This window comes from Pristiophorus japonicus, chromosome 19 (genome assembly GCF_044704955.1).
Source record: "Pristiophorus japonicus isolate sPriJap1 chromosome 19, sPriJap1.hap1, whole genome shotgun sequence".
NCBI classification, from domain to species: domain Eukaryota; kingdom Metazoa; phylum Chordata; class Chondrichthyes; family Pristiophoridae; genus Pristiophorus; species Pristiophorus japonicus.
The window spans coordinates 4150806-4222499 of record NC_091995.1 but is presented as its reverse complement, the minus strand read 5'-3'; the positions used below and the strand labels follow the sequence as shown (position 1 = coordinate 4222499).

The 71694-nt window shown below is 47.3% G+C and overlaps 3 protein-coding genes across 3 annotated transcripts in view; all 3 read left to right on the top strand.

Annotated features, from left to right (window-relative positions):
- The first annotated feature begins 12762 nt into the window (after positions 1-12762).
- Positions 12763-17926, top strand: LOC139229632 (zinc-binding protein A33-like). The gene is made up of 6 exons (XM_070861146.1): positions 12763-13409; positions 13500-13595; positions 13689-13922; positions 15619-15641; positions 15741-15856; positions 17338-17926. Exons 1-6 carry the CDS (start codon positions 12999-13001, stop codon positions 17883-17885), a joined length of 1428 nt encoding a protein of 475 aa, XP_070717247.1. The 5' UTR covers positions 12763-12998; the 3' UTR covers positions 17886-17926.
- A 17385-nt stretch (positions 17927-35311) lies between these two features.
- LOC139229630 (zinc-binding protein A33-like) lies at positions 35312-42357 on the top strand. The gene is made up of 6 exons (XM_070861145.1): positions 35312-35967; positions 36058-36153; positions 36247-36480; positions 37170-37192; positions 37282-37397; positions 41613-42357. Exons 1-6 carry the CDS (start codon positions 35572-35574, stop codon positions 42143-42145), a joined length of 1398 nt encoding a protein of 465 aa, XP_070717246.1. The 5' UTR covers positions 35312-35571; the 3' UTR covers positions 42146-42357.
- A 28922-nt stretch (positions 42358-71279) lies between these two features.
- The window catches only part of LOC139229633 (nuclear factor 7, ovary-like), a 36604-nt gene continuing 36189 nt past the window's right edge, over positions 71280-71694 (top strand). Inside the window, exon 1 of the mRNA XM_070861147.1 lies at positions 71280-71690. Within this exon, the coding sequence (XP_070717248.1) occupies positions 71280-71690 (411 nt within the window). The remainder of the gene's footprint in view (positions 71691-71694) is intronic.

Genomic DNA, 71694 nt, shown 5'->3' with positions numbered 1-71694 from the left:
GTGGGAGGCCAGCGAGGAGTGAGTTGGAGTAATCAACTCTAGAGGTAACAAAAGTATGGATGAGGGTTTCAGAAGCAGAAGAGCTGAGGCAGGGGCGGAGGCGGGCAATGTTACACAGATGGAAAAAGGCGGTTTTAGTTATAGAAACATAGAAAATAGGTGCAGGAGTAGTCCATTCGGCCCTTCGAGCCTGCACCGCCATTCAATAAGATCATGGCTGATCATTCCCTCAGTATCCCTTTCCTGCTTTCCCTCCATACCCCTTGATCCCCTTAGCCATAAGGGTCATAGCTAACTCGCTCTTGAATATATCCAATGAACTCGCATCAACAACTCTGCAGCAGGGAATTCCACAGGTTAACAACTCTCTGAGTGAAGACGTTTCTCCTCATCTCAGTCCTAAATGGCCTACCCCTTAACCTAAGACTATGTCCCCTGGTTCAGGACCACCCCAACATCGGGAACATTCTTCCCGCATCTGACCTGTCCAATCCCGTTAGAATCTTATACGTTTCTATGAGATCCCCTCTCATCCTTCTAAACTCCAGTGAATAAAGGCCCAGTTGATCCAGTCTCTCCTTATATGTCAGTCCAGCCATCCCTAGAATTAGTCTGGTGAACCTTCGCTGCACTCCCTCAATAGCAAGAACGTGCTTCCTCAGATTAGGAGACCAAAACTGAACACAATATTCCAGGTGAGGCCTCACTAAGGCCCTGTACAACTGCAGTAAGACTTCCCTGCTCCTATACTCAAATCCCCTAGCTATGAAGGCCAACATACCATTTGCCTTCTTCATCGCCTGTTGTACCTGCATGCCAACCTTCAATGACTGATGAACCATGACACCCAGGTCTCGTTGCACCTCCGCTTTTCCTAACTTGCCGCCATTCAGATAATATTCTGCCTTTGTGTTTTTGCCCCCAAAATGGATAACCTCACATTTATCCACATTCTACTGCATCTGCCATGCATTTGCCCACTCACCTAACCTGTACAAGTCACCCTGCAGCCTCTTAGCATCCCCCTCACAGCTCATACCGCCACCCAGTTTAGTGTCATCTGCAAACTTGGAGATATTGCACTCAATTCCTTCATCCAAATCGTTAATGTATATTGTAAAGAGCTGGAGTCCCAGCACTGAGCCCTGCGGCACTCCACTAGTCACTGCCTGCCATTCTGAAAAGGACCCGTTTATCCCGACTCTCCGCTTCCTGTCTGCCAACCAGTTCTCTATCCACGTCAGTACATTGCCCCCAATATCATGCGCTTTGACTTTGCACACCAATCTCTTGTGCGGGACCTTGTCAAAAGCCTTTTGAAAGTCCAAATACACCACATCCACTGGTTCTCTCTTGTCCATTTTGTTAGTTATATCCTCAAAAAATTCCAGAAGATTTGTCAAGCATGATTTCTCTTTCACAAATCCATGCTACTTGGACCGATCCTGTCACCGCTTTCCAAATGCACTGCTATTTCATCCTCAATGATTGATTCCAACATTTTCCCCACTACTAATGTCAGGCTAACCGGTCTATAATTACTCGTTTTCTTTCTCCCTCCTTTTTTAAAAAGTGGTGTTACATTAGCTACCCTCCAGTCCATAGGAACTGATCCAGAGTTGATAGACTGTTGGAAAATTATCAAATAAGTGGCAGCAAACTCATTTCAGGGTCAAATATGATACCTAGGTTGCGAACAGTCTGGTTCAGCCTCAAGATAGATTCTAGGGAAAGGGATGGAGTCATTGGTAAAGAAACAGTTTGTATGAGGACCAAAGATAATGACTTCGGTCCTCCCAATATTTAATAGGAGAAAATTTCTGCTCATCCAGTACTGAATGTCGGACAAGCAATCTGACAATTTAGGAGCATGTAGGAGTCGAGAGAAATGGTAGTGAGGTACAGCTGAGTGTCATCAGCGTTCATGTGGAAAATGATGGCGTGTTTTCAGATGATGTCGCCAAGGGGCAGCATTTAATAACAGCGCTTGGCAGCAGAGGTGTTGCACTGATTTATCTCAAACACTGCCATGTAGCGCCATCTTCCGCCCGTGGAGCAACATTACAGGCAGGAAGGTCACCGGGTTCCTGCGGTTCACAGCTCATTCCACCCAGTAAGTTCCCCTCCACAATTCACCATCAATTTGTGTGGTCTCTCCCCTCGTTATTTTCCCAGTTTATATTATGATTGGAGCCTCACGTAAAATATCTTGCTACTTCCCGCACAGCAATCCTAGCTTGTCCTAGAACAAACTGCCCTCCTCCTTATTCTGACCGGGGGTCTATAGCACGCTCAGTGTTTGCTCGCTGTTCTAACCATTGGAGAAGTCTAACCAGAGTAGTTCATTTTGAAGCTTTCTACCTGCCACGGGATCAACTTCTTTTACATCCCAGGTGCCCCTGACAGATAGGGCTGCCCCGCCCCCTTTATTCCGCCCCCTTTATTGTCCACTCTTTATTCTAAACACTTCTTACACTTGAATGTTCTGATCCTTTCTATCCCCTGGGTTTTCCCATGTTTCTGACACTCCCACCAGTTCCCTTTTGATTTCACTTCTATCTGGTGCCCCTTTTCCCTTCCCCCGTGAATTTGCCGTGTCTCAGATGGTCCCCTTTGTCTTGTCCTTCCCACTACTGTTTTAACTCACCCAAGTGTAAGGTTCTGCAAAATCAAACACGGAGACATGTGGCAGGGAGAATGGAAAGATGCCATGTTTAAAATGACCAACTGCAGCCAACAGCCTGTAAACCACGAAGGATGATGGGACTCTGGCCACCCTGTACAGTAACAGACAGTGTTGCAGGGGCACGGAACCGGACGGGGGATGAGCCAGCTACCATAAGGGGGAAGAGTGTACATTCGGTTCTTTCAGGAAAATGGATACAAGGCAACTTTATATTTTTAAAAGGACATTTCTCCAGCTTTTCATGTAAAACCCTCACAGAAGAGGCAACATGTCCAGGCAAAATCTCCCCAGTAATACACAAGGCAACACAAAGGGTATCAGTTTGAATAATTAAACAAAGGCCCACAGGTCTGATGCAATCAATTTGGCCAGCCCAGATAGAGTGGCACCTCTGTCGAGATAGTGAACAATCATCTTCATTCACCCCATCAGCGAGCGACAGGATACAGGAGGTGTGGCTAATCTCCCATTCCAGACAGATCGATACACATCGAACTGCCATTCACACCCCATTTTATTCAAGGAAGACCCAAAACAATGGCATGCAGTTTTGGCGCGAAGATGAACGGACTATCAGAAAAGCTGCAAAAACACACAAGGAGGTTGGAGGGGTTGGAGGTTGGGAGTTGGAAGTTGGAGGTTGGAGTCAGCTTTTTGCACTGAGTTGTAGAGTTGAGTTAAGAAGGTGGGAGTCGGTTTTCGTTGTGGTTGAGTTGAGTTAATGAGGAGTTGAGTCAGCTCTTCACAGGGCCCTCGCTCTGGGGAAGGTGTGCTTAACTCCAGCAGCTTTTTGCTTAGGAGCCAACCGAGAGGCAAATAGAAGAAATCGACGCAACATTGAGGAGGAAAACCGAACCGACCAACAACGTAAAACCCACCCCAGAGGGACCCGGAGCTGAAATAAGTGCCCCCCAGAACCCGGGAGTTGATAGGATTGTGAATATAGCCCAAACCCCCTCACAGACTCAATTTAGGATAGGAATTGGTAAGAAGGGTGGAAGTGGGAGGTGGGTTGTGTGTGGGTGGAATGTTTCAACCTCTTATGGTTTTACTTTTTCTCAACAATAACCTTCCCTGTTGTGAGAATTTTTCGTGTTGTTTAGTGAGATTGTGCCATTACTGCTATTTACGACCTCTTCCTATGCCCTCTATCTTTGTGTTTACTATTCTAAATAAACAACATTAGCCATTTTACACTCTTACCCACTGTATCTGGTGCCTCGTTACTCACCCATCCTCATAAATCGCACGTACAGAACCTCAGGGAAGTGTGGATTCGAACCCACACCCCAAGCTCCCCTGGGTGGGTATTAGTGAATTTGCCGTGTCTTGTCCTTCCCACTGCTGTTTTATCTCACCCAAGTTCCTCTCCCCTGCCCCTCTTTACCTTTAACTTCCCAGCTGGAGTCTGTGGTCCCCTTTGTGCATTTCTGTCCGTGTTTTAATTCTCTGTTTCTGTGCCCCGATGATTCTCAAAGTTTTCCTGATTTCCTAATGGAAAAAAAATGCAGTGATTATGGGCAAAGGGCGGGAGAGTGGGACTGGCTGAGGTGCTCTTGGAGAGAGCCGGCATGGGGTCGATGGGCCGAATGGCCTCCTTCTGTGCTGTAACATTCCATGATTGTATGATTCAATCTGATTCATTTTATGTTTGTTATATTTCTATTTAATTTTGTTTAAAAACAACTTTCAAACTATGGCTGTGTCTGCTGAGCTGGTTCTGCTGGTTTTTCAGCATTGTTGGCTTCTAGCTCGCAGCTGCTGTTTCACTTGCTGCCTGGTGACTCGTTCCACTGGTTTTCAGCTTTGCTGCTCGCTGGCTTGTGGTTTTACTTTTTCTCAACAACAACCTTTAATTATATAGCACCTTTAACGTAATAACATGTCCCAAGGCGCTTCACAGCAGTGTTACAAGACAAAACAGTTACATTTGACAGCGAGCCACATAAGAAGAAATTATGGCAGGTGACCAAAAGCTTGGTTAATGAGACAGGTTTTAAGGAGCATCTTAAAGAAGGAAAGAGAGGTAGAGAGGTAGAGAGGTAGAGAGGTAGAGAGGTAGAGAGGTAGAGAGGTAGAGAGGTAGAGAGGTAGAGAGGTAGAGAGGTAGAGAGGTAGAGAGGTAGAGAGGTAGAGAGTGGGAGTTCCAGAGCTTGGGGCCCAGGCAGCTGAAGGCACGGCCACCGATGGTTGAGCAGTTATAATGAGGGATCCTCATGAGGGCAGAATTTGAGGAGCGCAGACATCTTGTGGTGTTGTGAGGCTGTAAAAGATTACAGAGATGAGGGGCGAGGCCATGGAGGGATATGTAAACAAGGATGAGAATTTTGAAATCGAAGTGCTATTTAACTGGGAGCCAATGTAAGCCAGAAAGCAGAGGGGTAATGGGTGAACGGGACTTGGTGCGAGTTAGGACACAGGCTGCCGAGTTTTGGATGTCCTCAAGTTTACGTAGAGTAGAATGTGGGAGGCCAGCGAGGAGTGAGTTGGAGTAGTCAACTCTAGAGGTAACAAAGGTATGGATGAGGGTTTCAGCAGCAGAAGAGCGGAGGCAGGCAATGTTACACAGATGGAAAAAGGCGGTTTTAGTTATGCCGCAGATATGTGGCAGCAAACTCATTTCAGGGTCAAATATGACACCTCGGTTGCAAACAGTCTGGTTCGGCCTCAGATAGAATCTAGGGAAAGGGATGGAGTCAGTTAGGAAACAGATTGTGGTGGGGACCAAAGATAATTACTTCAGTCCTCCCAATATTTAATTGGAGAAAATTTCTGCTCATCCAGTACTGGATGTCACACAAGCAGTCTGACAATTTAGATACCAAGCAGGGGTCGAGAGAAGTGGTGGAGAGGTAGAGCTCGGTGTTGTCAGCGTACATGTGGAAACTGACTCCATGTTTTTAGATGATATCACCAAGGGGCAGCGCATAACTGAGAAATAGGAGGGGGCCAAGGAAAGATCCTTGGGGGATGCTTGAGGTAACGATACGGGAGTGGGAAGAGAAAACATTGCAGGAGATTTTCTGGCTACGATTAGATAGATAAGAATGGAACCAGGTGAGTGCAGTCCCACCTAGCTGGACGATGGTGGAGAGGTATTGGAGGAGGATGGAATGGTCAACTGTGCCAAAGGCTGCAGACAGGTCCAGGAGGACGAGGAGGGATAGTTTACCTTTGTTACAGTCATTTGTGACTTTGATGAGAGCTGTTTCGGCACTGTGGTAGGGGCAGAAACCAGATTGAAGGGATTCAAATATTGAATTCAGGAAAGGATGGTCACGGATTTGGGAGGCGACAGCACGTTCAAGTACCTTGGAAAGGAAAGGGAGGATGGAGATGGGGCGATAGCTAGCAAGCAAAATGGGGTTAAGGGTTGGTTTTTTGAGGAGAGGGGCGATGACAGCAGATTTGAAGGACAGAGGAACAGTACCTGAGGAGAGAGAACCGTTAATAATGTCGGCTAACATGGGAGCCAAAAAAGAAAGTTGGGTGGTCAGAGTTTAGTGAGAATAGGGTGAAGGGAGCAGGAAGTGGGTCTCATGGACAGATAACTTTGATCTACGGTGACCTCCAACTTGCATCAATTTCGCCATCATCCCTGTTACCAGGAATTATGTGTCCCATTAATTACTACATCACCAGGTCTATGTAACCTGAGCTTTTCCCTTGAGCATTCTTGTGCATTTTGTTACTGCTCCGGACCCGAGATCTTCAATTCTTGTTCCACTTTACTCCCCCTTTTCCTTTTCTCTCTATCCCTCCCTGACTGCTCTCTCCTGTCATCATGCTTCCTTTCATCTTTCCTCCCTCGGATACTCTGCCCTCCCAAATCCCCACCCCCAATCCTTCATTACTCTTCGGCCTTCCTACTCTCCTGTCGCCATCCCAGGCTTGCCTCCTCTTAGATAAGCCCACAGGTTCACTCTGTGCCTCTCTTGGAATCCGACGATGGCCCATCGAGACACTCTCTCCACCCACATCCCACACAACCCTACTTGCTTCTGTATCTGCCTCTGGAAAATCTCTCTCCCGACTCTCTTACAACTGCACTGACGAAATCCCAACAATCCAGCCTTTGGCCCTCCATTCACCATGACATTTCTGCAGCTACTGATCTGCTCAACCACACCCTCACCACCACTTTTGATGCCGTAGTCCCTATTAAAACTATTACGCTCTCTCACCCTGGCCGTTCCCCCAGGTCCCACTTCGCTCCCTTAAGTCCAAGGGACACAGACGTGAATGGAGATGCTGGACAACTGGTTCAGCCATTCACCGCCAGATCGGGCTGGACCACTTAAAGCATTATCGGGTCCTGCTCTTGTCTGCCAAAGCTGCTTGCTATTCCAGAATCACAGCGTCAGTTTCCACATGTACACTGACGACAGCAGCTCTACTTCACCATCTGTTCTGCCACTTCCTTTCCTTCCCTTAGCCCATCGGGACAAACGTCCTCTAAGAATCCCCTATGCCCTAGCCCTGAACTTGCATCTTTTTCCAGTATCTCTCCGATCTTACCTCATGACCTCTGTGTGCTCATCTTGTCCATGAGACCCACTTCCTGCTCCCTCAACCCTATTCCCTCCAAATTTCTGACCACTCAACTTCCTTTTCTGGCTCCCACCTTAGCTGACGTATATTGTTAACTGTTCTCTCTCCTCAGGTACTGTCACCTCAAATCTGGGGTCATCATCTCTCTCCTCAAAAAAGAACCCTTGACCCCTCCGTCCTTGCAAACTACCGCCCCCACTCCAAGCTCTCTTTCTTCTCCAAAGTCCTTGAACGTGTTGTCGCCTCCCAAACCCATGCCCATCTTTCCCTGAATTCAATGTTTGAATCCCTTCAGTCTGATTTCCGCCCCTGCCACAGTACCGAAACGGCTCTCATCAGAGTCACAAATAACATTTTTGTGACTGTTACACAGATAAAATATCCTTCCTTGTCCTCCTTGACTTGTCTGCAGCCTTTAACACGGTTGACCATTCCATCCTTCTCCAACGCCTCTCCACCGTCATCCAGCTGGGTGGGACAACACTCACCTGAATCCATTCTTATCTCACTAATCGTAGCCAGAGAATCACCTACAATGGCTTCTCTTCCCGTTTACACTGGTGTCCCCAAAAGATCTATCCTTGACCCCCTCCCATTTCTCATCTACATGCTGCCTCTTGGAGACACCACTCGAAAACACAGCGTCAGTTTCCACGTGTACACTGACGACAACCAGCTCTACCTCACCATCATTTCTCTTGACTCCTCCATGGTCTGTAAATTGTCAGTTTCTCCGACATCCAGTACTGGATCAGCAGAAATTTTCTCCAGTTAAACATTGGGAAGATCAAAGCCATTTTTTTCGGACCCCGCCATAAACTCTGTTCCCTAGTCACTGACTCAATCCCTTTCCCTAACATCTGCCTGTTCACAACCTTGGTGCCATATCTGACCCTAAAATGAGCCTCTATCCAGATATCCATGCCATAACTAAGACCGCCTATTTTCACCTCCGTAACATCACCAGTCTCCTTATTTGACTCAGCTCATCCGCTGCTGAAACCGTCTTCATCCATGCCTTTGTTACCTTTCGATATAACTATTCAAACGCACTGGCTGGCCTTCCAGGATCTGCCCTACATAAACTTGAGATAATCGAAAACTTGACAGCCCGTGTTCAAACTCTCACCAAGTCCCGTTCATCCATCAACCCTGTGCTCGCTGACCTACATTGACTCCCAGTTAGATAATGCCTTGACTTCAAAATTCTCATCCCTGTTGACAAATCCCTCCATGGCTTCGTCCTCTGTAATCTCTTCCAGTCCCACAACCTCCCAAGATTTCTGCACTCCTCTAATTCTGCCCTCTTGAGCATCCTTGATTATAATCGCTCCACCATCGGTGGCTGTGCCTTCAGATGCCTGGGCCCCAAGCTCTGGAACTCCCTCCCTAAACCTCTCCGCCTCTCTACATCTCTTTCCTTCTTTAAGACGCTCCTTAAAACCTACTACTTTGAACAAGTCTGGCTCGGTGTCAATTCTTTTACCTTATAATAATCCTATGAAGCGCCTTGGAACATTTTACTAAGTTAATAAAAACATAAGAAATAGGAGCAGGATTAGGCCATTTGGCCTCTCAAGCCTGCTCTGCCATTTAATAAGATCATGGCTGATCTGATCATGGACTCAGCTCCACTTCCCTGCCCGCTCCCCTTTATTCCCCTATTGCTCAAAAATCTATCTATCTCCGCCTTAAATGTATTAAATGACCCAGCCTCCACAGCTCTCTGGGAAGAGAATTCACAGATTTACAACTTTCTGAGAGAAGAAATTCCTCTTCATCCCAGTTTTAAATGGGCAGCCTCTTATTTTGAGATTATGCCCCCTAGTTTTAGTTTCTGCTATGAATGGAAATATCCTCTCTGCATCCACCTTGTTGAGCCCCCTCATTATCTTATATGTTTCGATAAGATCGTCTCTCATTTTTCTGAACCCCAATGAGTATAGGCCCAATCTACTCAACCTATCGACATAAGTCAACCCCCTCATCTCTGGAATCAACCTAGTGAACCTTCTCTGAACAGCCTCCTTCCTTCAATACGGAGATCAAAACTGTACGCAGTACTCTCGGTGTGGCCTCACCAATACCCTTCACAGTTGTACCAGAACTTCTCTGCTTTGATACTCCATCCCCCTTGCAATAAAGGCCAACATTCAATTTGCTTTCCTGATTACTTGCTGTACCTGCATACTAACTTTTTGTGTTTCATGCACAAATCCACCAGGTCCCTTTGTATTGCAGCATTTTGCAATTTTTCTCCATTTAAATTATAATTTGCTTTTCTATTTTTCCTGCCAAAATGGATAACCTCACATTTTCCCACATTATACTCCATTGGGGCGAAGGAGCGGTGAGGGATTGTGGAGGGACGTGATCGGGGCCCAGGAGAGGCGCGAGTCCGGGGCCCAGAAGAGACGAGGGCCCAGGGATAGTACGGGCCAGCCCACACTGCAATATGTGTGCGCACTAGTTCCGTGCAGGAGAGCAGGTCTCCAGTCGTCTTGGTTAATCCTTGTTACTGGGCCAAGACCTAGCCTTGTCAAGCCCGTGTGATGGCTGGTGTGCAACCGTCACCACAAGTTTTTAAAAAAATCCAAGCACAAGCATCTTCCACCCTTCAAGATTTAGTTCAGACCTGGAATTTTAGGTCCATCATTGAAACACCTGTGAACTTTTTGACGTGGAAGCAAGTCATCCTCGATTCGAGGGACTGCCTATGATAATGATGACTCCATCTGCCAATTTTTTTGCTCATTCACTTAGCCTGTCTATATCCCTCTGCAGATTTTTCATTTCTTCCTCACAATTTGCTTTCCCACCCATCTTTGTATCATCAGCAAATTTGGCTCCATTACACTCAGTCCCTTCATCCAAATCATTAATATAGATTGTAAATAGTTGAGGCCCCAGTACTGATTCCTGCGGCACCCCACTAGTTAGTGTTTGCCAATCGGAAAATTACCCATTTATCCCGCTCTGTTTTTGGTTAGTTAGCCAATCCTCTATCCATGCTAATATATTACTCCTAACCCCGTGAACTTTTATCCTGTGCAGTAAACTTTTATGTGGCGCCTTATCGAATGCCTTCTGGAAATCCAAATACACCACAACCACTGGTTCCCCCTTATCCACCCTGCTCGTTATATCCTCAAAGATATCCAGCAAATTTGTCAAACATGATTTCCCTTTCATAAAACCATACTGCCTCTGCTTGATTGAATCATGCTTTTCCAAATCTTCTGCTACTGCTTCCTTAATAAATGGACTCCAGCATTTTCCCAACGACAGATGTTAGGCTAACTGGTCTATAGTTAAAGACGCTATTTCAATAAAAGTTGTTGTTGTTTGCTAACTGTAGGTTATGTTTATTATATTTGAAAGGCTGTGATATTTAGTCTCACACTACACAGGTAGAATGACAAGAGGGGCTCAGATTGGGGCCGTTCCCCATGTTGTATTCTGCAGCAGCTGCACCAGGCTTCAGTACATCCCTGAGCAATGTGCAAGTCTGCAGCACTCAGTCACACACAGGCATTGATATGGAAGACCAGCAAGTTTCAGGCAAAACAAAGGATGTCTTTAACCATTGAATCTACAGAACAGAAACAGTCCATTCAGCCCAACTGGTCCATGACTGTGTTAATCCTCCAAACGAGACTCCTCCCACTCAAAGTAGCTCCTCCCTGCCTGCATATCCCTCTATCCCCTTCTCACTCGTGGAAACGTCATCATCATCATCATAGGCAGTCCCTCGAAATCGAGGAACATAAGAACATAAGAAATAGGAGCAGGAGTAGGCCATACACCCCCTCGTGCCTGCTTCACCATTCAATAAGATCATGGCTGATCTGATCATGGACTCAGCTCCACTTCCTGGCTGCTCCCCTCTAAAAGTGAGTTCTTGGGAGACTGAACAGTCCATTACGGGAATTACAGTCTCTGTCACAGGTGAGACAGACAGTTGAAGGAAAATGTGGGTGGGGTGTCTGGTTTGCCGCACGCTCCTTCCGCTGCCTGCGCTTGCTTTCTGCATGCTCTCAGCGATGAGACTCGAGGTGCTGAGCGCCCTCCCGGATGTTCTTCCTCCACTAGGGCAGTCTCTGGCCAGAGACTCCCAGGTGTCGGTGGGGATGTTGCATTTTATCAAGGAGGCTTTGAGGGTGTCCTTGAAACGTTTCCTCTGCCCACCTGGGGCTCACTTTCCATGTAGGAGTTCCGAGTCGAGTATTTGCTTTAGGGGTCATGTGTCAGGCATGCGAACAATGTGGCCCGCCCAATGGAGCTGGGCCCACCTGGTCCATGCAGGTGTTTATCCTCCAAACGAGACTCCTCTCATTCTAAGCACCTCCTCCCTCCCTGCCCATGTATCCCTCTAGTCCCTTCTCTCTCGTGTATGTATCAAACCTTCCATTCAATACATCGGTGCTCTCTACCTCAGTCACTCCATGTGGCAGCGAGTTCCACATTCTCACCACTCTCTGTGTAAAGAAATTCCTCCTAATATTGGAGGAAAGATACAATTCCAAGGCCTTCCAGCATCAGTTGATGTTTTTTTACTGACCAAGCGTCCCTGGGAAGGATCCACTGAGCACAGAGGCCTGTGTGATGGGGTTACCTGGGAGGACCCGGCCTCGACAGAAACTCCACTGCATCTTCTCTCCAGACTTCCTCTGCAAACAAACACTCCAGAAACAGGTGGGCAACCGCCTCTGCCCCAGGGGTAGGTGCCAGCTGTGGCTCAGGGGCAGCGCTCTCACCTCTGGGTCAGAAGGTCGTGGGATGAAGTCCCACTCCATAGCTTTAATCACATAACCCAGGATAACACTCCGGAGCAGCAGTGAAGAAGCACCGCACTGTCAAATGGTGCCGTCTTTTGATGAGACGATCAGCAGTGACGCAGTCTGCCCGCTCAGGTGGATGTAAGATACGGCACTATTCCTAAAAAGAGGAGGGGAGTTCTCCTTATGGCCTGAGCAATATTTATCCCTCAAACAACACCTGAAAAATACATGCTCCGGTCATGTCTTTAATTGTTGTTTGTGGGAGCTTGCTGTGCTTCATTTGGCTGCAGTGTTTCCCCATATCGCAAAAGTGACTACACTTCAAAACTGCTTCATGGGCAGTAGAGCACTTTGGGAAGTCCTGAGGTGGTGAAAGACGCGCTAGAAATGCAAATATTTATTTTTATTCCAGCAGCGATGTGAAATCCAACCTCACTGTTCCACTCCCCTCACCGCTCTGCTCTGTACCTGTCACCTGATATCAGCCCCTGACATTTGGGGCACTTTGTGTTTTAGGGTGAGCGGCTGCAATCATTAACACAATTCAGTTTATGGATCTCTATCTCACACCGTGAGTCATCAGAGGGTTTGTGGTCGGGAGTGAGTTCTGTCTGGAGCAATGTGCACTGGAATCTGGATCCCCGCCTCCCTCTCTCTCTCTCCCTCCTCCCTCCCTCCCTCTCTCTCCCTCCTCCCTCCCTCTCTCTCCCTCCTCCCACTGCCAACACCCCAAGGACCGTCACCTTCCCGGCCAGGGTTCAATTATTCGCCTCCGTGCTCTAACCCTGTTTCTCCTTCAAACTGCTCTAGCTTTTTTGTCTCCCTGGTGTAAAAGTCGACAGGACATAGACGAGTGTATAATAATATTTCCCTGAGTATTGCAGTGAACTTCATCGGGAAATCGCTGAACTGAAGGTATTCGGCAGCTCAGTAAACACTGTAACTGAGAGCGGGTTGAATCAGGAAGTGCTGAGTGTGAAATGACTTCGAGACACCAGGCCAGGAGTTGGACTGAAGAGACAATTTGTTCTATTTGCTGTGATTTCTTCACCGATCCAGTAATACTGGAGTGTGGGCACAACTTCTGCCGCTCCTGCATCACACAGTGTTGGGAAAACAAGAGGATAAAGTCCTGCCCGGAATGCAGAGAGTTGTATCCGGAAATAAATCTGAAGGATAATCGGGTCTTAGCGAATCTGGCCGAGAAAGCTCGAGAATTAAACCTCAATCCGAAAGAGAAGGAAAGCAAAATTCACTGTGAGGAACATCAGGAAGAACTGAAGCTGTTTTGTGAAACTGACAAGAAACTGATCTGTTACACTTGTGTAGTTGCGCGGGAACACAGAGAGCACCGCTTCATGCCCATTAAAGAAGCTGTTGGAATCTACAAGGTAAAAGGGAACAGATTGTATCACCTGATTAGTTTATCACATTTTCATGGTCTAACACTTTAATTCTGTGATTTTCTCTCCCAATCCCAGGATCGGCTGAAATCTTCCTTAGATTCTCTCACAGAGAAGAAATCGGCGGCTCTAGAAACGGAATTAAAACAGAAACAGCAGATTTCCGGAGTTAGGGTAAGGTCTCCCTGAGCTGATTTTCTGGGATCTCGGTTAGTTTTGTTCCCTCTATCGCGGTACATTAATTATGTTTCACATTTCATTTGGTAGGAACAGTCGAGCAGTCTGCAGACCCGCATCACATCCCAGTTCGCAAAAATGCACCAGATTCTCACTGAGAAAGAGCAGCGTTTAATCCGAGATCTCAGGAAACAAGAGGGGAAGATTCTGGAAACAATGGAGAAAAACCTTCGGGAAATTCAAGAGAATTTAAATTCTATTCAGGAGGAGCTCTCAAAGTTGCAGAAACAGATGGAGCAAAAAGACGGACTGATATTTCTGAAGGTGAGGATTGTATTGTGGGTCAGTTGAGTGAAACTTCACACAGTCACAAAATAACCGATGACAACTGAAATAAATGCAGCATTTGCTGAATAATTCAAAACTGATTTAAACCGATTGTTTTGTCTATTCCGGGACAGTTCTGTTGTTATCATCGAACTAACCGGCTCCCAGTGTCCGCACATTCCCGGGAATGCCTGCGACCTCCTGGGAATGAGTTGTTGTGTGGGGGTGGGGGTGGTACTGTGGGTGTGACAGTCACTGTGTCTGAGAGTGGCACTGATATGAACATATGAACAATGACTGACAGGTAAAGACCATCTGGGCCATCGAGCCTTTCCCAGGTTGCGATACCTTGTGTATCACAACATATACAGTCCACCCCACCCGAAACCATGTGATCTCCTGGGAGAGGCAAAAAAACAGATAAAAACCCTGGCCAATTTGGGGAAAAGTCTGGGAAATTCCTCTCTGACCCATCTAGGCAATCGAAACTAGCCCAGATCATCACTCTGGCCATTAAATTCTCTGCAGTATCTACCTTCTGTTAGAGTTAATCTCCGCTGCAGCCAGAAACAAATCCAGCTTTTGCTCGAAGGAATTCAGTGAGTCTGCATCCACCACATGAGAGGGCAGCTTGTTCCAGAGGTCGACTATTCTCTGTGTAAAGAACCACCTCCTGACATCTAACCTAGATCTAGTCTTATACAACTTAACTTTGTCCCCCTGGTCCTGCCTAACCCATTGAAATAAACGGTCAGCTAGAACACTATCTAATCCATTCATTATCATAAACCTCAATCATATCCCCCTTAAGCCTACGCTGCTCTAAGGTAAAGAGTCCTAACTCTTTTAACCTATCTTGATAACTGAGATGATGTAGATTGGAATTAGTCTAGTAGCCCTCGTCTGCACCCAGTCCAGAGCCTCAATATCACCCACCATATAAGGAGACCAAAACTGGACATAGTATTACAAGTACGGCCTGACTAAGGTCTTGTACAAGGACAAAACAGAATGCCCCGTCTTATACTCAATTGTCCTATGGATACATCCCAACACCACATTTGCTCTAACTATTCCTGCATGGCATTGTTCGTGTACCTTTAAGGATGTATGCATTAGAATGCCCAAATCTCTTTCTATCTCCACCATCTTTAATGCCGTTCCTGGAGGGTGTATGAATATTGAGTTCCAGTATCTGACACACAAATCAGAATGTTCAACTACTTACAATCATAGAATCCTACACCACAAAAGGCCCATTGTGCCTGTGCTGTCTCTTTGAAAGAGATCCCAAGAGTCCCACCCACCCTGCTCTTTCCCCTTGGCCCTGCAATTTTTTCCCCTATCAAGTGTATTTCCAATTCGCTTTTGACAATTACTGTTAAATCTGCTTCCTGCACCCTGTCAGTCAGTGCATTCCAGATCATCACAGATCATTGGTAAAAACATCCCTACTCCTTCTTCTCCAAGATTTGTGAATGTGATCCCCAGGTCTCTCTGTTCCGGCACCCCATTTAAAGTTTTAGCATTTAGTTTACAATGCCTCTCCTCATTCTTCCTTCCAAAATGCCTCACTTCACACTTCTCTGTGTTAAATTGTATCAGCCCTGTGTCTGCTCATTTTACCAGACTGTCTGTGTCCTCCTGAAGTCTTTGACTGTCCTCCTCACTGTTTGTGTTTTATTTATTTCAGGGGGAAGCTTGTCGGAAGAGTAGGTAGGACATGCTCTTTACAGAATCTCTGCACTGTTTGGTCAAATAATTCAGAAAAGTATTTATGGTCCATTTATAACATTAACTGTGTAATATTTACAGGATTAGTGAGGATGGTCGACTACTGTCAGTAGCAGATGGCGCCCTGTCTATCGGAAAGTTCAACGGCCCTTTACAGTACACAGCGTGGAGAGAAATGTTAGGTGCCATTAACCCCGGTAAATCTCCTATATTGCTTTTCATGATTTATAAATCTAGATGAGAAGGGCCTAAACCGGCTCCCAGACCCCGGATTAAATTATCCCTGATGTCCGTGTCTAGTCTGGAAGTCAGGAGTCTTTGCACTGGATAAGGGAGGGCTTGGGGTGATCTTATTGAAGTATTCAAGATCCTAAACCGCAGAGAGAAGATAAACATCCAGAGGTTTAACACAGTCACAGAGTCTACAACAAAGTAGCGATAGTCTCAAACTCAGAGAATGGCGGGAAAATATATCCGGGGGGGAGGAGGTAGGATGGTGGGGGTTGTGGGGCGGAGGGGCAAAGCCGAGGAGCAGCCAGCAGCGGGCAGGACAATTCATGCACCTCCCGGCTACAGAGAAACTGTTACACAGAGAATAAATAGAAAGAACGTGTTTTTATATCCGACCTTTCACGACCTCAGGACGACCCGAAGCTCTTTACAGACAATGAAGAGTTTTTAAAGTGTAGTCACTGTTGTAATTTGGGAAACGTCACAACCAGTTTATGCACAGCAAGCTCCCACAAGTGATAATGACCAGATAACCTGTTTGCATGATGTTCGTTGATGGATAAATATTGTCCAGAACACCGGATGGAACTAACTCCTTGCATCATTCCCTGTGGGGGTTCCAGCGGTCCCTTTAAGGACCACAGGTTGGGCCATTCTACAGACTGTTCCACTGGGTGGGACTTGCACAGCTCACGCACCGTCCAATGGAAGACCAAGATTACATTGGGGTCCCATGTACATTGTGGGATCCGGTTTGTATAAACTAATGAGGCTTCCCTCATGTTTAGTGCGGGAGCGCTGGATTCCTATTTCGCGGCTGCGGCATAATTTCCCAGTGGGCCTTGGTGGGAACCAGGTGGGAAGCACTGTGGGTGGTTTTTGTTTCGTTACTGCTCCATTTACAGTGTAAATCCGGGCGATTGTGAGACGTAAATCACTCCCAACTACTTTATGCGGAGGGTATGGGAAGTAATGCATTGTGGGAACTGCTTTGAGACATTTGTCAGGAACATTAGAAATGTAAGTTTCTCCTTCAGATGTAATTGCAGTGTGTTTATTTCCATCGCATTCCTTATACTGGACTCTGTCTTACCTGTGAACTATTTTATTCACAACACTACTTTCCTTGTGGCCTTTGGAAACAGCTGCTGATACCCCACTCACCCCATCCCGCCAGTCTCTCTCCCCCTCCTCCCGCCCACTTCGGCTCTCTTTTTCCCCTCCCCTGCTGTCTCCAGTTTTTTTCGGTCTTTATCTCTGGGCACTGACTGCGCTGGTTCAGGCCCAAAATCGACGTAAATCGACCCCCAGGGCGGAAACCCTGGAGCGGCAGCAGATTCCAGGATCACAACCCAGAGCCCGAGTGGGCTCTTTAAACAGGAAAGGGTTTGAATAAATCACAGCAAGAAACTAAATCACTGACTGTGTTACTTTAACTTTCCCCCAGCTCCAGCCTCTCTGACTCTGGATCCGAACACAGCGAATCCCCGGCTCATCCTGTCTGAGGACCGGACCAGTGTGAGACTCGGAGACAGACTGCAGCCGCTCCCTGACACCCCGGAGAGGTTTGGTTACTGGGCCTGTGTCCTGGGATCGGAGGGATTCACATCACGGAGCCACTACTGGGAGGTGGAGGTGGGGAATAAGACTGAGTGGTTTTTGGGAGTGACCCGAGAGTCTGCTGGGAGGAAAGGGGGATTCACCCTGAGCCCAGAGACCGGATACTGGATTGTGTGTTTGGATCCCGGAGGTGACTATTTTGCCGGCACCTCCCCCTCACAGACCCCCCTCACCCCGAGTGTGAAGCCTCGGAAGATCGGGGTGTACCTGGACTATGAGGGCGGACAGGTGTCATTTTACAATGCGGACAACATGTCCCATCTCCACACTTTCACCCACACTTTCACTGAGAGAATCTTTCCCTTCTTCTACCCGGGACTGAATGACGGGAAAAACTCCGCACCGCTGACAATCTGTGGGGTTAAAGGTCACTAACAGGTCCATCCCATAATTTCACCCTGCCTCCTACAAACTGATCGGCATCAGTCTGTCACAGCGGTGGGAGGGGAGAGAGAGCGGGGCGGGGGGGAGGGGGAGGGGGAGAGAGCGGGGGGGGGGGGTGAAGAAACAAATGGATGGTGAATTGTGGAGAGGAACTCACTGGGTGGAATGAGCTGTGAACTGCAGGAACCCGGTGACCTTCCTGCCTGTAATGTTGCTCCACAGGCAGAAGTTGGCGCTACATGGCGGTGTTTGAGATCAATCAGCAACACCTCTGCTGCCAAGCCTGTTATTAAACTGCACAATAGAAGCGGCAGTTATTTTTTTAAGCGATTTGGAGAATATTTACGTACTAGATTCATGAAATAAACGTATTTTTTTTTAATTTGCACCTTGTCTGGATCCTTATTTTACCCATTCCTGCAATTTGGAAGTTTAAGACATGATTTGATCGAAGTTTTCAAGATATTAAGGGGAACTGAGCAAGTATATCCGCTGCTTGAAGTTCTAGGACAAGGACATCATCTAAAAATTATAGCCAGGCCTTTCAGGAGTGAAGTTAGAAAATACTTCCACACACAAAGGGTGGGAGAAGCTTGGAATTTACTTCTGCAAACCGCAATTGATGCTGGATCAATTGTTAATTTTAAATCTGAAATTGATAGATTTTCGTTAACCAAAGGTATTCAGGGATATGGACCAAAGGCGGGTATATAGAGTTTGGACACAGCTCAGCCATGATCTCACTGAATGGCGAGACAGGCTCCAGGAGCTGAATAGTCTCCTCCTGCTCCTATCCTGAACTAATGGGACTGATTTTAAGAGCCCCCACCTGGTGTAACCGGAGTGATAGTCGCCTGGAAATGGCACGAAAGTTTACGCTGGTGCTTCATCCATCGCCACCTTGGGTGGGGTCCTGAGATGGACAGCAGGAACGCCCGCCTGTTTCAGGGGGAAACCTCGTCAAACCGGGGTCACGTGACATACAGAGGACCCTGATTGCAATCCTGAGGTACAAATGGGCGGTGTGAGGGCGCGTTGAGCGGCCGAACCAGCTGCTCTTCAAACACCCGCTGGAGGCCACTCAGAAATCCAGCAAAGTTTCTTTTATTTTTTTCTGTCTCTGCTTCTTTCTAAAATCTACAGATTTAAAAAAAACGTTCCTGGCCTCACTTAACCATTATATTTTTGATTTACTTCCTTTTGTTCACAAATATTTTCAACCTTCGCCGCGTTCCATTCCCTTCAAGGACGTTTCTTAATCATTTTTCATAGAAGTGCGAAAATTCTATGTTGAAAGTTTCTTCGATATTTTGTTCATTCATTCCTGGGATGTGGTGCTGTAAGGCCAGCATTTATTGCCCATCCCTCATTGCCCTTGAGAAGTGGGTGGTGAGCCGCCTTTTTGAACTGCTGCAGTCTGTGAGGTGAAGGTGCTCCCACAGTGCTGTTAGGGAGAGAGTTCCAGGATTTTGACCCAGCGACAATGAAGGAACGGCTGATATATTTCCAAGTGAGGATGGTGTGTAACTTGGAGGGGAACTTGTAGGTGAGGGTGTTCCCCTCTACCTGTCCCTCAAGGTGGTAGAGGTCGTGGGTTTGGGAGTTGCTGCAGTGCAACGTGTAGATGGTACACACTGCAGGCACAGTGCGACGGTGGTGGAGAGAGTGAAGGTGGTGGGTGGGTGCCGATCAAGCGGGCTGTTTGTCCTGGATGGTGTCGATCTTCTTGAATTTTGTTGGAACTGCACTCACCCAGGAAAGTGGAGAGTATTCCATCACACTCCTGACTTGTGCTTTTTATATGGGGAAAGGCTTTGGGAAGTCAGGAGGTGATCAAAAATGATTTGACCAAATCAGTTGTGTATATACTCGTGCATTAATTATCCAGTTTTAAACCATGAGAGAACCCACTGTAACAGGTTAATGATTTAGATCACTCTTTTTGTTTACTAATGAATGAATTATAATGATTGATTGCTTCTAAAATAATTTTGATTATTATTTGATTGCTGTATTATAAATCATGAATCAGACATCACATGCTGCTATTTCATTTATTTTCTTATTTGAAGTGGGTATGGCTAATATTTACATTCTTGGACTCGTGTCTGGTATTCTTAAGATGTGCCCTCTTATTGAGGATTTTGCGGGTTAAGTAAGAAAACAGGAAAGGCCCTCCGTACCAGGGTTGAGAATGTCTATTACATGTCTCCACACTCTATACTGGGTGGGCTCTTTAAATGCTCCCAGAGACAGGCTGCCTTCCGCTATGTTTGGCTGATGGTCGTCTTCACTAATAATGTAAATATGAAATATTACAGAAAATAAAACCAGCTCTTCAATATCCTACTTTATAATGTTGTTCAGTTATTTTTGGAGAGCGTGTCGTACCTCTGCTCCTCGGGCGTACTCTCCTGAAATAGACAGAAACACAAATGTTAACGACAGCAGACCGCTGGCAGTGTTCAAACAGACTAAACAAGGCTCGACTTTGCAGCATGAAAGAGCTCGAGAGTCAACAGTAAAGTGTGGAGCAACTCGCTGATCTCAGCTGCCCAAAACCTGAAGGAAAAGGTTTGGGTCTTTGAGAGGAGCGGACGGGAACTTATGGAAGGAAACGATTGGAAAGCTAATTAGCAAAGGCCAGTGGATAGTATTGGACTAATTGAGTCAGAGTTTAGTGAGGTGTATGGGTTGGTGCTCAATATTGAGGGCGAGTCACTGGGGAGCTGTGACAGGGATTTTTGCAACAGGTACAGGGGCAGCAAGAAACAGAAATAAGTGCTGGAGGAAACCGAGCACATAAGATAATAGAGAATACACTGACGGCAGGAAGAACGCTTGTAAAGACACAATGTACAGATACAGGAACATAGGAACAGATGTAAGCCATACAGCTCTTCAAGCCCATTCCATTATTCAATTAGATCAAGCACCAACTCCTAATGCAGAAGACCAGGTCATGGAGGAAGAAGTAGTTCAGAAGCCTGAGAACATGGTTAGCACAAAGATTCAGTTGGTGAGTTGCAGGGAGATTCTGGCTGTCGGAAGGTGGGTAGTGATGAGTGTGGTAATGATCATGAGTTGGTGACCTAGGGATAGAATTATAGAAGTTTACAGCATGGAAGGCGGCCATTTTGGCCTAACGTTTCCACACCGGCCAGCAAGAGGCTATCCAGCCTAATCCCACTTCCCAGCTCTAGATCTGTAACCTTGCAGATTACGACACTTCAAGTGCACATCCAAATACTTTTAAAATGTGATGAGGGTTTCTGCCTCTACCACTCTTTCACGCAGTCAGTTCCAGACTCCTACAACCCTCTGTGAAGAAATTTCCCTTCAAATCCCCTCTAAATCTTCTATCAATTACTTCACTTCAATGATCTCCCCTCAGCCTCCTCTGTTCCAAGGAAAACAAACCCAGCCTATCCAATCTGTCCTCGTAGCTAAGATTCTCCAATCCCTGCAACGTCCACGTAAATCTCCTCTGTACCTTCTCCAGTGCAATCACGTCCTTCCTGTAATGCGGTGACCAGAACTGCACACAGTACTCCAGCTGTGGCCTAATCAGTGTTTCATACAGTTTAAGCATAACCCACCTGCTCTTCTATTCTATGCCTCGGCTAATAAAGGCAGACATTCCATCTGCCTTCTTAACCACCTTGCCTGCTACTTTCAGGGATCTGTGGACATGCACGCCTTGGTCCCTGTGTCTGTGCACATTGAAGATAAATGACAAAAGATACTGGAGGAGCAGGAAGGGTGAAATGACAATGTAAGAAATCCTTTAAGAGCTCTGAATCCTTCAATGCAAGGATGCTCCCCTCCCGCTATTTTGCAAAGACAATCACACATATGAATAATAAGAAACACAAGAAAAATAAGAAATAGGAGCAGGAGTAGGCCATACAGCCCCTCGAGCCTGCTCTGCCAATTAATACAATCATGGCTGATCCGATCATGGACTCAGGTCCACTTCCCTGCCCGCTCCCCATAACCCCTTATTGGTTAAGAAACTGTCTATCTCTGTCTTAAATTTATTCAATGACCCAGCTTCCACTGCTCTCTGAGGCAGCGAATTCCACAGATCCTCAACCCTCAGAAGAAATTTCTCCTCATCTCAGTTTTAAATGGGTGGCCCCTTATTCTAAGATTATGCCCTCTAGTTCTCGTCTCCCTTATTAGTGGAAACATCCTCTCTGCATTCACCTTGCCAAGCCCCCTGATAATCTTACACGTTTCGATAAGATCATCACTCATTCTTCTGAATTCCAATGAGTAGAGGCCCAACCGACTCAACCTTTCCTCATAAGTCAACCCCCTCATCTCTGGAATCAACCTTGTGAACCTTCTCTGAACTGCCTTCAAAGCAAGTATATGCTTTCGTAAATATGGAAACCAAAACTGCACACAGTATTCCAGGTGTGGCCTCACCAATACCCTATTACCCCCAACCCAATGAACTGTTATGTGGCACCTTGTCAAATGCCTTCTCGAAGTCCAAATATACCACATCCACTGGTTCCCCTTTATCCACCCTGTTCTTTACATCCTCAAAGAATTCCAGCAAATTTGTCAAACATGACTTCCCCTTCATAAATCTCTGCCTTTTGATTTTCCAAATGTCCTGCTTACTGCTTCTTTAATAATGGATTCCAACATTTTCCCAACCACAGATGTCAGGCTAACTGGTCTATAGTTTCCTGCTTTTTGTCTGCCTCCTTTTTTCTTTAAAATAGCGGCGTTACATTTAGTTTTCCAATCTGCTGGGACCTCCCCAGAATCCAGGGAATTTTGGTAAATTACAACCAATGCATCCACTATCCCTGCCACTAGTTCCCTTAAAACCCTAGGATGCAAGCCATCAGATCCAGGGGATTTATCCACCTTTAGTCCCTTTATCGTACTGAACACCACCTCCTTCGTGATTGTGATTGTGTTAACTTCCTCCCCCACTATAGCCCCTTGACTATCCACTGTTGGGATATTATTAATGTCCTCTACCATAAGGACTGATACAAAATATTTGTTCAGAGTTTTTGCCATCTCCATGTTCCCCATCACTAATTCCTTTGAGGGACCAACATTTACTTTAGCCACTCTTTTCTTTTTATATAACTGTAGAAACTCTTGCTATCTATTTTTATATTTCATGCTAGTTTACTTTCATAGTCTATCTTCCCTTTCTTAATCATTTTTTAGTTGTTCTTTGCCGGCTTTTAAAGCTTCCCAATCTTCTGTCCTCCCACTAGTTTTGACCACTTTGTATGCCCTTGTATTTAAATGGATACCGTCCTTTATTTCTTCAGTTAGCCACCGATGGCTATCTTTTCTTTTACACCCTTTCCTTCTCACTGGAATATATTTTGACAGGTATGAAATATCTCCTTATATGTACGCCACTGTTCATCAACCGTCCTACACTTTAATCTATTTTCCCAGCCCACTTTAGCCAACTCTGCCCTCATACCTTTGTAGTCTCCTTTACTTAAGCCAAGTACACTGGTTTGATATCCAACTTTCTCGCCCTCCATCTGAATTTGAAATTCAACCATGCTATGAACACTCATTCCAAGGGGATCCTTCACTAAAAGATAGAATTAATAAACAATCTCATTACACAGGACCAGATCGAAGATAGCATGCCCTCTGATTGGTTCCGTTACATACTGATCAAGGAACCTTTCCCTTATGCACTCTGAACTCTTCCTCATGGCTACCCTGACCAATTTGATTTGTCCAATCAATATGGAGGTTAAAATCACCCATGATTATTGTTGGTCTCTGTTTACAAGCCCCCACTATTTCTTGGTTTATACTCCGCCCAACAGAGTTGCTACTGTTAGGGGGCCTATAGACTACACCCACCAGTGACTTTTTCCCCTTATTATTCCTTATCTCCACCCAAACTGTTTCAACATCCTGAACATTTGAGCCAATATCGTTTCTCACTATTGCAGTGATTCCATCCTTTATCAACAGAGCTACCCCACCTCCTTTTCCTTTCTGTCTGTCCTTCTGAATTGTCAAAGTACCCCTGAATGTTTAGTTCCCAGTCCTGGTCACCTTGCAACCACGCCCCTGTTTTGGCTACCAGATCAAACCCATTTGTAATTATTTGTGCCAACAGCTCATCTAATTTATGAATGCTGCGTGCATTCAGATAAAGAGCTTTTAAATGTGTTTTCTTACCATTTTCTCCTGCTATGGCTCCTCAGGCGTACTCTCCAGAAATAGACAAACTCAAATGTTAACACACAGCAGACCGCTGGCAGTACTCAAACAGACAAAACAAGGCTCGACTTTGCAGCACGAAAGAGCCAGAGAGTCAAGAGTAAAGTGTGGAGCATCTCGCTGATCTGGAAAGCTAATGATCAACGGTGAGTGGATAGTATTGGACTAATTGAGTCATACTTTAGTGAAGTGGATGGGCTGGTACTCAATATTGAGGGGGAGTCACTGAATTTTGCATCAGGTACAGGGTCAGCAAGAAACAGAAATAAATGCTGGAGGAAACCGAACACAAGATAATAGAGGATGCACTGACGGCAGGAAGAACGCTTGTAAAGACACTGAGAAAGCCACAACTATGTGAGATATAGGAAGATAGGAGCAGGAGTAAGTCATGCAGCACCTCGACCCTGTTCCACCATTCAATTAGATCAAGGACTAACTCCAAATGCAGAAGACCAAGTAATAGAGGAAGAAATAGTTCAGAAGGCAGAGTACACGGTTAGGGCAAAGATGCAGTTGGTGAGGTGCAGGGAGATTCTGGCTGTAGGGAGGTGGGGGGTGATGAGTGTGGTAATGATGATGAGTTCGCTACCGAGAGATAGGTCTGTGCACATTGAAGATAAATGACAAAAGGTACTGGAGGAGCAGGAAGGGCTAAATGACAATGTAAGAAATCCTGTAAGGGCTCTGAACCCCAGCATGCAAGGATGGCCGAGAAAATCAAGGCAATTTCCATTGACATACTTCCTGTTCTGGGTGAAAAAGATGTTTGTAAAACAACTCGCAAATATGAATAACTGCCAGTCAACTTGCTGCTAAAATAATACTGGGACTTTGAAAAGTAAATGGCCTTGTTCTTGTGACAAAAAATGGGAGAGATGTGGCCAAATAAAAATAATGGAACTGGTCAGGAACGTTGAAGTAGCTGTAAGGAGCATTTACATTGGATAGGAGGGAGAAGGCCAGGAGGAAAGGTGATCCACATGACATTGATTACAGAGTGGAATCTAGACAGCAGGTGGGTGATATACAAGCACCAGGTAACATTAACAAGGGTAAACTGGGGGCCAAAAGATGGGAACATCTACAGTAAGCTGTATAGACGGGAATGCTGAATGCATTAGGGATCAGCAATTCCAAAACACGAGGCTACTGTAGCACTCGGGAACTACAGTGTTGTGGGAATATTATAAACATGGCTGACTGCAGAGGATGGTGCACAGGGACAGGAGGAGCCTGTTCCACCATTCAGTTAGATCATGGCTGATCTGTACCTCAACTGCATTTACCCACTTTTGCTCCATATGCCTCGATGCCCTTAACCAACAACAATCTACCCATCTCAATCTTGAAAATGTTGAATTGTTCGATCCTCACATTCAATCTTTTGAGGGAGAGATTTCCAGATTTCCACAACCCTGTGAATTAATTAAAATAAACAAAAATGTATTCAGGCAGAGCAGAGTAGATAGCAGGGATGTGATGTGGGCCTGGATGTCAAAGACAGCGAGGAGATTAAAGCTGTTCATCCTGTGAAAGAGTTGTCCAATTTATTCCCACACCCAAGCCTTTCCCCATAACCCTGCAAATTAGTCCTCTTCAAGTACATGTCCAATTGCCTTTTGAAAGTCCCTATGGAATCTGCTTCCACCATCCTTTCAGGTTCCAAATCTAAAAATCTGAAAAATATCTCCACATTTTCCCTCTAGTTCTCTTGCCAATTATTTTTAAACTGACCACTGGCTACCGATCCGCTTGCCAGAAGAAACAGTTTCTCCCCGTTTGCTCAATCAAAACCCCTCAGAATTTTGAATACCTCTATTAGGTGTCCCCTTGACCTTCACTGCTCCAAGGAGAACAATCCCAGCTCCTGCAATCTCTCCACATAACTGAAGTCCCTCATTCCTACTATCATCCTAATAAAGCCCCTTCTTACCCTCTCCAAGACCTTGACATCCTTCCTCAAGTGTGGTTCACAGAATACTACACAATACTCCAGCTGAGGCCTAACCAGTGATTTGTAAAGGTTCAGCGTGACTTCCTTATTTTTGAATTCAATGCCCCCATTAACAAAGCCAAGTATCCCACAAGCTTTCTTGACTGTCTTATCAACATACCCTGTCCTCTTCAAAGATTTGTGAACATTTATCCCAAGTCCTTCTGTTCTTGCACAACGCTCAAAATTACACCATTTAGATTATACTGCTTCTCCATGTTATTCTCCCCAAAGTGCATCACTACACACTCATCCACATTAAATTATATCTGCCATGTGTTGTAAATGGCGGTTTTGCTCTTTTCACTTCGTTGCTTTTAATGTCGAATTACTTGCAAACACCCAGTTGTAGTAAAGGCTGGATCTTTATTTGGACATTCAGACATTCACAAGGCAACAACTCTGCTTGCAAATGCAGCTCTTAGGAAGTTACACACCTTTCGAGATTTCAGTGTCTCTTAGAGTCCAAGTGTCTCTACAGTCCATAAGAGTTTGTGAGACAAAAGCCAGATCCATTTTTTATATCTAAAAAGCCTTTGAACTCTTATTCTTTGCATTTAGACAATGACTAACTGCTTTCTGAATCGTTTAACATACAGACTATTATTCCTACCATAACAAGGTACTCAAATACTTAACATTGCTTGTTTAACCAACAGATGTCATTAAATAGTAACAAAGGTACAATCAAATGCTTACCATACAGAATAGTTTCCTCGCATATTAACAAGGTTACACCCAAATACTTAACATACAGACATCATCAAATCGTTTAGTCATGAATTTCCATTATTCCCACCGTAACAAGGTACTCAAATATTAAACATCCAGACACTCATTTCAATGGCTGGAAGGCACCACATTGTCCAATAGTCTCTTTTCGATTCAATCTTGTTTTTTAATCCAAACTTCAATCATCCCGTTTTCTTAATCCAAACTTCAGACTGCGTGCTGAAGCAAAGGGTTCAGAAATGTGGGACTGTGCTCCCACACCATGTGTCTGCACATTTCTTCAGTCTGTCTATGTCCTCCTGAAGTCTGCTGCTATACTGCTCACTATTCACTACGTTGACAAGTTTTGTATCATCTGCAAACTTCAACATTGTACTTTCTATCCCCAAGTTCACGTTATTTATATACAACAAGGAAAGCTTATCGTGAATGGTCTCAGATTTCTCACAGATTTGTCTCCATTCCAAATAAAATATCATCCTTTTCCTCATTCAGTTCTTCGACCAAGTTCCCTTTCTTTTCACCCAAAATATTACACAATTTAGAAAATTGAGGTTCTGCGATTGATTCGACTTTTCTTGTGAAGACAAAAAGAGTTTGTTAAAGAAGGAAGCAAAACTATCGCAGGTCACCAGCACATTGATCACAATGCTTAATAAACACCAAGCCATGCTGCTGAAAATGCACAAGGATAGAGTTCTGTTAGCCGGACATGGGGTGCATAACACGCTACCCATACAGGGACAGCCCACATCAGCCCACTGAGAATTCAGCTTCATTTCGGAGATGCTTTCTTACTGCTTGAACTCAAAATCGTCAAGAGGTTTTCTTCTGCCTCAGAGAATGTAGGATTGTGTTCATTTTCACCTGCAATTTAAATTAAATGAGGTCTGAAGTTAATTGGCAAAAAATCCAGGGGGGAAGTGAGGGGAGACATTCTTACACAGCGAGTTATGGTGATCTGGAATGCACTGCCTGAAAGGGCAGTGGAAGCAGATTCAATAGTAACTTTCAAAAGGGAATTGGATAAATAGTTGAATAGGAGAAATTCACAGGGCTCTGGGGAAAGAGCAGGGAGTGAGACTAATGGGACAGCTCTTTCAAAGAGCCAGCACAGGCACGATGGGCCGAATGGCCTCCCCCTGTGCTGTGTTTCTATGATTCTAGGCGCTGCACTGACAACAGAGTTAGCACTTTGATAAAATTAGAAAGATCAAAAGTGAATTTTTTAAAATTCTTAGCTTGACCAACTGGTTTAACTTCACTTCATAATGGTTGCAGCTGGTGCAAACCTGAAGTGGAGTCGAACTCTCTCCTGGCCCACGGTCAGTGGAAACAATTGATCTTCAGAGTTACTCTGCACATCTCCCCTCGCCATCAATCTCAAACTGCTTTGCATCAACACACAGTAAGTGGCATGACTGTACCAATCACACTGAGCCGGGACATACTGAGTTAAGACATGCAGAATCAGCTGAACTATAAACAGAAGGACTGAGCTTTTTAAACTTCAACAACATCACAGATTCACAGTAAGATTCCTGCCCTCCTCCAGCTCCAAGATATCCTGAAATTTAAATAAAATGCAAAGTCAGGCAACACCAAGATTCCTATTGGGAATGAGAGCAGGGGAGTTCTCCCCAGTGTCCTGGGTCAATATTTATCCCTCAACCAACATCACTAAAACAGATGAGCTGGTCATTGTCACATTGCTGTTCGTGGAATCTTGCTGTGCGCCTATTGGCTGCTGCGTTTCCTACTTTACAACACTGACTACATTCAAACGTACTTCATTGGCTGTAAAACACTTTGGGATGTCCTGAGCTCATGAAAGGCGCGATATAAATACAAGTCTTTCTTTCTACGGGATTAACACACACCATTATTGCACCATTATATACCCTCTGCTAGAAACTGTCAGACACAAGTCAGCGACAGTGTGTGACTGAGATAGTCCTGATACAGCATCATTTCCTGCCCTTGCTGATTCCATCATTTCTTACCCATACTCTGGCTAGCAGCAGATTCTTTACACTACAAGGTTAATTTAAGCACACACATACACACCTTACAATAGATGACAGCCCCCTTCAGAAAAAGCAGAAGATCCCATGCACAGATTGTCTTTAGCCCACGACTAGGATTACCCACCGTTATATTATGGGGATTATTTGCATCCCTCCTCTGCCTCACCATTCGCCCACCTCCTCCTCACCCCATCCTCCACCTCACCCCATCCCCCTCCTCCCTCCCCAAATGTACATTGGGCCCATAATCTCTGGAATTAAGAAGAAAGAGAGGGTTCTCATTGAAACACAAGATTCTGAGGGGGACTGACAGGGTAGATGCTGAGAGGTTGTTTCCCTTGTCTGGAGAGTCCAGAACTAGGGGACATAGTCTCAGGATAAGCGGTCTGCCATTTAAGACTGAGATGAGGAGGAATTTCTTCGCTGAGAGGGATGTGAATCTTGGAAATTCTCTATCCCAAAGGGCTGTGGATGCTGAATCTCTGAGTATATTTAGGGCGGAGATCGATAAATTTTTGGACTCTGTGGGAATCAAGGGATATGGTGATCAGGCAGGAAAGTGGTGTTGAGGTCAACGATCATTCATGATCTTATTGAATGGCGGAGCAGGCTCAAGGGGCCTTATGGCCGACTTCTGCGACTAATTCGTATGTTATGTTCTTATGGTCCCCTGTCGAGTATTATGCACAAGTGCTATGGATTCAACACAGCAGACATGCAAAATGTACTCCCCCTGGTAAATGGTTAGTTCAAAACAACTCTGGACAGTGCCTGAATATTTCCATTAATCCAACATTGTCAGACAAATGAAATTTAAAAAATAGGCCAATTATATAGGAGAATATTAGAAGGGCAAGAGAACATCATATTGAAACTTTCTATCACAGCCATGCTCCCTGTGGAACAGGTTTATTTGTGAGTAAAACCACAAATCTCACAGTAAACTGTCCAAATCTCCGAGAGGGTTAAAACTGTAGGTGTCGTGCCTCAAATCGCACAGCGAAAACCCCGGGAAAGAGAGTCAGCAGAACTGCTTTTGTGGTGTCCTGCATGTTGTGTCAGCCGTGGCTCAGTGGACAGCACCCTCACCTCGGAGTCAGAAGGTTCTAGGTTCAAGTCCCACTCCAGAGACTTGAGCACAAAAATCTTGGCTGACACTCGGAGTGCTGCACTGTCAGAGGTACTGTCTTTTGGATGAGACGTTAAACTGAGACCCCCATCTGATCTCTCAGGCAGACGTAAAAGATCCCATGGCACCATTGTGAAGAGCAGCGGAGTAATCCCGGTTCTCTGGCCAATCCCTCAACCAACATCACAAAAACAGATTATCTGGTCATTATCATATCCATGTTTGTGGGAACTTGCTTTGCATAATTTGCCTGCTGCGTTTCCTACATTACCCCAGTGACTGCACTTTACTGGTTGCAATGCACTTTGGGATGTGTGGTGGTCAGAAAAATCACCTTATGTTCATTAGTTCATGAGTGTCCATTACCACTTAATGCTTTGCGCTGTGTGGCCAAGGTTAAAAAGCTCTTGCAAGACAGAGCACTAGTAATGGGGAACATGGAGATGGCAGGAACTCAGAACAAATATTTTGTATCAGTCTTTACAGTAGAGGACACTAACAAAATTCCAACAATGGATAGTCAAGTCAAGGGGCTATTGGGGGGAGGGGGAGGAACTTAACACAATCACAATCACTAAGGAGGTGGTAGTCAGTAAGAGAATGGGACTAAAGGTGGATAAAATCCCCTGGACCTGATGGCTTGCATCCTAGGGTCTTAAGAGAAGTAGCGGCAAGGACTGTGGATGCATTGGTTGTAATTTACCAAAATTCCCTGGATTCTGGAGAGGTCCCAGCAGATTGGAAAAGTGCAAATGTAACACCCCCATTTTAAAAAGGAGGCAGACAAAAAGCAGGAACCTATAGACCAGTTAGCCTAACATCTGCGGTTGGAAAGATGTTGGAGTCCATTATTAAACAAGCAGTAGCAAAACATTTGGAAAAGCAAAATTCAGTCAGGCAGAGTCAGCATGGGTTTATGAAGGGGGAGTCATGTTTGACAAATTTGCTGGAATTCTTTGAGAATATAACGACAGGGTGGACAAAGAGAAACCAGTGGATGTGGTGTGTTTGGACTTTCAGAAGGTATTTGACAAGGTGCCACATAAAAGGTTACTGCACAAGATAAAAGTTCACAGGTTTGGGGGTAATATATTAGCATGGATAGAGGATTGGCTAATGAACAGAAAACTCTCTGTCAGGATAAATGGTTCGCTCTCAGGTTGACAACCAGTAACTAGTGGGGTGCCGCAGGGATCAGTGCTGGGACCCCAACTATTTACAATCTATATTAACGACTTTGAGGAAGGGACCGAGTGTAACATAGCCAAGTTTGCTGATGATACAAAGATGGGAGGAAAAGCAATGTGTGAGGAGGATACAAAAAATCTGCGAAAGGACATAGACAAGCTAAGTGAGTGGGCAAACGTTTGGCAGATAGAGTATAATGTTGGAAAGGGTGAGGTCATGCACTTTGGCAGAAAAAAATCAAAGTGCAAGTTATTATTTAAATTGAGAAAGATTGCAAAGGGCTCCAGTACAGCAGGACCTGGGGGTACTTGTGCATGAAACAGAAAAGGTTAGTATGCAAGTACAGCAAGTGATCAGGAAGACCAATAGTATCTTGGCCTTTATTGCAAAGGGGATGGAGTTTAAAAGCAGGGAAGTCTTACTACAGTTATACAGAGTATTGGTGAGGCCACACCTGGAACACTGCGTGCAGTTTTGGTTTCCATATTTGCGAAAGGATATACTTGCTTTGGAGGCAGTTCAGAGAAGGTTCACTAGGTTGATTCTGGAGATGAGGAAAGGTTGAATAGGTTGGGCCTCTACTCATTGGAATTCAGAAGAATGAGAGGTGATCTTATCGAAACGTATAAGATTATGTGGTGGATGCAGGGAGGATGTTTGCACTGATGGGGGTGACTAGAACTAGAGGGCATAATCTTAGAATAAGAGGCCGCCCATTTAAAACTGAGATGAGGAGAAATTTCTTCTCAGAGGGTTGTGGATCTGTGGAATTTGCTGCCTCAGAGAGGTGTGGAAGCTGGGATATTGAATAAATTTAAGACAGAAATAGATAGTTTCTTAAACGATAAGGAGATAAGGGGTTATGGGGAGCAGGCAGGGAGGTTGACCTGAGTCCATGATCGGATCAGCCATGATCGTATTGAAAGGCAGAGCAGGCTCGAGGGGTAGTATGGCCTACTCCTGCTCCTATTTCTTAGGTTCTTAATTTTAAAACGTATACAGAGGAACCGATTCCTCAGTGCGGTGAAATGACCAACCTTACGATTTAAAAAATATTGATGCAGACACAAAGCTCAAGCTTGCTGCAGGTGTAATCTTTGCCCAGCAGCCTGCATCCTCGGTTAAAATAAAGCTACAGACTTTGAAATGGGCCTACTAAGGCAAAAGTTACAGCTTCAACCAATTTCCCAATACAAATTAAATGAGATTTCATTCGCGAGGGGGAAGAGGAAAGACTGTGCAAGTGGCAGAGCATTGATTCAGTGGCATGGTTTAGCTCATCGCGCTGGAGTAAGGATTTAATATCAGACAGAATCAGCAATAAAAGGCACACATACAAGTTTAACTTGCTTGGCAAAGTGCTCGCAATGAGACACGTGTTCCTTCTGAAATCGGGACAGAAATACAGTACAACGCATCACTTAACACCTGTACAGAGCTGCTTTTGAAATGGGCTTTGCACATCTCCCTACATCGAGTTAACATGGAATTACAGCACAGAAACAGGTCGCTCAGCCGAACTGGTCCACATGAGGCTCCTCTCATCCTCTTCATCTCACCCCATCAGCATATCCCTCTATTCCTTTCTCTCTCTCATGTTTACCTAGCTTCACAAGCACTGAATTCCAGGACTTCATGACGGGCAATGGAATTAACCATGTCAGAACGGCACCATTCAAGCCGGCCTCAAACGGCCAGGCAGAACGAGCAGTGCAGATAATCAAACAGGGGATGCTCAGAATCCAAGGGGGTTCCCAACAAAGGTGCTTATCACGCCTCCTGTTGGCCTACAGATCCCGACCACACTCGCTCACAGAGGTTCCACCCGTAGAGCTGCTAATGAAAAGGACGCTCAAAACCTGGCTATCCCTTATACACCCCACCATGAAAGAAATTGTCAAGAGCAGGCGCCAGCCACAATATGATTACCATGACAGGAATGCGAGGGCGCGATGTATTGATGTAAATGATCCTGTTTTTGTCCTCAACTATGCTGCAGGGCCCAAATGGCTCGCAGGCACTGTGATTGCCAAAGAGGGAAATAGGATTCTGGTAGTTAAACTTACCAATTGACAAATCTGCCGCAAACACGTGGATCAAACAAAAAGGAGGTTCAGCAACCCCATAGAGGAAGCAGAGGAAGAACACGATGTAGAGTTCACTCCACCACAGGTGAACGCACACTGGAACCAAAGGGAGGAGAGCCCAGTCACTGTGGGAAGTCCGGACAGGCCTGAGGCACCACAAACTGCAGACACTCAGGCCAGTGCCCAACAACCGGAGCCCCAACTCAGGTGCTCTACAAGGGAGTGTAAACCACCAGAGGGACTCAACCTGTGATCCCAATAAGACTTTGGGGGGGAGGTGATGTCATATATTCAACCAGCATTGTAACCCATGTATAAACTGACCTAAGTTGTACACTGTGAGAACAATGACCACTAGGTGAGAGACACTCCTAACCTGGACCTTCAGGTATAAAAGGGGAAGCTCCACCCACCTTCATCACTTGAGCGCTAAGGAATAAAGGACAGGTCACAGACTGACCTTCTCTCAAGCATGGGCCTCGTGTGCATTTATACTGTGTAGTAAGGACGTATCAGGGAGGGGAATTGGTTAGGAGAGAGTGAGCTGTGATCGGGAGAGGGTCATTTGGACACAGCACAGGAAGGAACATGGGGCACAGAGGATCGTACACTGATCTCAGAACCCGCCTGACTTTCCTTCCATTGAGTGCAGTAGAAATGTATTGTGGGTTCTGTTACCGGCGTGAGATCCGCCGACCAGATTTTCATTTCTGCTCCCCGCCCATGTGATGCCTAATGCCGGATGGTAAAGACTGAAATCCCCCCAATGTTGGATATGACGACAGGGATGGAACATTTTGCATCAGAGCATTGCTTACAAAATCTATCAAATAAAACACTGTCTTCCAAATCAGCATTCATCTCTCCCCTGCCCTCCTCATTTCCCCCTCTCCCGCTTCCCAGCTCAGGAAAATGCCCGTCTGACTCCCAGTATGACGGTGGGCTCATCTCGAAACGTCACAGACTTTGTAAATGCGATTCTATTTCATCCAGATGTGAGCAGCACTTCCAGGGACTCAAAGAGTGATCTGTGACTGGGAACTGGATCCACCCACAGAAACATGACTCCAGCAGTTTCAATCAGGAAGTACTGACACTGGTCATGGCTTCCAGACAGCTCCTTGACATTGAGGGCACTTTGTGTTTTAGGGTGAGCGGCTGCGATCATTAACACGATTCAGTTTGTTTATCTCACACCGAGTTTCATTGTATCACTGTATGTAAAACCACGCTGAACTGTCGCTGCAACAATGCAATCCTGCCACCATCCGGCAAAATCTCCAAAATGAGGAGCAGCTCTCAAATGCATATTTTCCTGGTCGTCTGCTGTCCGTGTACTTTACCTATAAGTTCAGGTTCCCCACATCACTTCCAAGACTATTCTGAAGAATGGGACAATAAGAGTGCAGAGAATTTGGCTTTGTGTTTCAGTCACTGGAGAGCACTTCAGACACAGTCTCAGCTCACTAAATTTGTTACGGAGTTTTGCAATGCCATCCTACAAAATGTGCCAAGAGCTGAGGGTGGTGATAGTGTGGGTATGTATCAAAGATTGTCTGCTGTGCACCCCTTATTGCATCTTGCTCCAAAGCTTTCTGAAAGAAGAATGGACATATCTCTCGATTCAAAACAACAGTCTGCACAAACAGGATTTAACAAAAAGCCTCTTAATGGAAGAAATCTTGATGTGTAATCAAAATTAAAAAACACAGCTGAAATATTTTTTTCAAATAACCACTTGGGAATTACTGAAAAGTCTCAGAATAGTTACACACTGCAATCGACCTCCATCCCTTGAAAGTGTCTAATAATCATCAACTCAGGCAAACTGTAACTTTGGACAAATTGTGCTAAATCACAATGTTGTAATGTGTGAATGATAATTATGGTAGTGCTTCCTACTGTGAGTAATAAATATTTCAACGGAGGGTGTGCAGTCGGCAGTGAGTTAGGTCCGGAGCAAAGTGCACTGGAATCTGGAGCCCCGCCCGTCCCCGCCTCCGCCTCCTCCCCCCCTCTCTCTCTTTCCACTGCCTCATGGACCGTAACCCTCCCAGCCAGGACTCACTTATTCCCCTCCGTGCTCCAACCCTGTTTGTCCTTCAGTCTGCTCGAGGTTTTGTCTCCCCGTGTAAAAGTCGACGGGACATACACGAGAGTACAATAATAATTCCCTGAGTATTGCAGTGAACTTCTTCGGGAAATCGCTGAACTGAGGGTGTTCGGCAGCTCAGTAAACACTGTAACTGAGAGCGGATTGAATCAGGAAGTGCTGAGAGAAAACATGGCCGCGAGTTTGGCTGAGGAGGCAATTTGTCCCATTTGTATGGATTTCTTCACCGATCCGGTTTTACTGGAGTGTGGGCATAACTTCTGCCGCTCCTGCATCTCACAGTGTTGGGAAAAGAAGGAGACAAACTCCTGCCCGGAATGTAGAGAGGAGTTTCCGGAAATAAACCTCAGGGTAAATCGGGTGGCAGCGAATTTGGCCGAGAAAGCTCGAAAATTAACTCTGAATCCGAAAGAGACGGAAAGTAAACATCACTGTGAGGAACATCAGGAAGAACTGAAGCTGTTTTGTGAAACTGACAAGAAACTGATCTGTGTGATCTGTAGAGATGCTCGGGAACACAGAGAGCACCGCTTCATGCCCATTAAAGAAGCTGTTGGAATCTACAAGGTAAAAGGGAACTGATTGGATCACCTGATTATTTTATCACATTTTCATGGTCTAACACTTTAATTCTGTGATTTTCTCTCCCAATTCCAGGATCGGCTGAAATCTTCCTTAGATTCTCTCACAGAGAAGAAATCGGAGGCTCTAGAGACGGAATTAAAACAGAAACAGCAGATTTCCGGAGTTAGGGTAAGGTCTCCCTGAGCTGATTTTCTGGGATCTCGGTTAGTTTTGTTCCCTCTATCGCGGTACATTAATTATGCTTCACATTTCATTTGGTAGGAACAGTCGAGCAGTCTGCAGACCCACATCACATCCGAGTTCACTAAAATGCACCAGATTCTCACTGAGAAAGAACAGCGTTTAATCCGGGATCTAAGGGAACAAGAGGGGAAGATTCTAGAAACAATGGAGAAAAACCTTCGCGAAATTCAAGAGAATTTAAATTCTATTCAGGAGGAGGTCTCAAAGTTACAGAAACAGATGGAGCAAGAAGACGGACTGATATTTCTGAAGGTGAGGATTATATTTCAGTTTAGTTCAGTGAAACTTCACACAGTCACAATATGATCGGAGATAGTATTGAAATAAATGCAGCATTTCCCCAATAATTCGAATCTGATTTAAACCGATCGATTGTTTTGTCTATTCCGGGGTGGATCTGCGATTATCACCGAACTAATTGGTCTCCCACAATATCTACAGAATCCCGGGAATACCCGCAACTCCTTCATCATCATCATCGGCGGTCCCTGGAACCAGGAGGACTTTCTCTTTGGGGCAGAGATTTCCAAAGATTCACAACCCTCTGAGTAAAGCAATCCCTCCTCATCTCAGTTTTAAATGGGCAGCCCCTTATCCTGAAACTATGATCCCTCGTTCTAGACTCTCCAGCCAGGGGAAACACCCTCTCAGAATTTACCCTGTCAGCCCCCTTCAGAATCTTATAAGTTTCAATGAGATAAAGAGGGTTCAGGCTTACCTGTTAGTTGTACTCCTGCAGTTCTGGTGTAAATCTTGTAAATCTTTTGGATACTTTCTCCTGTGCACCTATATCCTTTTTCTAATATCCTCCTTCTATCTGTGTGTCCACAGCATTGAGAGTTTTGAATTATCAGCAGCTTGTCACAATCTGGGAATCATTTATGTGGTCCGGATTTAGACAGTCAGTCGATCAACTCAGATTTGTGTTTTATTTATTTCAGGAGGAAACCCATCAGAAGCAGAGGTAGGACATGCTCTTTAATGCATAATTTGGTAAAATAACTCAGAAAAGTGTTTATGTTCAATTTGTAACCAATTGTTTGATATTTGCAGGATCAGTGATGACGGTTATACACTGACATTATCAGATGCCGCCCTGTCGATCGAAAAATTCACCGGTCCTTTACTGTTCACATTGTGGAGAGAAATGATGGACACCATTAACCCCGGTAAAACACATATATGTTCCTTTGTCCTGATTTATAACCTCATAATTTGATTCGTTATACCTAAAAATACAATAGAAAGTATCTTTTTAGTTCTAAGTAGTTGCAGAGGAACGTGCGTAAAAGCGGGCCTGAATTCAGAGAGTTGATAACCTGTGGAATTCCCTACCGCAGAGAGCTGTTGATGCCAGTTCATTGGATATATTCAAGTGGGAGTTAGATATGGCCCTTACGGCTAAAGGGATCAAGGGGTATGGAGAGAAAGCAGGAAAGGGGTACTGAGGGAATGATCAGCCATGATCTTATTGGTGGTATAGGCTCGAAGGGCCGAATTGCCTACTCCTGCATCTATTTTCTATGTTTCTATGAATGGAATTCATGAGTTATTGCCGCACTAAATCCACCTTCTAAAAAGCATCACCTTCAACTGGTCAGCTGAAACTGTCAGCTCCCCGAACATGACCAACACAGGGGACCGTCTGATCAACCACAGCCTCCAGAACCCAGCGATAATTTGCACACTTCAGCAAGAGGAACCCCTGCCCTTCCCAGCTTCACCTTTCCTCCTCTACAATACTCACCCTCTAGGCTTTGTCTGCCTGTTGGGGGAGGATGAGTGGTGAGGGGTATGCAGTCACTGTGGACATGGGCAACAAGCACCGGATTGTAATCCACTTCCTGAAAGTGTCACCGAGGCTTATTCCCTCAATTGTGTTGAGGAAACATTCCACTCGCCCTCGACAAATGTATTTTCTGCATCCATGGAGAGTATCAGGGTAGAGGTATGACAGTGGTGCATCACGTTGAATAACCGCAGGTGTTTTTTTCTCCACATGCGGCCCAGTCTGTTTGTTTGCATGGACCAGGCAAGAAATATCTGGAGGGTAAGATCTTGTCCAATATTTTCTATTCAGCATTTAGGAGTGATTTAGTTTCCTACGATGAGCACTGGTGGTGACCTTTCTTTTCATGTGCATTAACATGATTGTGACTAAGTTAAGTGAGTCTGTGTCCTTGTCTCCAGTACTAGGTGTCGGGGTTTCAGTAGGAGCAGAGTATGCACTATAATTAGGGTCTTGTAAAACTCGGTATGGAAGCGATTGGTTGGTGTGGGACCAGGTCATTACTTTCCCCCAGATTGCTCCGTCTGCTTGTCCTGTTGCCCTGTGTCCGCTGGGAGCTTGTCCCGTTGGGAGTGAAGAGCACAGTTTAGGTCTCCACCCATGGTCACTGTGCTGTCCATACGTGGGGCGAGTGTGAGTATTGCTGATGAGGTGAACGCGGGGACACCTGATTCAGGACACAGAACTGAAGCATCACTTTGGGTTCTGAGGTTATTCGAATTTCATTAGAATGGAGTGGCCTCCTTCTTCAGGAAAGTGTATCTCCAGAGCAATGGGAAGGTTCCTGTTGATTTTCCGTCCACGCCACAAACTCCGTTCCCTAGCCATTGACTCCAGCCCTCTCCCCAGTTCTGTCTGAGGCTGCACCAGAATGTTCGCAACCTTGGTGTCATATTTGTCCCTGAATGAGCTTTCGACCACATACCTGAAGCATGCATAAGACCACCTATTTCTACCTCGGTAACATTGCCCGTCTCAGCCCTTGCCTCGGCTCATCTGTTGCTGAAACTCTCATCCATGCCTTTGTTGCTTCTAGACTTGACTACGCCAATGCACTCCTGGCTGGCCTCCCACTTGCTACTCTACGTAAACTAGAGGTCATCCAAAACTCGGCGGACCTACATTGGTTCCCGTTACGCAAAGCCTCGATTTCCAAATTCTCATCCTTCTTTCCAAATCTCTCCATGGCCTTGCCCCTCCCTATCTCTGTAATCTCCTCCAGCCCCACAACCCCCCGAGATGTCTGCGCTCCTCTAATTCTGCCCTCCTGACCATCCCTGATTATAATCGCTCCACCATCGGTGGCCGTGCCTTCAGCTGCCTGGGCCCCAAGCTCTGGCACTCCCTCCCGAAACCTCTCCGCCTCTCCACCTCACTTTCCTCCTTCAGGACGCTCCTTAAAACCTCCCTCTGTGACCAAGCTTTTAGTCACCTGCCGTAATTTCTTCTTATGTGGTTCGGTGTCAAATTTTTGACTTATAACAATCCCGTGTAGCACTTTATTACGACGTTAAAGGTGCTATATGAATGCAAGTTGTTGTTGCAGAGTATGGAAGGTGTTTAACCCACAGGTATTTTAACCCCAATTTGTGGGGCATTAAACTAGGAACAGCATTCAATTGTACATTGAGGCTCCAGTTCCAGATTTAGTTCATTTTATTTTTTACATTACCACAAAATACCAAAGTGCTGAGATGGGTGGGTGTAATGTGTGATATTTTCAGAAGCTGTGACCTCCCTCCGTGGAAGTCCTGGTGTTTTCTGCTGTTGTCAGATCTTCGTTTCCTCCCCTCGGGGTCGCTCTTTTCTGCTGTTGAGAAACAGGAAATCGGTCGGAAAGGGGGATCTCAGTGAAAGCATCTCTCCCCCGATCCCCGGCGAGTCTCTCTCCCCCGATCCCCGGCGTCTCTCCCCCCGATCCCAGGCGCGTCTCTCCCCCCCGATCCCCGGCGAGTCTCTCCCCCCCGATCCCAGGCGCGTCTCTCCCCCCCGATCCCCGGCGAGTCTCTCCCCCCGATCCCAGGCGCGTCTCTCCCCCCGATCCCAGGCGCGTCTCTCCCCCCGATCCCAGGCGAGTCTCTCCCCCCGATCCCCGGCGAGTCTCTCCCCCCGATCCCCGGCGAGTCTCTCCCCCCGATCCCAGGCGCGTCTCTCCCCCCGATCCCAGGCGCGTCTCTCCCCCCGATCCCAGGCGCGTCTCTCCCCCCCGATCCCCGGCGAGCCTCTCCCCCCGATCCCAGGCGAGTCTCTCCCCCCGATCCCCGGCGAGTCTCTCCCCCCGATCCCCGGCGGGTCTCTCCCCCCGATCCCCGGCGCGTCTCACCCCCCGATCCCCGGCGAGTCTCTCCCCCGATCCCCGGCGAGTCTCTCCCCCCGATCCCCGGCGAGTCTCTCCCCCCGATCCCAGGCGAGTCTCTCCCCCCGATCCCCGGCAGGTCTCTCCCCCCGATCCCAGGCGAGTCTCTCCCCCCGATCCCAGGCGAGTCTCTCCCCCCGATCGCCGGCGAGTCTCTCCCCCCGATCCCCGGCGAGTCTCTCCCCCCGATCCCCGGCGAGTCTCCCCCCCCGATCCCCGGCGAGTCTCTCCCCCCGATCCCCGGCGAGTCTCTCCCCCCGATCCCCGGCGAGTCTCTCCCCCCGATCCCCGGCGGGTCTCTCCCCCCGATCCCCGGCGGGTCTCTCCCCCCGATCCCCGGCGGGTCTCTCCCCCCGATCCCCGGCGGGTCTCTCCCCCCGATCCCCGGCGGGTCTCTCCCCCCGATCGCCGGCGAGTCTCTCCCCCCGATCGCCGGCGAGTCTCTCCCCCCGATCGCCGGCGAGTCTCTCCCCCCGATCGCCGGCGAGTCTCCCCCCCCGATCCCCGGCGAGTCTCTCCCCCCGATCCCCGGCGGGTCTCTCCCCCCGATCCCCGGCGAGTCTCTCCCCCCGATCCCCGGCGGGTCTCTCCCCCCGATCCCCGGTGAGTCTCTCCCCCCGATCCCCGGCGCGTCTCTCCCCCCGATCCCCGGCGAGTCTCTCCCCCCGATCCCCGGCGGGTCTCTCCCCCCGATCCCCGGCGAGCCTCTCCCCCCGATCCCCGGGGAGTCTCTCCCCCCGATCCCCGGCGCGTCTCTCCCCCCGATCCCCGGCGGGTCTCTCCCCCCGATCCCCGGCGAGTCTCTCCCCCCGATCCCCGGCGAGTCTCTCCCCCCGATCCCCGGCGGGTCTCTCCCCCCGATCCCCGGCGGGTCTCTCCCCCCGATCCCCGGCGAGTCTCTCCCCCCGATCCCCGGCGAGTCTCTCCCCCCGATCCCCGGCGAGTCTCTCCCCCCGATCCCCGGCGAGCCTCTCCCCCCGATCCCCGGCGAGCCTCTCCCCCCGATCCCCGGCGAGCCTCTCCCCCCGATCCCCGGCGAGTCTCTCCCCCCGATCTCCGGCGAGTCTCTCCCCCCGATCCCCGGCGAGTCTCTCCCCCCGATCTCCGGCGGGTCTCTCCCCCCGATCTCCGGCGGGTCTATCCCCCCGATCCCCGGCGAGCCTCTCCCCCCCGATCCCCGGCGAGTCTCTTCCCCCCGAACCCCAGCGAATCTCTCTAATTTTCTGCTTTTTCTCCCAGTCTCTGTGTCCCTGGATGTGGAAACAGCGAATCGAGAGCTCGAGGTGTCTGAGGATCTGAAGAGTGTGCGATGGATCAGGACCCGGAGGAATCTCCCTGACACTGAGAAGAGGCTTACAGCCCGGCTCTGTGTGCTGGGATCGGAGGGATTCACATCGGGGAGACATTACTGGGAGGTGGAGGTGGCGGGGAATCGGGGCTGGAGTCTGGGAGTAGCTGCAGAGTCTGGGGGGAGGAAGGGAGGGGTCACACTGAGCCCGGAGAATGGATTGTGGACCATCGGGCGGTCTAATGATCAGATTATTGTAAACTCCTCCCCTCCATCCCCTCTCCCTGCCGGTGAGATCCCCGGGAAGGTGGGAGTTTATCTCAGTTACGAGTCCGGGACAGTTTCATTTTACAGTGCAGACACCAAGTCCCATCTCCACACCTTCACTGGGAATAAATTCACGGAGAAACTTTATCCTTTCTTCGGGCCTTGGGATGTGAACAAGTGGCTGAGAATCTGCTCCGGTTCCGATCCGGTTGTATAAAATGGGTGGTTCCTCGGGCCGGCCCGCGTCATCGATGACCTCACAATAACTAAACCCCATGCGGCTAGGGTCAGGAGCAGAGGTCAGGGGTCGGGAGTTAGAAAATGTAATTTCCAAATGATGCATTGTAAAATCCCAATGAGACTGTAAATACAACCCATACAAATATAAAATGTCAGGAGACTTAAATAAAAAGTAAAAGCCGACAGCAACTCCATCCCAGCCCTTTCTCATCACTGCCCCGCTCCTTTGTATTAAAAAGCAGGTTTAAGTTGTGCTCTGAAAATGAGCACATTCCTCAGGTATTCAGCACCACGCACCATTGGTGATGGGAAATACACAAACTATGTCTCTTCAAAAACACCGATGGTTTGGTAATCTTCGGTTTAAAGGGCTGAATGTTCACTTTTCCTGCCGTGCGGAGTGTAAAACTGGCGGCCCGGTTAACACCCGTTTTGTTCCCGGTGGTAAAAGTGAAAATTCACCCCAGAGCGTTTATCGTTCCCTTTCAGGTCATTGTAGTGCCGCTTTCAGCCGGGAGATGGTGATGGCGAGCTGTACAAAGATCTGTAAAGTTTTACAGCGCAATATCACCACCTGCTGGTGTAAATCAGTACTGCGGAAATACCAAAAAATGCAGAAACACTCGGCTGATTTGACAATTCAGGAAAGACCTTTCTTCAGAACTGAAAGATAATTGAATCAGAAAGAAGGACGTACAATAAACAACGGCTTGGAAAGCTGTGAGTAAAGCCCCTCACCTTTCTGAGTACATAACTTGAGCTGACCCTCCAGTGCAATACTGAAACAATCAGAAGGAAGGAGCTTGCATTCATATCGGTCCTTCAGGATCTCAAGACATCCCAAAACACGTCACAGCGCAGTGAAGTGCAGTCACTTATTTAGAGGCACCATCTTTAGTTTGAGTTGTTGGAGACCCTGTCTGCCTGTTCAACTGGATGTTAAAGATCAGGAGACACTATTCAAATAAGGGCAGGCAGTTTACCCATGTCCCGACCAACATTCCTTCTGCAATCAGTTGATGGATCTGGAGGAGTTGGGCAATGGAACATGCCCTTATTTACAAAGCTGACATGGTACGTTGGTGGGTTTTTCGGTGAATGATCTAAAAATTTACATCGGGATCTCGGTAATCTACAAGAAAGTTAGTGGGAGTCAGGCTGGGTTTAAATAAAATGAATAAATAGGATAAGTAGTTGTTATGTGGATGGCCAGTACCGGATGAAATTTACTGTTCCTGTATTGAGGTCAATTCAGGACACTAGGGGAATGAGTTTCATGTCTGAGACCAGCAGTGTCAGGTTGCCAACACTCGATTTCAAGGAAATGTGATCCGCTGAGCAGATTTTCCTTTCTGCTCAGATGACCCGGAATATCGGATGGTAAAGACGACAATCATTCCAATATTGGATATGATGACCCAAATGGAACATGTTGCATGATGGCAGTGCATAATAAATCTATGCAAAAGATAAATTTATTTCAGATCAGCATCGGTCTCTCCTCTGCCCCCGTCCCTCCTTTCGCCCCGCCCTTCCCCCACGTTCAGCACAATACCCATTTCTCTCAGTTTGATCCAAGGTGCAAAGTGAAATGTCATAGACAGTGAATTTAACACTATTTCATCGAGATGTGAGCAGCACTTCCAGGGACTCAAGGAGTGATCTATGACTGGGAATCAGGTCTGGAACCACCCACCGAAAAATGACTCCAGCAGTTTCAATCAGGAAGTACTGACACTGGTCATGTCTTCCAGACAGCTCCTTGACATTGAGGACACTTTGTGTTTTAGGGTGAGCGGCTGCGATGATTAGCACGATTCAGTTTATGGATTTCTATCTCACACTGTGTGTCACCAGACTGTGGTCGGCAGCAAGTTGGGTCTGGGGCAGTGTTGGGCAAAATACGGCCCGCGGGCCATATCCCGCCCGCGAAGTTATTCTATTCGGCCCGCTGGATGGGACAGAAGTAGTACGCGAGCAGGAGCTCGAGCTGCACATTCGTCTATCCACTTTCACTTCTGATGGGTCAGAGACAGACCTGAACTGCAGCCAAGGAAAAGCCATAGTTATACTTCATTCAAATTAATAATTCTAGTGTAAGGGGAATAGACAGGCGTTTCTGTGGTCACAACTGAGACTCCAGGATGGTATGTTGCCTCCCTGGTGCAAGGGTCAAGGATGTCTCGGAGTAGCTGCAGGACATTTTGGAGGGGCAGGGTGAACAGCCAGTTGTCGTGGTGCATATAGGTAGCAACGATATCGGTAAAAAATGAGATGAGGTCCTACAAGCTGAATTTAGGGAGCTAGGAGTTAAATTAAAAAGCAGGAACTCAAAGGTAGTGGTCTCAGGATTGCAACCAGTGAAAGTGCTAGTCTGGTTCTGGGGGAGGTGGGACCAGTACAAAACGGACGGTCTGCACCTGGGCAGGACCGGAACCAATGTCCTAGGGGGAGTGTTTGCTAGTGCTGTTGGGGAGGAGTTAAACTAATATGGCAGGGGGATGGGAATCAATACAGGGAGACAGAGGGAAACAAAAAGGAGACAAAAGCAAAAGACAGAAAGGAGATGAGGAAAAGTGGAGGGCAGAGAAACCCAAGGCAAAGAACAAAAGGGGCCACTGTACAGCAAAATTCTAAAAGGACAAAGGGTGTTAAAAAAAACAAGCCTGAAGGCTTTGTGTCTTAATGCAAGGAGTATCCGTAATAAGGTGGATGAATTAACTGTGCAAATAGATGTTAACAAATATGATGTGATTGGGATTACAGAGACGTGGTTCCAGGATGATCAGGGTTGGGAACTCAACATCCAGGGGTATTCAACATTCAGGAAGGATAGAATAAAAGGAAAAGGAGGTGGGGTAGCATTGCTGGTTAAAGAGGAGATTAATGCAATAGTTAAGAACGACATTAGCTTGGATGATGTGGAATCTATATGGGTAGAGCTGCAGAACACCAAAGGGCAAAAAACGTTAGTGGGAGTTGTGTACAGACCTCCAAACAGTAGTAGTGATGTTGGGGAGGGCATCAAACAGGAAATTAGGGGTGCATGCAATAAAGGTGCAGCAGTTATAATGGGTGACTTTAATATGCACATAGATTGGGCTAACCAAACTGGAAGCAATACGGTGGAGGAGGATTTCCTGGAGTGCATAAGGGATGGTTTTCTAGACCAATATGTCGAGGAACCAACTAGGGGGGAGGCCATCTTAGACTGGGTGTTGTGCAATGAGAGAGGATTAATTAGCAATCTCATTGTGCAAGGCCCATTGGGGAAGAGTGACCATAATATGGTGGAATTCTGCATTAGGATGGAGAATGAAACAGTTAATTCAGAGACCATGGTCCAGAACTTAAAGAAGGCTAACTTTGAAGGTATGAGACGTGAATTGGCTAGGATAGATTGGCGAATGATACTTAAGGGGTTGACTGTGGATGGGCAATGGCAGACATTTAGAGACCGCATGGATGAACTACAACAATTCTACATTCCTGTCTGGTGTAAAAATAAAAAAGGGAAGGTGGCTCAACCGTGGCTACCAAGGGAAATCAGGGATAGTATTAAAGCCAAGGAAGTGGCATACAAATTGGCCAGAAATAGCAGCGAACCTGGGGACTGGGAGAAATTTAGAACTCAGCAGAGGAGGACAAAGGGTTTGATTAGGGCAGGGAAAATGGAGTATGAGAAGAAGCTTGCAGGGAACATTAAGATGGATTGCAAAAGTTTCTATAGATATGTAAGGAGAAAAAGGTTAGTAAAGACGAACGTAGGTCCTCTGCAGTCAGAATCAGGGGAAGTCATAACGGGAAACAAATAAATGGCGGACCAATTGAACAAGTACTTTGGTTCTGTATTCACTAAGGAGGACACCAACAACCTTCCGGATATAAAAGGGGTCAGAGGGTCTAGTAAGGAGGAGGAACTGAGGGAAATCCGTATTAGTCGGGAAATTGTGTTGGGGAAATTGATGGGATTGAAGGCCGATAAATCCCCAGTGCCTGATGGACTGCATCCCAGAGTACTTAAGGAGGTGGCCTTGGAAATAGCGGATGCATTGACAGTCATTTTCCAACATTCCATTGACTCTGGATCAGTTCCTATGGAGTGGAGGGTAGCCAATGTAAACCCACTTTTTAAAAAAGGAGGGAGAGAGAAAACAGGGAATTATAGACCGGTCAGCCTGACATCGGTAGTGGGTAAAATGATGGAATCAATTATTAAGGATGTCATAGCAGTGCATTTGGAAAGAGGTGACATAATAGGTCCAAGTCAGCATGGATTTGTGAAAGGGAAATCATGCTTGACAAATCTTCTGGAATTTTTTGAGGATGTTTCCAGTAGAGTGGTATATTTGGACTTTCAGAAGGCTTTCGACAAGGTCCCACACAAGAGATTAATGTGCAAAGTTAAAGCACATGGGATTGGGGGTAGTGTGCTGACATGGATTGAGAACTGGTTGTCAGACAGGAAGCAAAGAGTAGGAGTAAATGGGGACTTTTCAGAATGGCAGGCAGTGACTAGTGGGGTACCGCAAGGTTCTGTGCTGGGGCCCCAGCTGTTTACACTGTACATTAATGATTTAGACGAGGGGATTAAATGTAGTATCTCCAAATTTGCGGATGACAATAAGTTGGGTGGCAGTGTGAGCTGCGAGGAGGATGCTATGAGGCTGCAGAGCGACTTGGATAGGTTAGGTGAGTGGGCAAATGCATGGCAGATGAAGTATAATGTGGATAAATGTGAGGTTATCCACTTTGGTGGTAAAAACAGAGAGACAGACTATTATCTGAATGGTGACAGATTAGGAAAAGGGGAGGTGCAACGAGACCTGGGTGTCATGGTACATCTGTCATTGAAGGTTGGCATGCAGATACAGCAGGCGGTTAAGAAAGCAAATGACATGTTGGCCTTCATAGCGAGGGGATTTGAGTACTGGAGCGGGGAGGTGTTGTTACAGTTGTACAGGGCCTTGGTGAGGCCACACCTGGAGTATTGTGTATAGTTTTGGTCTCCTAACCTGAGGAAGGACTTTCTTGCTATTGAGGGAGTGCAGCGAAGGTTCACCAGACTGATTCCCGGGATGGCGGGACTGACCTATCAAGAAAGATTGGATCAACTGGGCTTGTATTCACTGGAGTTCAGAAGAATGAGAGGGGACCTCATAGAAACCTTTAAAATTCTGACGGGGTTAGACAGATTAGATGCAGGAAGAATGTTCCCAATGTTGGGGAAGTCCAGAACCAGGGGACACAGTCTAAGGATAAGGGGTAAGCCATTTAGGACTGAGATGAGGAGAAACGTCTTCACCCAAAGAGTGGTGAACCTGTGGAATTCTCTACCACAGAAAGTTGTTGAGGCCAATTCACTAAATATATTCAAAAAGGAGTTAGATGAAGTCCTTACTACTAGGGAGATCAAGGGGTATGGCAAGAAAGCAGGAATGGGGTACTGAAGTTGCATGTTCAGCCATGAACTCATTGAATGGCGGTGCAGGCTAGAAGGGCCGAATGGCCTACTCCTGCACCTATTTTCTATGTTTCTATGTTTCTAGTCAGAGTAGAAATAGCAGGATAGCTAAGATGAATATGTGGCTTGAGTGGTGCAGGAGGGAGGGATTCAAATTCCTGGGATATTGGAACCGATTCTGGGGGAGATGGAACCAGTACCAACCAGACGGAATGCACCTGGGCAGGACTGGAACCAATGTCCCAGGGGGAGTGTTTGCTAGTGCAGTAGGGGAGCAGTTAAACTAATATGACAGTGGGATGGGAACCTATGCAGGGAGACAGAGGGAAGTAAAATGGGAGCAGAAGCAAAAGATAGAAAGAAGATAAGGAAAAGTGGCTGGCAGAGAAATCAAAGGCAAAAATCAAAAAGGGCCACATTACAGCCAAATTCTAAAGGGACAAAGCCTGTTTAAAAAACAAGCCTGAAGGCTCTGTGCCTCAGTGTGAGGAATGTTCGTAATAAGGTAGACGAATTAACTGCGCAGGCAGCTATTAACGAATATGAAATAATTTGGATTACGGAGACATGGCTCCAGGGTATCTGGGTGTCATGGTACATCAGTCATTGAAAGTTGGCATGCAGGTACAGCAGGTGGTGAAGAAGGCAAATGGCATGTTGGCCTTCATAACTAGGGGGTTTGAGTATAGGAGCAGGGAGGTCTTACTGCAGTTGTACAGGGCCTTAGTGAGGCCTCATCTGGAATATTGTGTTCAGTTTTTGTCTCCTAATCTGAGGAAGGACATTCTTGCTATTGAGGGAGTGCAGTGAAGGTTCACGGGATGGCAGGACTGACATATGAGGAGAGACTGGATCGACTGGGCCTGTATTCACTGGAGTTTAGAAGAATGAGAAGGGATCTCATAGAACAATGTAAAATTCTGATGGGACTGGTCAGGTTAGATGCAGGAAGAATGTTCCCAATGTTGGGGAAGCCCAGAGCCAGGCGTCACAGTCTAAGGATAAGGGGTAAGCCATTTATGATCGAGATGAGGAGAAACTTCTTCACTCAGAGAATTGTGAACCTGCGGAATTCTCGACAGCAGAGAGATGCCAGTTGATGCCAGTTCATTAGATATATTCAAGAGGGAGTTAGATATGGCCCTTATGGCTAAAGGGATCAAGGGGTATGGAGAGAAAGCAGGAAAGGGGTACTGAGGTGAATGATCAGCCATGATCTTATTGAATGGTGGAGCAGGCTCGAAGGGCCGAATGGCCTATCGTGCACCTATTTTCTATGTTTGTATGTATATTTACAGTTCTATTTCACAGCACTGATTTACAGAGACCAGAAGATACCACAACATTTTCAACTTTTATCTTTGCTCCATTTCTAAGCAGTATCAAACACACGTTCTGTATGTAAAATAGTAGCTGACTACTATCTGAATTTTGTTTATGCAACCTTCATGTTTGTGTAATGTTGGCTCCAATTGTTTTCACGCACGTCCCTTTAAATTTGCTTCCCGCCCGGCCGCGATTGGTGGAAGGTTGTTGGGCGGCCCCCAACAGCTCACCAAAACTTGTTAAGTGGCCCTCCAACACAAATAATGTCCCAGCCCTGTCCCAGAGTGAGCTGTGAGCTGCAGGAACCCGGGGACCTTGCTGCCTGTAATGTTGCTCCACAGGCGGAAGGTGGCGCTACACCGCCGTGTCTCAGGTGGATTGCCGCTGTCCGGGTCACTCCAGCTGCTTTACCACCATGGCCATTGGCCACACTTCCCCAGGGGCCGCCAGCTTCACTCACTCTCGGAGGGAGACAGATGGAGCTTCCTTGAATGAACAATTGCTGAGTCTGTTCAGCGAGCTGGCTGTGTGAGATTCAGAGGCTGAAATAGAAAAGCATCATCATCATAGGTAGTCCCTTGGAATCGAGAAAGACTTGCTTTCACTCATAAAATGAGTCCTTAGGTGGCTGAACAGTTCAATATGAGAATCACAGTCCCTGTCACAGATGGGACAGCTGTTGAGGGAAGGGGAGGGTGGGGCAGATTAGCCGAACGCTCTTTCCGCTGCCTGCGCTTGCTTTCTGCATGATCTCGGTGATGAGACTCGTCGTGCTCAGTGCCCTCCCGGATGCATCTCCTCCACTTAGGGCGGTCGTTGGCCAGGTACTCCCAGGTGTCGGTGGGGATGTTGCACTTTATCAAGGAGGCTTTGAGGGTGTCCTTGTAATGTTTCCTCTGCCCACCTTTGGCTCGATTGCTGTGAAGGAGTTCCGAGTAGTGCGCTTGCTTTGAGAGTCTCGTGTCTGGCATGCAGACAATGTGGCCTGCCCAGCGGAGCTAATCGAGTGTGCTCAGTGCTTCAATGCTGGGGATGTTGGACTGGTCGAGGACACTAATTTGGGTGCGTCTGTCCTCCCAGGGGATTTGTAGGATCTTGCGGAGACATTTCTCCAGCGACTTGAGGTGTCTACTCTACATGGTCATGTCTCTGAGCCATAGATCAGGGAGATTATTACTCCAGCCCTGTAGACCATGAACTTGGTGGCAGATTTGAGGGCCTGGTCTTCGAACACTCTTTCCCTCAGGCGGCCGAAGGTTGCACTGGAGGCGGTGTTGAATCTCGTCATCAATGTCTGCTCTTGTTGACAAGAGGCTCCCGAGGTATGGGAAATGGTCCAGGGCTGAGCCATGGATCTTGATGACTGGGGGGGAATTGCAGTGTGTCGAGGACAGGCTGGTGGAGGACCTTTGACTTACAGATGTTTAGCATGAGGCCCATGCTTTCGTACGCCTCAGTAAATACGTCGACTATGTCCTGTTCAGCCTCTGTATGTGCGCAGACGCAGGCGTCATCTGCGTATTGTAGCTCGGTGACAGAGGTTGGGATAGTTTTGGATCTGGCCTGGAGACGGTGAAGGTTGACACACATCCAGTGACAATGATCTTGTCAATGGTGAGTTCTGAGCCCAACCTTATCAGATCTGTCTCATTTTAATCGGTGTTTAACTGCAGAGCAGAGGGGCGCTGCAGGGTGAGTGAAGGCGACTGAAGAGCGGGGAGGAGGGAGTTCGGGGAACGCCTCAGAGCCCCGGGAAAGACCGGCTTTAGAAAGGTCCAGAGTCCAAATCCATCAATGGGGGTTCCGGTGGACACTCGGGGACATTTGCTGAGAGTCAGTCTGCTTCTGATGGTAAGTACGCGGGCCGGATGAACCTGTTCCAGGGTCTGATCCCACACCCCTACTGTAAACAGATGTTTCCCCTTACCATCCAGATGCTGTAATTTTTCCCCATTTGCTCCTCACAGCAGCGCACATCTGGGGCATTAACAGAAACCTCATTGGCTGTAATTTACTGACTGAATTTAATCTAGTCTCCTCCTACAATACTAAACTCTCTTTAAATAGCAGATATTGCCACACAGACCAGAGGTTTATAGATTGAAATGACTGATATATTTAGCTGAAATTAAACAGTGGTGTGAGACACTCAAATTTGGCAAAGTCCAACGGCGTGATTTATGTAAAAATAGTTACCACGATAAAGTTACCAGCGGCTCAGTTGACTCTAGTGAGATTATCGGGAGATGCACTATATAAACCAGTGGAATTCAGCCTCAAATCCCTGGGCTGGGACCTCCCACCCTCCCTCTGGCAATTACTGGGCAGGGCTGGGGGAGCGAGGGGAAATTTGGGTCTGGGAGCAGTCCATCTATTTCACCGCCCATTGGATGTCCGACCACACACGGACAGGGCGATTGAAATCATATTGAAAGGTCAGAATTACTCCGGTTTTAAATAAAAAACAATATATTGCTGATGCTGGAAATCCCAAATATCAGAAAATGCTGGAAGCGCTTAGCGGGTCAGGTGGCAGTTAATGTTTCAGGTTAATAACAGAGTTAATATTTCAGGTTAATAACATTTCAAATATTGAAATGTGACTACCGAGCAGCGTCAACCTTCTGTGCTTTCCCGGGTTTCTTCTGGGGTCGGGGGATGGGACTCGGAGGGAGGGAGCAATCATCAGGAGAGGGAGGGACATTAATTGGGAGAGGAAGGGGCCGTGATCGAAGAGAGAGGGGCAGTGATCAGAAGAGGGAGGGGGCAGTGATGGGGAGAGGGAGGGGGCAGTGATGGGGAGAGGGAGTGGGCAGTGATGGGGAGAGGGAGGGGGCAGTGATGGGGAGAGGGAGTGGGCAGTGATGGGGAGAGGGAGGGGGCAGTGATGGGGAGAGGGAGGGGCAGTGATGGGGAGAGGGAGGGGCAGTGATGGGGAGAGGGAGGGGCAGTGATGGGGAGAGGGAGGGGCAGTGATGGGGAGAGGGAGGGGGCAGTGATGGGGAGAGGGAGGGGCAGTGATGGGGAGAGGGAGGGGCAGTGATGGGGAGAGGGAGGGGCAGTGATGGGGAGAGGGAGGGGCAGTGATGGGGAGAGGGAGGGGGCAGTGATGGGGAGAGGGAGGGGCAGTGATCAGAAGAGGGAGGGGCAGTGATGGGGAGAGGGAGGGGCAGTGATGGGGAGAGGGAGGGGCAGTGATGGGGAGAGGGAGGGGCAGTGATGGGGAGAGGGAGGGTGCAGTGATGGGGAGAGGGAGGGGGCAGTGATGGGGAGAGGGAGTGGGCAGTGATCGGGAGAGGGAGGGGCAGTGATGGGGAGAGGGAAGGGGCAGTGATTGAGAGAGGGAGGGGCAGTGATGGGGAGAGGGAGGGGCAGTGATGGGGAGAGGGAGGGGCAGTGATGGGGAGACGGAGGGGGCAGTGATGGGGAGAGGGAGGGGGCAGTGATGGGGAGAGGGAGGGGGCAGTGATGGGGAGAGGGAGGGGGCAGTGATGGGGAGAGGGAGGGGGCAGTGATGGGGAGAGGGAGGGGCAGTAATGGGGAGAGGGAGGGGGCAGTGATGGGGAGAGGGAGGGGCAGTGATGGGGAGGGGGAGGGGGAGGGGCAGTGATGGGGAGGGGGAGGGGGCAGTGATGGGAGAGGGAGGGGCAGTGATGGGGAGGGGGAGGGGGCAGTGATGGGGAGGGGGAGGGGGCAGTGATGGGGAGAGGGAGGGGGCAGTGATCGCGAGAGGGAGGGGGCAGTGATGGGGAGAGGGAGGGGCAGTAATGGAGAGAGTGAGGGGGCAGTGATGGGGAGAGTGAGGGGACAGTGATGGGGAAAGTGAAGGAGCAGTGATGGGAAGAGGGAGGGGGCATTGATGGGGAGAGGGAGGGGGCAGTGATGGGGAGAGGGCAGGGGCAGTGATGGGGAGAGGGCGGGGGCAGTGATGGGGAGAGGGAGGGGGCAGTGATGGGGAGAGGGCAGGGGCAGTGATGGGGAGAGGGCAGGGGCAGTGATGGGGAGATGGAGGGACAGTGATGGGGAGAGGGAGTGGGCAGTGATGGGGAGAGGGAGGGGGCAGTGATGGGGAGAGGGAAGGGGCAGTGATTGAGAGAGGGAGGGGCAGTGATGGGGAGAGGGAGGGTGCAGTGATGGGGAGAGGGAGGGGGAGTGATGGGGAGAGGGAGGGGGCAGTGATGGGGAGAGGGAGGGGGCAGTGATGGGGAGAGGGAGGGTCGGTGATGGGGAGAGGGAGAGGGCAGTGATGGGGAGAGGGAGTGGGCAGTGATATAAGAACATAAGAACATAAGAATTAGGAAATCCTCCTGGATGATGATAAAGACCATTCCCGGGGAGGTTGTTGGTATTCCTGGGATTCTGTAGATATTGTGGGAGGTCGATTAGTTCAGTGACAATTGCAGATCCGAGTAGATAAAACAATCTGTGACCCTCCTGTGAAGCGCCTGTGGACCTTTTACTGCATTAAAGGCGCTATATAAACACAAGATGTTGTTATCCCACTCCCGGCCAATCACAGCACACACCCCTCACAGGGGCAAAGACTGAGGGTCGTTAAACATTCAATATTTAAACCCAACCGGCAAGTTCCGAGCGCGAGCCGCTTTAAGAACATATAAGAGCAAAAGAATTAGGAACAGGAGTAGGCCAACTAGCCCCTCGAGCCTGCTCCGCCATTCAATAAGATCATGGCTGATCTGGCCGTGGACTCAGCTCCACTTACCCGCCCGCTCCCCGTAACCCTTAATCCCCTTATTGGTTAAAAATCTATCTATCTGCTACTTGAATACATTCAATGAGCTAGCCTCAACTGCTTCCTTGGGCAGAGAATTTCACAGATTCACAACCCTCTGGGAGAAGAAATTCCTTCTCAACTCGGTTTTAAATTGACTCCCCCGTATTTTGAGGCTGTGCCCCCTAGTTCTAGTCTCCCCAACCAGTGGAAACAACCTCTCCGCCTCTATCTTGTCTATCCCTTTCATTATTTTAAATGTTTCTACAAGATCACCCCTCATCCTTCTGAACTCCAATGAGTAAAGACCCAGTCTACTCAATCTATCATCATAAGGTAACCCCCTCATCTCCGGAATCAGCCTAGTGAATCGTCTCTGTACTCCCTCCAAAGCCAGTATATCCTTCCTTAAGTAAGGTGACCAAATCTGCATGCAGTACTCCAGGTGCGGCCTTACCAATACCCTATACAGTTGCAGCAGGATCTCCCTGCTTTTGTATTCCATCCCTCTCGCAATGAAGGCCAACATTCCATTCGTCTTCCTGATTACCTGCTTCACCTGCAAACTAACTTTTTGGGATTCATGCACAAGGACCCTCAGGTCCCTCTGCACCTCAGCATGTTGTAATTTCTCCCCATTCAAATAATATTCCCTTTTACTGTTTTTTTCCCCAAGGTGGATGACCTCACATTTTCCGACATTGTATTCCATCTGCCAAACCTTAGCCCATTCGCTTAACCTATCCAAATCTCTTTGCAGCCTCTCTGTGTACTCTACACAACCCGCTTTCCCACTAATCTTTGTGTCATCTGCAAATTTTGTTACACTACACTCTGTCCCCTCTTCCAGGTCATCTATGTATATTGTAAACATTTGTGGTCCCTGCACAGATTCCTGTTGCACACCACTAACCACCGATTTCCAACCCGAAAAGGATCCATTTATCCTGACTCTCTGCTTTCTGTTCGCCAGCCAATTCTCTATCCATGCTAATACATTTCCTCTGACTCCACGTACCTCTATCATCTGCAGTAACCTTTTGTGTGGCACCTTATCGAATGCCTTTTGGAAATCTAAATACATCACATCCATCGGTACACCTCTATCCACCATGCTCGTTATATCCTCAAAAAATTCCAGTAAATTAGTTAAACGTGATTTCCCCTTCATGAATCCATGCTGCATCTGCTTGATTGCACTATTCCTAGCTAGATGTAACGCTATTTCTTCCTTAATGATACTTTCAAGCATTTTCCCCACTACAGATGTTAAACTAACCGGCCTATAGTTACCTGCCTTTTGTCTGCCCCCCTTTTTAAACAGAGGTGTTACATTAGATGCTTTCCAATCTGCTGGTACCTCCCCAGAGTCCAGAGAATTTTGGTAGATTATAACGAATGCATCTGCTATAACTTCTGCCATTTCTTTTAATACCCTGGGATGCATTTCATCAGGACCAGGGGACTTGTCTACCTTGAGTCCCATTGGGGAGAGGGAGAGGACACTGATCGGGAGAGGGAGCGGGCATTGATCAGGAGAGGGAGGGGGCATTGATCAGGAGAGGGAGGGGGCAGTGATGGGGAGAGGGAGGAGGCAGTGATGGGGAGAGGGAGGAGGCAGTGATGGGGAGAGGGAGGAGGCAGTGATGGGGAGAGGGAGGGGCAGTGATAGGGAGAGGGAGGGGCAGTGATGGGGAGAGGGAGGGGCAGTGATAGGGAGAGGGAGGGGCAGTGATAGGGAGAGGGAGGGGCAGTGATGGGGAGAGGGAGGGGCAGTGATAGGGAGAGGGAGGGGCAGTGATAGGGAGAGGGAGGGGCAGTGATCGGGTGAGGGAGGAGGGCAGTGATCGGGAGAGGGAGGAGGCAGTGATTGGGAGAGGGAGGGGCAGTGATGGGGATAGGGAGGGGGCAGTGATGGACAGAGGGAGGGGGCAGTGATGGGGAGAGGGAGGAGGCAGTGATGGGAAGAGGGAGAGGGTGGTGATGGGGAGAGGGAGGGGCAGTGATGGTGAGAGGGAGGGGCAGTGATGGGGAGAGGGAGAGGGCGGTGATGGGGAGAGGGAGGGGCAGTGATGGTGAGAGGGAGGGGCAGTGATGGGGAGAGGGAGGGGCAGTGATGGGGAGAGGGAGGGGGCAGTGATGGGGAGAGGGAGGTGGAAAGTGAAGAACTGTGAGAGTGAGGGGTCGATCAGGAGGTGACTGAGCAGGGCTGGACCAGTCTCTGTAGTTGAGCTGGAACATAGGAGGTTAGGGACAGGAGTGAGCTATTCAGCCTCTCGACCTGGTTCGATCAATCAATGAGATCATGGCTGTTCGGTATTCCATCACTGCGTTGGTTCCATAGCCCTTAATATCCTTGGTTAGCAAAAACCTATCGACCTCAGATTTAAAATCATTAATTGATCTCGCATCTGTGGCTTTTTGTGGGGGAGAGTCCCAGACTAGTACCACCCTTTGCATGAAGAAATATTGACTTTAACTGCTCTCCTGAATGGCTTCACACTAAGCTTATGTTCCAGGCACCCCGTCCCGTTCCCCCATCCACCACCCCCCCAGTGGAAAAAGATTCCATCAATCAATTGTATTCAAAGTCACAAAAACCGGCATCAAATCATTCATTGACCTTCTGTATGCAGGGGAATACGAGCCTATTTTATGTAATCTCTCCTCACAATTTAACCTTTGGAGCACTCGTTCCAAGGTGCCCTGCCCAGAACTGTACACAGTACACCAGTTTTAGGGCTACCTTATCAAAGTCCTCAAAGCTTTCTCGCCTTTATGTTCTACCCGTCTGGTTATAAATACTGACAGTCCATGAGCTTTTTTGATTACATTTTGTACCTGACCACTACATTTTAGTGATGTGTGTACATGGACCCATAACTCTATTTGGACCTCCACTGAGTAACATTCTAGTCGATTCACTTATTCATTTTTCTATTATTTTCTTTTTACACATATACATACATGCAGTTACTAATTTGTTTATTCATACTTATAGTCAACATACATACAATTGGAATGAGCTTACAAGGTAAAGTAAACAGCTTAGCGAAAAGACTGATGGGAACAGCACTGATCAGCTTGACGTTTTTATCAGTCGACTGTCGCTGAACAAAACACAATGTAAAAACATGAATCACAGAACTTGGAAAGGGAGGAGTTTCATATCTCGAGAAAAACAAGATTTAGGTGGGGCTGGAATTCATGCAACCATAGAAATTAGACTGATAAGGGAGCTTCACTGGACCATGTGCCACAATAACATCTCTTGTAAAAGGTGATTGTCAGCGGAAAGTAACAGAAGGTGAGGGAGGGTGTGAGATCAGAAGTGACAGAGAAATTGATTGACAGATCCGAGGGAAGCTCCATAGGTTTGAAAGAAATGGTTTAAGAAAGGGACACCAGCATGGATTGAGTATAGAAGAAGACAGAAGAGAATTCACGTAATTCAGACATTCAGAGGCGAATACGGGCCTGTGGCACAGCCAAAGGGTGCAGACAACTCTTACTATAACTTTTCCAAAAGGACAAATGGGGTAGTATAATTCTTAATTATAGTGTGTGAACTGCTGTTTAAATACAGTAATTGTATTGTTCCTTGCTGGGGTTAATACATGTTTAACCACTGCCACCAATACGCATCATTTCGAATCAAAGATCTCACAAAGAGATTCTTGCAACTGGTCCAAAATGGATGACCTCACACTTACCTGCATTGACACCCATCTGCCATAGTATTGTCCACTCACCTAATCTTTCTGTCATGTATTCAACCATCATTGTAATCCATGTATAAACTGACCTAAGTTGTACACCGTGAGAATACTGACCACTAGGCGGTGAACTTGTGGGAGACATTCCTAACCTGGACTTTCAGATATAAAAAGGGAAGCACCACCCATCTTCTCCACTTCAATGCTGGCGAATAAAAGTTACTGGTCACAGAGTAACCTTCTCTCTAGTATGGGCCTCGTGTGCATTTATACTGTATAGTAATGACATATCATTGGCGATGAGAAACTGGGATTTAAACCATGTGAGCATGGCCACTAGCAGCACAGATGAGAGGTACTGTGTTGGTGATGATTGCGACGATTTTATTAAGAAACTACAGCAAAATTTCGTCACTAAGGAATGGCTGGGACAGGATTCGTCTGACAAACGCAGGGCTCATCTCCTGACGGTTTGTGGATCCAGGACGTACTCCCTGATGAAGGACCTTCTAGCGCCAGAGAAGCCGGCGGACAAGACTGTTGAAGAGCTCAGTAAGTTGATCGGGGAACACTTTAAACCAGCGAGCAGCATGCATATGGTGCGACACCGGTTTTACACGCACCGGCGGCGAGAAGGGCAAAGCGTTCCAGACTTCGTGGCAGACCCCCGGCGACTGGCGAGCCGATGTAAGTTCCCAGATGCATGCAGAGCGGAGATGCTACGAGACTTTTTTTATTGAGGGCATTGGGCACACTGGGGTATTCAGGAAACTGATTGAGACCAAAGACTTGACCCTGGAAATGGGGGCCTTGATGGCCCAGACATTTATCTCAGGGGAGAAAGAGACCAGAATGATGTTGACAAAAATCTTGGTTTAAATGCAGCAAATGGACAGGGAGTCAACATTGTTAACGTGGCACACAGTTCTCCAGGCAGACAAGGACAATCAGACATGCCCGAGCATGTAGTTGAACCAAAAGGGGGAATTCAACAGAGACAATGGCTAGCTGAATGGCGATTCATGCCATCGCAAGGGACAATGCGGCCAGTAATGGGGCCATCAACACCTGTCAATGGTGCGTTTAAGGACAGTTACAGAGACAGTCAGAGACGATCGACTGGTAATGGACTTTTCGTTTCCAACAACCACTCATGTTGGAGGTGTGGAGGCAAACACCACAGCCAGAGCTTGCAGGTATCAGCAATATACCTGCAGAAATTGCAATGTCAGCGGTCACTTGGCGTGTATGTGCAGAAAGCCTGCAGCCAGGTTGATGTACGAGGAGGACGGGTCCAATGTAAGCCCTACGAGGTCAAATGGACACTTGGGGAAATCGCTGGAAGCTGAAGTTCAGCGAGTTCATGTGGAGCACATATACAGTTCATACACAAGGACGCCACCGATAATGATGAAAGTGCTCCTCAATGGCATCCCAGTATCAATGGAGCTAGACACAGGGGCCAGCCAGTCCCTGATGAGTATGAAACAGTTTGACAAGTTGTGGGCGTCCAAGGCCAGGAGGCCAAATTTATTGCCGATTGATGCACAGCTATGGACATATACAAAGGAGATCATTCTGGTGCTAGGCAGTGCCATGGTAGTCGTGACCCACAAAGATTCGGAGAACAGGTTGCTGCTCTGGATTGTCCCAGGGGATGGTCCCAGACTGCTGGGGAGGGGTTGGCTTGCTGTCATGAACTGGAAATGTGGCGATGTCAATGCAATTTCTTCTGTGGAGCGAATATCATGCTCTCAGGTCCTAGACAAATTTGACACACTATTTCAACTTGGCATTGGCACTTTCATGGGTCCAAGGTAGTGATTCACATAAACCCAGACGCCAGGCCAGTACACCACAAGGCCAGAGCGATGCCGTATGTGATGCGGGAAAAGATAGAAGGTGAATTGGACCACCTGCTGAGGGAAGGCATCATCTCGCCAGTCGAATTCAGTGACTGGGCGAGCCCGATTGTGCCGGTGCTCAAGACGGATGGGTCAGTCATGGTATGTGGTGATTACAAGGCCACCATCAATCGGGTGTCACTCCAAGACCAGTACCCACTACCGAGAGTGGAGGACCTCTTTGCGACGCTATCCGGTGGCAAACTTTTTTCAAAATTGGACCTGACCTCAGCTTACATGACCCAGGAGCTGGCGAGTAAGTTGAAGAAGCTGACCACGATCACGACACACAAGGGTTGTTTGAGTACAACAGATGTCTGTTCGGGATTCGCTCGGCCGCCGTGATCTTTCAATGAAACATGGAAAGTCTCCTCAAGTCGATTTCAAGGACGGTAGTTTTTCAAGATGACATCATCATCACGGGTTGCGATACTGAAGAGCACCTCCACAACCTGGAGGATGTACTACGCAGACTGGACCTGGTAGGTCTGTGACTGAAAAAGGCGAAGTGCGTCTTCCTAGCTCCAGAGGTAGAATTCCTGAGGATGAGGGTAGCAGCAGACGGGACCAAACCTACTGCGTCCAAAACAGAAGCGATTCAGAGAGCACCCAGACCCCGGACACAACGGAGCTGTGTTCGTTCCTGGGGCTCCTGAACTATTTTAGTAACTTTCTACCCAAATTGAGCACGCTGTTAGAGCCGCTACGTGTACTCCTTCGCAAAAGTCGCGAATGGGTCTGGGGGGGACAGCCAGGAAAGGGCTTTTGATAGAGCACGCAATTTGTTATGCTTCAACAATCTGTAACGCTATATGACCCATGTAAGAAACTTGTTTAAACGTGCGATGTGTCTTCCTATGGGGTCGGGTGTGTGTTGCATCATGTTAATGCCAAGGGTCAGTTACAGCCGATAGCTTATGCCTCCAGAAGTCTGTCCCAGGCAGAAAGGGGCTACAGGATGGTAGAAAAGGAAGCGCTTGCATGTGTATATGCAGTAAAAAAAATGCACTAGTACCTGTTTGGCAGGCAGTTTGAGCTGGAGACAGATCACAAACCCCTAACATCCCTTTTGGTCGACAACAAGACCATAAATGCGAACGCATCGGCCCGCACACAGAGGTGGGCACTCACGTTAGCCATCTATGACTATGCAATTCGGCACAGACCGGGCACCGAAAACTGCGCCAATGCACTCAGCAGGCTCCCACTAGCCACCACTGAGGGGGCAACCGAGCATGATGCTGAGATGGTCATGGCTGTTGAAGCTTTCGAAAGCGAAGGCTCACCCGTGACAGCCCGTCAGATCAAAGTCTGGACAAATAGATGCCCGCTACTGTCTTTAGTCAAGAAATGTGTCCTGAATGGGGACTGGGCAGCCACATACAGGGCATGCCCTGAGGAATTTAAACCATTTCACAGACGCAAGGATGAACTCTCGATTCAGGCCAATTGCCTACTGTGGGGAAACTGAGTAGTCATGCCCCAGATGGGCAGAGAGGCGTTCATCCGAGAACTCCACAATGAGCATCCGCGCATTGTCATGATGAAGGCAATTGCTAGGTCACACGTTTGGTGGCCAGGGATAGATGCAGACCTGGAACTTTGTGTTCGCAGGTGCAACACTTGTGCCCAGCTGGGCAATGCACCCAGGGAAGCCCCCCTTAGCCCCTGGTCCTGGCCAACTAAGCCATGATCACACATCCATGTGGACTATGCAGGTCCTTTCATGGGAAAAATGTTTTTGATTGTAGTAGACGCCTACTCCAAATGCATCGAGTGTGACATTCTCAATTCAAGCACATCCTCTGCCACGGTAGAAAGTCTACAGGCAATGTTCGCTGCCCATGGTCTACCGTATGTCTTGGTCAGCGACGTTGACAAACATTTACAAACATTGAGTTCCAGGACTTCATGGCAGGAAATGGTATCAACCATGTCAGAACGGCACCGTTCAAGCCGGCCTCAAACGGCTGGCGGAACGAGCAGTGCAGATAATCAAACAGGGGATGCTCAGAATCCAAGGGGGTTCCATACAAAGCCACTTATCACGCCTCCTGTTGGCCAATAGATCGTGACCACACTCGCTCACAGGGGTTCCACTCGCAGAGTGGAGTGCTAATGAAAAGGACACTCAAAACCAGGTTATCCCTTATACACCCCACCATGAAAGAAATTGTTGAGAGCAGGCGCCGGTCACAATGTGACTACCATGACGGGAATGCGAGGGCGTGATGTATTGATGTCAGTGACCCTGTCTTTGTCCTCAACTACGCTGCAGGGCCCAAATGGCTCGCAGGCATTGTGATTGCCAAACAGGGGAATAGGATTCTGGTGGACAAATCTGCCGCAAACACGTGGATCAAACAAAAAGGAGGTTCAGCAACCCCATAGAAGAAGCAGAGGAAGAACACAATGTAGAGTTCACTCCACCATAGGTGACCGAACACGGGAACCAAGTGGAGGAGAGCCCAGTCACTGTGGGCAGTCCGGACAAGCCTGAGGCACCGCAAACAGCAGACACTCAGGCCAGCGCCCAACAACCGGAGCCCCAAGTCAGATGCTCTACAAGGGAGCGTAAACCAGAAAGAGTTAACCTGTGATCCCAATAAGACTTTGGGGGGTAGGGGCGGGGGGAGAGGTGTTGTCATATATTGAACTGTCATTGTAATCCATGTATAAACTGACCTGAGTTGTACAGTGTGAGAGACACTCCTAACCTGGACTTTCAGGTATAAAAGGGGAAGCAACTCCCATCTTCTCCATTTCAGTGCTGGCTAATAAAGGTTACTGGTCACAGAGTGACCTTCTCTCTAGTATAGAAACATAGAAACATAGAAAATAGGTGCAGGAGCAGGCCATTCAGCCCTTCTAGCCTGCACCGCCATTCAATGAGTTCATGGCTGAACATGAAACTTCAGTACCCGCTTCCTGCTTTCACGCCATACCCCTTGATCCCCCGAGTAGTAAGGACTTCATCTAACTCCCTTTTGAATATATTTAGTGAATTGGCCTCAACTACTTTCTGTGGTAGAGAATTCCACAGGTTCACCACTCTCTGGGTGAAGAAGTTTCTCCTTATCTCGGTCCTAAATGGCTTACCCCTTATCCTTAGACTGTGACCCCTGGTTCTGGACTTCCCCAACATTGGGAACATTCTTCCTGCATCCAACCTGTCCAAACCCGTCAGAATTTTAAACGTTTCTATGAGGTCCCCTCTCACTTTTCTGAACTCCAGTGAATACAAGCCCAGTTGATCCAGTCTTTCTTGATAGGTCAGTCCCACTATCCCGGGAATCAGTCTGGCGAATCTTCGCTGCACTCCCTCAATAGCAAGAATGTCCTTCCTCAAGTTAGGAGACCAAAACTGTACACAATACTCGAGGTGTGGCCTCACCAAGGCCCTGTACAACTGTAGCAACACCTCCCTGCCCCTGTACTCAAATCCCCTCGCTATGAAGGCCAACATGCCATTTGCTTTCTTAACCGCCTGCTGTACCTGCATGCCAACCTTCAATGACTGATGTACCATGACACCCAGGTCTCGTTGCACCTTCCCTTTTCCTAATCTGTCACCATTCAGATAATAGTCTGTCTCTCTGTTTTTATCACCAAAGTGGATAACCTCACATTTATCCACATTATACTTCATCTGCCATGCATTTGCCCACTCACCTAACCTATCCAAGTCACTCTGCAGCCTCATAGCATCCTCCTTGCAGCTCACACTGCCACCCAACTTAGTGTCATCCGCAAATTTGGAGATACTACATTTAATCCTCTCGTCTAAATCATTAATGTACAATGTAAACAGCTGGGGCCCCAGCACAGAACCCTGCGGTACCCCACTAGTCACTGCCTGCCATTCTGAAAAGTACCCATTTACTCCTACTCTTTGCTTCCTGTCTGACAACCAGTTCTCAATCCACGTCAGCACACTACCCCCAATCCCATGTGCTTTAACTTTGCACATTAATCTCCTGTGTGGGACCTTGTCGAAAGCCTTCTGAAAGTCCAAATATACCACATCAACTGGTACTCCTTTGTCCACTTTATTGGAAACATCCTCAAAAAATTCCAGAAGATTTGTCAAGCATGATCTCCCTTTCACAAATCCATGCTGACTTGGACCTATCGTGTCACCATTTTCCAAATGCGCTGTTATGACATCTTTAATAATTGATTCCATCATTTTACCCACTACTGAGGTCAGGCTGACCGGTCTATAATTCCCTGCTTTCTCTCTCCCTCCTTTTTTAAAAAGTGGGGTTACATTGGCTACCCTCCACTCGATAGGAACTGATCCAGAGTCAATGGAATGTTGGAAAATGACTGTCAATGCATCCGCTATTTCCAAGGCCACCTCCTTAAGTACTCTGGGATGCAGTCCATCAGGCCCTGGGGATTTATCGGCCTTCAATCCCATCAATTTCCCCAACACAATTTCCCGACTAATAAAGATTTCCCTCAGTTCCTCCTCCTTACTAGACCCTCTGACCCCTTTTATATCCGGAAGGTTGTTTGTGTCCTCCTTAGTGAATACTGAACCAAAGTACTTGTTCAATTGGTCTGCCATTTCTTTGTTCCCCGTTATGACTTCCCCTGATTCTGACTGCAGGGGACCTACGTTTGTCTTTACTAACCTTTTTCTCTTTACATACCTATAGAAACTTTTGCAATCCGCCTTAATGTTCCCTGCAAGCTTCTTCTCGTACTCCATTTTCCCTGCCCTAATCAAACCCTTTGTCCTCCTCTGCTGAGTTCTAAATTTCTCCCAGTCCCCAGGTTCGCTGCTATTTCTGGCCAATTTGTATGCCATTTCCTTGGCTTTAATACTATCCCTGATTTCCCTAGATAGCCACGGTTGAGCCACCTTCCCTTTTTTATTTTTACGCCAGACAGGAATGTACAATTGTTGTAATTCATCCATGCGGTCTCTAAATGTCTGCCATTGCCCATCCACAGTCAACCCCTTAAGTATCATTAGCCAATCTATCTTAGCCAATTCATGCTGGCCTCGTGTGCATTTGTACTGTATAGTAAGAACATATTGACCTCACACTTACCTGCATTGACATCCATCTGCGATAGTTTTGTCCACTCACCTAAGCCTTCAATGTCTCTTTTTAATTTCATACACCCATCTACACTGCTTACTATACCATCAATTTTTGTGTCATTGACAAACGCGGATATATGGCTCTCTATTGTGTTATCTAAGACCTTAATAAATATAATGAATAGTTGAGGCCCCAGCACCAATCCTTGTAGGTACCCGTAGTCACCTCATTCCAATTCGTTACATATCCTTTATCCCTACTCTCTGTATTCTCCCACCTAAACAATCTTCCAACCAGGTCAATAATTTGCAACCAATTCCATGCACTCTTATTTTTGTTCAGTCTCTTATGTGGAACATTATTGAATGCCTTCTGGATATGCATATGAACTGCATCCATAGACATGCTCGCATCTACTAATTTAGTTCCTCAAAAAAATCAATCAGATGCATTAGACATGATCTATTCTTTACAAATCCCACCCAAACCTACTTCCTTCTCTGTCGGCCCCTGGAATATCTCTCTCACAACTGCATTGATGAAATTCCAACTGTCCATCCTTTCGCGCTCCATTCACCATGACATTTCTGCAGCTACTGATCTGCTCATCCATACCCTCATCACCACTTTTGATGCCCTCGTCCCTATTAAACCCGTTACTATCTCTCTCCCTGGCCATTCCACGAGGTATGGTCCTCATCTTCGTTCCTTTAAGTCCAAGGGACGCAGATGTGAATGGATATGGTGAACAACTGGTTTAGCCATTCTCTGCCACATCAGTTTGGACCACATAAAGCATTATCGGGTCCTATTCTTGTCTGCAAAAAGTGCTCACTTTTCCAGAATAATTCTGGAAAGCAAAGATAAATCCTGACTTCTATTCCCTAAAGCTATCTGTCTTCTTCAACCCCTCTCCCTTGTCTCCTCCGCCCTCACTTCTGACAACAAGTCTGAGGAGCTCATGGACTTGTTTGTCTCTAAGATTGAGACCATCTGTTCAGCTGCTTCTGCCACTTCCTTTCCTTCCCCTTGCCCATCGGTTCAAACTTCCTCTAAGGATCCCCCATGCCCTGAACTCGCATCTTTATCCAATGTCTCTCTGATCTCCCCTCATGACCTCTATCCACGAGACTCACTTCCTGTTCCCTCTGCCCTATTCCTCCAAACTTCTGACAACCAACTTCATTTTCTGGCTCCCATCTTAGCTGGCATTGGACATTGGTAATGATTCTCTCTCCTCAGGTCCTGTCCCTCTCTCCCTCCAATCTGCAGTCATCATCCCTCTCCTCAAAAAAAACAACCCTTGACCCGTCTGACCAGGCAAACTACCGGCCCCTCTCCAAGCTAACTTTCCTCTCCAAAGTCCTTGAACATGTCATCACTTTCCAAATTAGTGCCCATCTTTCCCAGAAATTCATGTTTGAATCCCTCCAAACAGGGTTCTGCCCCAGCCACATTACCGAAACAGCTCTCATCAAAGCCACAAATGATATCTTTTATCAGTGTTACAAAGATAACCTATCCCTCCTCATCGTTCTTGACTTGTCTGCAGCTGATCACTCCATCCTCCCTCAATGCCTCTACACCATCGTCCTGCTGGGTCGGACTACACTCACCTTGTTCTATTCTTATCTCTCTAATTGCAGCCAGAGAATCACATACAAAGGATTCTCTACCCTTTACCACTGGTGTGCCCAAAGGATCTATCCTTGGCCCCCTCATATTTCTCATCTATATGCTGCCTCTTGGAGACATCATCCAAAAACAAAGTGTCAGTTTCCACATGTACGCTGATGACAACGAGCTCTATCTCACCACCACTTCTCTCGACCCCTCCATGGTCTCAAAATTGTCAGACAGCTTGTTCGACATCCAATACTGAATGAGCTGAAATGTTCTCCAATTAAATATTGTGAAGACCCAAGCCATTGTTTTCGGACCCCACCACAAATTCCATTCCATCGCTACTGACTCCATCCCCTCTCCCTAACATCTGTTTGAGGCTGAACCACACTGTTCACAACCTTGGTGTCATATTTCATAGATCCATCCACATATCTGTGCCATAACTAAGACCGGCTATTTCCCCCTCCGTAACATCGGCCGTCTCTGTCCCTCCCTCAGCTCATCCGATGCTGAAACCCTCATTCATGCCTTTGTCACCTCGAGACTTAATGATGCCAACACACTCCTTGCTGGCCTCCCACAATCTACATAAACTTGAGGTCATCCAAAAGTCTGCTGCCCGTGTCCTAACTCTCACCAAGTCCTGTTAACCCATCACCCCTGTGCTCGCTGACCGTCATTGGTTCCCGGTTAAGCAACATCTTGATTTCAAAATTCTCAAATTTGTTTACAAATCCCTCCATAGCCTCGTCCTCCCTATCTCTGTAATCTGCTCCAGCCCCACAACCCCGTGAGATTTCTGTGCTCCTCTTATTCTGCTCTCTTGAACATCGCTGATTATAATCGCTTAACCATTGCTGACCGTGCCTTCAGTTGCCTCGAGACTAAATTCTGAGTTCCCTCCCTAATCATCTCCGCCTCGCTACCTCTCTTTGTTCCTTTAAGACGCTCCTTAAAACCTACCTCTTTGACCAAGCTTTTGGTCACCTGCCCTAATTTCTCCTTATCTGTCTCAGTGTCAATTCTTTTGTCTTATAACACAGCTGTGAATCGCCTTGTGACGTTTTACAATATTAAAGGCGCTATTTAAATAAAAGTTGTCGTTGTTTGCTAACAGCAGGTTATGTTTACCCTATTATATTTTAAAGGCTGTGATATTTAGTCCCACACTACACAGGTAGACTGACAGAAGGGCCTCAGATTGGGGCCGTTCCCCATGTTGTATTCTGCAGCAGCTGCACCAAGCTTCAATGCATCACTGAGCATCTATTTCTGGGCCATGCAATGTGCAAGTCTGCAGCATTCAGTCACACACAGGTCTTGATATGAAAGACCAGCAATTTTCAGGCAAAACAAAGGATGTCTTTAACCATTGAATATACAGAACAGGAACAGCTCATTCGGCCCAACTGGTCCATGCCGGTGTTTATCCGGCTAACGAGACTCCTCCCACGCTACGTACCTTCTCCCTCCCTGGCCGTGTATCTCATTCTCACCACTCTCTTTGTAAAGAAATGCCTCCGAATATTGGAGGAAATACACATTTCCAAGGCCTTCCAGCAACAGTTGATGTTTTTTTATAGGGCTATTCAACATTCAGGAAGGATGGACAGAAAGAAAAAGGAGGTGGGGTAGCGTTACTGGTTAAAGAGGAAATTAACGCAATAGTAAGGAAGGACATTAGCTTGGATCATGTGGAATCTGTATGGGTAGAGCTGCGAAATACCAAACAGCAGAAAACGCTAGTGGGAGTAGTGTACAGACCACCAAACAGTAGTAGTGAGGATGGGGACAGCATCAAACAAGAAATCAGAGATGCGTGCAATAAAGGTACATCAGTTATCATGGGCGACTTTAATCTACATATAGATTGGGCTAACCAAACTGGTGGCAATACGGTGGAGGAGGATTTGCTAGAGTGTATTAGGGATGGTTTTCTAGAACAATATGTCGAGGAACCAACTAGAAGGCTGGCCATCCTTGACTACGTGATGTGTAATGAGAAAGGACTAATTAGCAATCTTGTTGTGCGAGGCTCCTTGGGGAAGAGTGACCATAATATGGTAGAATTCTTTATCAACAATTGTACATCCCTGTCTGGAGTTAAAAAAAACAGGGAAGGTGGATCAACCGTGGCTAACAAGGGAAATTAGGGATAGTGTTAAATCCAAGGAAGAGGCATATAAATTGGCCAGAAAAAGCAGCAAACCTGAGGACTGGGAGAAATTTAGAATTCAGCAGAGGAGGGGGAAAATAGAGGATGAGAGGAAGCTTTCTGGGAACATAAAAAGTTACTGAAAAAGCTTCTATAGATAGATGAAGAGAAAAAGATTAGTGAAGACAAACGTAGGTCCCTTGCAGTCAGAATCAGGTGAATTTATAATGGGGAACAAAGAAATGGCAGACTAATTGAACAAATACTTTGGTTCTGTCTTCATGAAGGAAGACACAAATAATTCCGGAAATACTAGGGGAGTGAGGGTCAAGCGAGAAGGAGGAACTGAAGGAAATCCTTATTAATCAGGAAATTGTGTTAGGGAAATTGATGGGATTGAAGGCCGATAAATCACCAGGGCCTGAAAGTCTGCAGCCCAGAGTACTTAAGGGAGTGGTCCTAGAAATAGTGGATGCATTGGTGATCATTTTCCAACAGTCTATCGACTCTGGATCAGTTCCTATGGACTGGAGGGTAACTAATGTAAAACCACTTTTTAAAAAACGAGGGAGGGAGAAAACGGGGAATTATAGATGGGTTAGTCTGACATCGGTAGTGGGGAAAATGTTGGAATCAATTATTGAAGATGAAATAACAGCGCATTTGGAAAGCAGTGACAGGATCAGTCCAAGTCAGCATGGATTTATGAAAGGGAAATCATGCTTGACAAATATTCTAGAATATTTTTCAGGATGTAACTAGTAGAGTGGACAAGGGAGAACAAGTGGTGTATTTGGATTTCAAAAGGCTTTTGATAAGGTCCCACACAAGAGATTGGTGTGCAAAATTAAAGCTCATGGTATTGGGGGTAATGTATCGACGAGGATAGAGACCTGTTTGGTAGACAGGAAGCAGAGAGTCGGGATAAACGAGTCCTTTTCAGAATGGCAGGCAGTGACTAGTGGGGTGCCGCAGGGCTCAGTGCTGGGACCACAGCTATTTACAATAACCATCAATGATTAAGATGAAGGAATTGAGTGTAATATCTCCAAGTTTGCAGATGACACTAAACTGGGTGGCGGTGTGAGCTGCATGGAGGATGCTTAGAGGCTGCAGGGTGACTTGGACAGGTTAGGTGAGTGGGCAAATGCATGGCAGATGCAGCATAATGCGGCTAAATGTGATGTTATCCACTTTGGGGGCAAAAACATGAAGGCAGAATATTATCTGAATGGTGGCAGATTAGGAAAAGGGGAGGTGCAACGAGACCTGGGTGTCATGGTACATCAGTCATTGAAAGTTGGCATGCAGGTGCAGCAGGCAGTGAAGAAGGCAAATGGCATGTCGGAGTATAGGAGCAATGAGGTCTTACTGCAGTTGTACAGGGCCTTGGTGAGGTCACAGCTTGAGTATTGTGTTCAGTTTTGGTCTCCTAATCTGAGGAAGGACGTTCTTGCTATTGAGGGAGTGCAGCGAAGGTTCACCAGACTTATTCCCGGGATGGCAGGACTGACATATGAGGAGAGACTGGATCGACTGGGCCTGTATTCACTGGAGTTTAAAAGAATGAGAGGGGATCTCAGAGAAACATTTAAAATTCTGACGGGACTGGATAGGTTAGATGCAGGAAGAATGTTCCCGATGTTGGGGAAGTCCAGAACCAAGGGTCACAGTCTAAGGATAAGGGGTAGGCCATTTAGGATCGAGATGAGGAGAAACTTCTTCACTCAGAGAATTGTGAACCTGTGGAATTCTCTACCTCAGAAAGTTGTTGATGCCAGTTCGTTAGCTTTATTCAAGAGGGGGTTAGATGTGGCCCTTACGGCCAAAGGGATCAAGGGGTATGGAGAGAAAGGAGGGAAGGGGTACTGAAGGTGCATGATCAGCCATGATCTTATTGAATAGTGGTACAGGCTCGAAGGGCCAAATGGCCTGCCCCTGCACCTATTTTCTATGTTTCTATGTTTACTGACCCAGCGTCCCTGGGAAGGATCCACTGAGCACAGAGGCCTGTGTGATGGGGTTACCTGGGAGGACCCGGCCTTTACAGAAACTCCACTGCATCTTCTCTCCAGACTTCCTCTGCAAACAAACACTCCAGAAGCAGGTGGGCAACCGCCTCTGCCCCAAGGGTAGGTGTCAGCTGTGGCTCAGGGGCAGCGCTCTCACCTCTGGGTCAGAAGGTCATGGGATGAAGTCCCACTCCATAGCCTTAATCACATAACCCAGGATAACACTCCGGAGCAGCACTGAAGAAGCACCGCACTGTCAAATGGTGCCGTCTTTCGATGAGACGATCAGCAGTGACACAGTCTGCCCGCTCAGGTGGATGTAAAATACGGCACTATTCCTAAAAAGAGGAGGGGAGTTCTCCTGATGGCCTGAGCAATATGTATCCCTCAACCGACACCTGAAAAATACATGCTCCGGTCATGTCTTTAATTGCTGTTTGTGGGAGCTTGCTGTGCTCCATTTGGCTGCAGTGTTTCCTCATATCGCCAAAGTGACTACACTTCAAAACTGCTTCATGGGCAGTCGAGTACGTTGGGAAGTCCTGAGGTGGTGAAAGACATGCTAGAAATGCAAATATTTATTTTCTTTCCAACAGCGATGTGAAATCAAACCTCACCGGTCCACTCCCCTCACTGCTCTGCTCTGTGCCTGAGACCTGATATCACCCAGAGACATTTAGGGCACTTTGTGTTTCGGGGTGAGCGGCTGCAATCATTAACACAATTCAGTTTATGGATCTCTATCTCACACCGTGTGTCACCAGAGGGTTTGTGGTCGGCAGTGAGTTCTATTGGGAGCAAAGTGCACTGGAATCTGGATCCCCGCCCATCCCCGCCTCCTCCCTCTCTCTCCCTCCTCCCACTGCCAACACATCATGGACCTTCACCCTCCCGGCCAGGGTTCAATTATTCCATTCCGTACTCTAACCCTGTTTGTCCTTCAAACTGTTCTAGGAAGTATCCCCTGTGTAAAGATCGATGGGACATAGACGAGTGTATAATAATAATTCCCTGAGTATTACAGGGAACTTCATCGGGAAATCGCTGAACTGAAGGTGCTCGGCAGCTCAGTGACATCCAAACTGAGAGCGGGTTGAACCAGGACGTGCTGAGTGTGAAATGGCTTCTAGTCAGCAGGTCGGGAATTGGACCGAGAATTTAAATTGTCCCATTTGTCTGGATTTCTTCACCGATCCGGTTTCACTGGAGTGTGCGCACAACTTCTGCCGCTCCTGTATCACACAGTGTTGGGAAAAGAAGGAGACAAACTCCTGCCCGGAATGTAGAGCGGAGATTCCGGAAATAAACCTCAGGGTAAATCGGCCCTTAGCTAATCTGGCCGAGAAAGCTCGAAAATTAAACCTAACTCCGAAAGAGAAGGAAAGTAAACGTCACTGTGAGGAACATCAGGAAGAACTGAAGCTGTTTTGTGAAACTGACAAGAAACTGATCTGTTACACTTGTAGAGATGCTCGGGAACACAGAGAGCACCGCTTCATGCCCATTAAAGAAGCTGTTGGAATCTACAAGGTAA

Bases quoted from the DNA above. Each gene is read 5' to 3' on its own strand.
- LOC139229630 (XM_070861145.1), top strand. From the start codon at position 35,572: ATGGCCGCGAGTTTGGCTGAGGAGGCAATTTGTCCCATTTGTATGGAT. The intron at 36,154-36,246 runs GTAAGGTCTCCC...TTCATTTGGTAG, and splicing joins AGCAGATTTCCGGAGTTAGG to GAACAGTCGAGCAGTCTGCA. The intron at 37,398-41,612 runs GTAAAACACATA...TTTTTCTCCCAG, and splicing joins GATGGACACCATTAACCCCG to TCTCTGTGTCCCTGGATGTG.
- LOC139229632 (XM_070861146.1), top strand. From the start codon at position 12,999: ATGACTTCGAGACACCAGGCCAGGAGTTGGACTGAAGAGACAATTTGT. The intron at 13,596-13,688 runs GTAAGGTCTCCC...TTCATTTGGTAG, and splicing joins AGCAGATTTCCGGAGTTAGG to GAACAGTCGAGCAGTCTGCA. The intron at 15,857-17,337 runs GTAAATCTCCTA...ACTTTCCCCCAG, and splicing joins GTTAGGTGCCATTAACCCCG to CTCCAGCCTCTCTGACTCTG.